Consider the following 72,089-nt stretch of genomic DNA (forward strand, 5'->3'; position numbering starts at 1 on the left):
TCAGAGTCTAGGGGTCTTCGTTTCGCTCAAATCGGACTAACGGTTGAATTATTATGAATTAAACAAGATTTAATTAATTAATAATTAATTTATAAATAATTAATTATAATTAAACAATCCTTAATTATATTTTTAAATAAGTAATTAATAATTATTGTATTTTAAAATAATTAATTCCTAATTATTAGGAATTATTATTATTTATTACAAATTATTATTACTTATTCGATCAGATCGATTATTTACAAATAATCAATCGATTTAATTAACCGATACGCTACTTATCGAATAACTACGAATTACTCGAATTATAAACCAACTTAACGATTAATCACTCATATAACTACGAGCTACTCGCAATTCTCGCATAATTGTCGAACTATTATATTATTATTGAAACTCATACGATTCGCTAATCAATTAGTTACCGATATTTAATTATACGCTATAAATAATTACCGCAATATTATTCGAATAACTATCGCTCGAATACTAATTCTAATTATTGAATTACTATTCGCATTAATAATTAATTATTAGATTATTAATCATATTACTTAATTATTTCTAATTCTTATTTATTAATTAATTACCTAATTATTAATTAATTATCCAATTATTAATTAATTGGATAATTAATAAATAATTAGATAAATAATTAAATAATTAATTAAATAAATAAATAAATTCGAATTTATAATTTAATAAAATAATTAAAAATTAATAATACTATTTTTCAGAATTTAAAACTAATTTTTAATTAATTTTTAGAATTATTAAAAACTGATTTTAATTACTAAATATAAATAAATAATTAATTACTCAAAAACACAAAAATCAGAACAGAGTTTGGGTTCTGAAGGATCAAACCTGGGTCGTTTCCGGGTTGCAAACCGGGTCGACCTCGGGTTAACGGGTCACGAAGAACGAACCCTGCAACCCAGAACCCGACGCCGGCGGGCTGCTTTCCGGCGGCCAATCCACGACAAAACTCCGTTTTCAGGCACGATTCTTCTGGGGTTTCAATCCACAACGCTCCCAGCACCTTTCTCCTCCTTCCCTCGTCCTCCTCTCGACGAAACGCGGCCGGAAACACGAAGAACACGGCGGCGGCGACGTTCTCCGGCGAGCACGAAACGGAAGCCAACGAACGCGAAACCGGTGCCAATCGACTCCCTATCTGACGATCTAAACGTCTATGCTAACAGAATCATCAAACAATTAACAGAACTGCAAACCCGAATTTAAGAAATTAAACCCGAAAATACAAATTTCAATTCAATCAATCAAACATCAAAAATAATTACATAATCGAAAACTACAGATCATAAGCTTCTAAAATGAGTCTCACACGCTCGATTTGGACTCCGGAATCACGATGAAAATCAGCTTTGATCCTCCTGCTCTGTTCTTCACAAACCCTAACCCTAATTCCCTTTCTAATTTTCTTTTTATTTTCGTGATTTTTAATTATATTTAACTGATTTAATTAATAGTAAATCAGGTTTTTATATTTATGAAAATAATACCCCTAAGTAAAATTAAGGGTCTAATTACACTCCTAATAAAAATATTTGGCCCAAATTTTTATAATTTTTGGGTATTAATATTGAATTTTTAAATATCCAATAAATACAAAATAAATGCTAAAAAATTCCCAAAAATTGTGAATATTACAAAAATACAAAGAAAAATGATATATGATAATTTCATATCATATAAAAATAAAAATGAAATTTTTGTGGGGTTTTTGGTACCCGAAGGGGTCCGGAAAAGTCGTTTTTCGCGAAAAAGGTCAATTTGCAAAACGTCTAGGGGTTCAGAATAGCGATATGGTATATGGCATTTTTAAATAAAATAGGGCCAATGATTTTGTTTGATATACGGGCTTTTAAAACATAGTTTTGAGCTGTACGGGTTTTGATATAAAATATTTAACTGACGATAAAATGCTCAATAAATATCCAAAACACGTTTGGATCAAAACAGCCAACACATAACACATAGCAGTTAGGGTTTAATGACTTAACACATTTAATCACATAATAATACACATAATTTATCATTATTATAATATAATACAAATGTAATTTCTCGGTCGTTACAAGAAGCTTTTCTAGAGGATGAGAAAATTGTGCATGCTAATGCTCAAAACTGTACACAAAACTGTAAATTTAACAAAATATCGGATATACTGTCATGATTTTCCAAATTCATTACACTCGAGGGTAAACAATAAAAAAATTGAAAGATATTATAATAATTTTGAAATTGGTTGTTATAGAGTACCATATTTCAACAAGTACTCCAAGTTTTGTCCATCAGAGCTCCGACGTCGTCCGATTTTGACTCGTTTTTGACCAAATCTGTAAAAAGCGAAAAATCACCTATTCTAGATAATAATATCGATAACTCTCCATTTTCCGATATTTTGGCTAACACTGGCCTTTATATTTTATTACTCTGCAACATTAGTAAACTTTTTCCCGTATATATGTGAAGTTTTATTTATTTTAAATAAAATAGTTAGGTGATTGATGGTAGCAAGTATAATATTTTCTCATATACAATATACAGGATCGACACCCCAGACCCAGCAGACAAATATTATTAATCGACATTTATCATGTAAAACCTTGAACTTTACAAAAAACACAAAAACACCATAAAAAAACACTTGACTTCTATTAATAATTATATGCACAAAAAACACCATCAATAACAATAAGTCAGCTCAATAAAATTGCATAAAAGCAAGGGTCTAATTTGTGCCCTAGATAAACCCTCATTTGAATTGAAAGTGATCAGGGAATAGAGGGCGGCAATTTTGTCATTTGCATCACCAGTTGTCATGGCATGCCTTTAGACGACAATATTGTTCAAACTATGACCCCTATTGAAAGACAACAGTACGTGACTGCTTTGATGTCAGCCAACCCTGTCACTAGCCCAGATAGAGTAGTATAAATAAGCATGTCCACAATACTGAAATTCCCATCAAAACAACATATAAACACCTTTTAGTTTTTCCTCATTTTCAAGTTGGAAACTCATCAATGGCCTCCCTTAACAGCTCTGTCTTCCTCAGCCTCTTGGTTTTGATTTCCGCATTCATGGCGGCTCCGTCCTCTGTTGAAGCTCAAAGCCTTTTACCGACCGTTACCATCACAGCCAGCGGGGTCGTCTCTTGTGCCGTCAATACCACCCTTCCCATGAATGGGACTATGCCCCCACCTTTCCCTAGTGAGTACACATATAATATGCAGTGCACTTCAACTATAATTTATATATAGATAAAAGACCAATATTTAATTTGTATGTCGTTGTTAACGCACGTACTTGAACATGCAGATGCGTCGGTGGAACTGCGCTGCGGAAATACAACTTTGGCAAATACAACAACAAATGCACAAGGGGGTTTTACCTTGATTATCCGTTCTGTACTAAGCCTTTTAACCAACATTATTTCTCTGTTGTTTGGCTCTGGCCAATGTAGAGTAGTTGTTACCACCCCTCTGTCTAACTGCAACGCCACCCTCCCCGCCGTTGGAAATCTTGTAGCTACCGTAACTGGGATCGTAGCTAACTCGTTGAATGGTGTCACCATGATCCTTGGTCCTTTCCGGTTGATTTAAACATCTAAGATGTATTTAATATACATCACTTAATAGATGTAATGAATAAAACAAATAATATTGATGGATGCATGTAGCATTCTATCAAAATAAATGTACTACGTACTTTACTATTTGTATCAGTGTGTTTGTTCTTCGCCAAGCTTTGTGTTATAAGAGAGATCACCACAGAATAAAGTGTGCTCGGGAAGGTATCTATAACCTCCCTCTTTGTAATAATTGATCCCTCGAGTAATTTATATACAAGCCAGGTTGTGTGCTATGGTTTTTGAGAGCCTATTTTATATGCATTCCGTACCTTCATTTGCTGCTTTTATATTCAACAGTTCTATAACAAATTAATATTATTGTAATAGTTACAGATTCTTATTTTAATCGTAATGGTTGTCAGCAGCACTGTGTACCACTTTTACAGCAAGGACAACTCGAGGTTGTTCACATATAATCGAGCAGAATAATTGTCAAAGTCAAGTTTTACATTAATAGTTCATACATATTTTTTACTAGACTATTGTTGAAGGAGTACTCCCTCCATCCCTAGCATATGTAGTAGATGTGATTATTTTAAAAATTATAAAAATTTAACTATTTTTGAAAAATTTTGAAATATAAATAATTGGTAGTGACATAAAAAAAAAGTGTAAACAAATGGGAAGTAAGGGAGTATATTTTATATTTTTACACATAACATTGAGATCAAATAATGGTATTTATCTTATAACCATATACACACTCATACTCTACATTTTTCTTATAGTCTATATCATTTTAATTTTTAAGTCAGAGTTTTGAGAACATATCCAATATTATTTTAAATTATTGAGACACTTTAGAAATTGTAAGTTACCTTTCAAATTGTCGATGTCAAAAGTTTTAATATATATATATATATATATATATATATATCTATAATTAATGCAAATTACAAGTTTTATATGAGGGTACTTTAAACAATGTCAAGAATGGTGATAACAATAAGTTTGATAGTTCTTTTTACGTGATAAAAATATGTTTGATAGTTCTTTTATAAAAAAAACTAAGTGTTGAATTTATAAATATAACGGGTTAAACATCAAGTAAGTCACTTACTGCGTGCAAATGTATCAAGTAAGTCACTGATTACAAAACTGACTCAGATGAGTCACTAATTTAAAAATTTGTATCAAAAATATCACTCTGTCATTAGTCGAAATGGACAAGTGAAGGTAGTTTTCTCCTGATCTTTTGGAGCGATACAAATTTGATTGTAACCCGAATAGCCATCCAGAAGACAATAGTACTCATGACTGGCCAACCTGTCGAGCATCTAATCAATGAAGGGCAAAGGGAAGTGATCCTTCCTAGTGGCTTTGTTTAGCTTTCTGTAGTCCATGCAAACTCTCCACCCCGTGATTGTCCTTGTAGGAATAAGCTCATTCTTCTCATTTGCTACCACAGTAATTCCACCTTTCTTCGGCACACATTGAACCGGGCTTACCCATGAACTATCAGAAATAGGGTAGATGATCCCTGCATCTAGCCACTTAAGAATTTCCTTCTTCACTACTTCCTTCATGATATGATTAAGTCTTCTTTGCTGCTCGACCGTAGGCTTGCTACCTTCCTTTAACAGAATTTTATGCATGCAATAAGAAGGGCTGATTCCCTTAATGTCTTCTATAGTCCATCCAATTGCCGATTTGAACTCTCTCAGAATCCTCAAAAGTTTTTCCTCGTCACTACTTGAAAGGTTAGATGCAATAATAACAGGCAGAGTAGATACATCACCTAAAAACGCATACCTCAAATGCTCAGGTAAAGGCTTAAGCTCAAGAGTGGGAGCTTCCTCAATAGAAGGCTTGAGGCGTTTTGGAGATTTGTTCAATTCCTCCATTGCAAGAGATTCAAAAGGCATATAAATCTTCCTTTTCCAAGGAGAAACATTCAAATATTACAATTGTTCTTCCCCTTCATCATCTTCACTATCTGAATTCCCCAACAAGGCTTTCTCTAAGGCATCGGACCTTAGCAATTGATCAAGTTCCGATGTTACCACCGAGTCGACCAACTCCATTTTTAAGCACTCCTTATTATCAGTAGGGAATTTCATAGCATTGAACATATTAAAAGTGACATCCTGATCCAGAACTCGCATGGTGAGCTCACCCTTCTGCACATCTATCAAGGTGCGGCCTGTCGCCAGAAAAGGTCTTCCCAAGATTATGGGAATCTTCTTATCCTCCTCGAAATCAAGAATTACAAAATCAGCAGGGAAGATGAGTTTATCAACCTTGACCAAGACATCCTCCATGATACCTCACGGATATATAATAGAACGGTCGGCCAACTGCAAGGTCATATAAGTCAGTTTGGGATCAGGTAAGTCCAACTGCTTGAAGATTGACAAGGGCATCAAATTAATGCTAGCTCCCAAGTCACATAAGCATCTGTCAAAAGACACTTTTCCAATAGTGCACAGAATAGTAAAGCTTCCTGGATCTTTAAGCTTCGGAGGCACTTCTGTTGCAGCACAACACTGCATTCCTCCGTGAGAGCGACTGTCTCTAAATCATCTAGCTTCACCTTCCGAGAAAGAATACCTTTCATAAACTTTGCATAAATAGGCATCTGCTCAAGAGCCTCGGCAAAAGGTATGTTGATATGAAGTTTCTTGAACACCTCCAGAAACTTCTCGAATTGCTTGTCTAGCTTTTTCTTCTGTAGCCGCTTGGGAAAAGGTGGTGGAGGATAGATCTGTTTCTCCCATGTATTACCCTCAGGCGGAGTGTGCTCAATAGTAGTTTTCCTTGGTTCCACATCTTTCTCATGTTGCTCGATCTCTTTCTCAGCCTCAGCTTCTACAGTCAACTCTTGAGTTTGTTCGGGATTCGCAACCTTTCCAGACCTTAAAGTGATTGCCTTTACCTGTTCTTTAGCTTCTTTCCTTCCTGGCACTTCAGTGTCACTAGGTAGTGTACCGGGCTGATGATTTAGCAAGGCATTGACAATTTGCCCAATTTGATTTTCCAAGGTCTTTATAGAAACAGCTTGACTTTTGCACATAAGCTTCAACTCCTATAATTCAGATTTTTCATTAGCTTGTTACAACTGGAGTTGCTGTCTAGGTGCATACCGTGGTTGCTAAAAACCAGGAGGGTTATACTGCTTAGCTGGGTATTGCTGACAAGGGTGTTGAACCGCATTCTGAGCATTGCTCCAACTGAAATTGGGATGATTGTAGTTGTTGGGATGATAGGTGGATGGCACTGGTTGCTGCGATCGCTGGAAGTTGCTCACGAACTGAGCTGATTCACTAGAAATTACGCACTGATCAGTATCATGGGCACCATCACATAGCTCATAGACAGTAGCGATTTGATTAACTCCATAATTATCCAAAGTGTCCACCTTCATCGTCAAAGCCTTAAGTTGAGCAGCGATAGCAGTTACTGCGTCCAACTCCAGAATTCCTGCAACTTTCCCTTGTATTAGTCTCTGGGAAGGATTCTGGTACTCATTAGCAGCCATCAATTCAATAAGTTGATAAGCTTCATCGTAGCTTTTAGCCCACAGGGCTCCTCCTAATGCTGCATCAAGCATGGGTCTAGACGTAGCACCCAATCTATTATAGAAATAGTTGATAATCATCCAATCAGGCATGCCATGGTGTGGGAACTTCCTTAGCATCTCCTTATATCGATCCCAAGCCTTACACAGAGATTCTCCTGTTTGCTGAGCAAACTGGGTAAGAGCATTCGTGATTACAGCAGTCTTCGCCATGTGGAAGAATTTAGTTAAAACTTTTGCGCGAGATCCTCCCAAGTGGTGATAGATCCTGCTGGCAGAGAGTGTAACCAACACTTATCCTTGTCCCTCAGGGAGAATGGGAAAAGGCGTAACTTGATAAATAAAAATAAATAGTAGATAAATTATTAATGAATGATGAGAAAAATGTACCAGTGAAAACATTAAAGTGATTAATAATAATTTATTTTTTGTAATCATTACTCAAAAAACAGTTTAAACCAATAGTCCGAATTGGTCCGTTTTATCGTCGGTTAAAAAGCGTCCACTTTATGTGATGGGTTTAAAACTGGTAGGTTATAACATTTGATCGTGTTTAACCTTGTTAACGGACCAACAAATGGTCCGTTACTCCCACCTAAATTTCTAATGTGTGGTAGGTTTTATTTTGTTTTGTTGTAGTGAATCTAAATAAATATTATACGAGTTTAGTTGAATTAGCTGAGTTCGAGCCGATCTCAAAGTGATTTCGAGTTTAAGTAGCACTGTGAGCCAACAAACAAAATGCTAGACACAGCTCATTTATGGTCATTGGAACTAATTTTCATGTTCAATATCAGCTGGTTTAAGAAAACAAAACAATTTTACTTAAACAAGTTGTTCCAGAATTTTGTTCATGAACAGCTGTCTAGTGCCGCAGACATCACGTGCAACCATGAATTAATATTGATCTCTCTCAGTCTCTCTGTTGTTGTTGTATAAATAAAAACATTCTTTAGTAGCACTGTATAGATTCATTTTCAAGAGCTAATTGCAAAATCTGATTATTTATCCCTTCCTTAAATAATGTTTAATATATATATTTTTTACAATAGTACCAGCTTATACAGCCAAACCGCAAACTGTGTGGGGGTGGAGAGTTTAATTTTTTATGTATATGTAGTCTAATTCCCTATAGCATGCAGAAGACAACGAGTGATTTGTGGGTTAATTAGCGATTTCCATGGATATTGTTAACAATCTTAGAGGAATATTATGTTCATCAACTTGCATGCATTCATCTGCTTGCTGTGTGTTAGTTGTTACGTTTGACTATATATATACTAAGCGTGGTATGGTTAAAGTTCAGTAGTGTGGCTGTGGCCCGGGGGATTATTAAGCAATATAGGGAACACTTTCAACTGGTTTTTTCCTCTTTTTTAACAGTTGCGATACATATATATGAAGCTGACTTTCTAGCCTGTAGCTTGAAGACCACCACCATTATATGAGTCTCAATATATTAGAATATTAAATATTGTGAATTTATGTGAATCATGCGAATATATCTGTTGCATATTCAGTTATATACCCGTATAGATTTAGATGGCTAGCTAAAAATATAATTTTTAAAATTTCCTTTTTTATAAATTAAAATATTTGTTGACTATTTTTGTTTATAAAGTAGTACTCCCTCCATTCCTTCCAAATGTTTACATTTAGGTTGGACACAAGTTTAAAAAAAATGATAAGCTTGTGTGCTATGGTTTTTCTGAGCCTATTTTATATGCATTCCGTACGTTAATCTGCTGAAGCACTGTGTACAACTTTACAGCAAGGACAACTAGAGTTTGTTCACAAATATTCAAGAAAAATAATTGTCAAAGTCAAGTTTTACATTAATTACATTATCATTATATGCATTTCCAATATTAATTTTACTTTGCGTTCCTTCATTTCAGTTTAACACAAATTGGGTTAATAACTTATGCAATATATATGTATCTTTTAGCTTTATATACTCTTACGATAACCATCTTTTAGCCAATTTATAGTCAATTTTGATCGTAGAGTAACGATTGAATAGGAATAAAAAAATGTTTTATCTCTGTTTTACCCTTAATCAAGTGTTACTTCACGGTTAAAATTAACACAAAATCGGTCCACGAGTGGTTAAGGATATTGAAACCTAAGGGATGCATAGAGAATGTAATTAAAGTTCTTAAGCCAAGACGCATGATGTTAAAATCAAAGAGATGCAAAGTGAAATTAACTATACTAAATTTTATTTGGTATTGCGCATCTTTTACATCACTCCCCCCAAAAACAACGATTACGATGAAAGAGGGGGCTTATATAGCAAACAACCAAATAAAAAAAAAATATTCTAACAAAAAACTATTATATTAATAATACTATCCAATTATAATAATATTACATAATTTAACATTCAACCTCAAACTCATGATGGTGAATTAAGAGGTTCCCAAACAAAAAACAGAGCCACATAACAAAACAATTCAAAACTGCAACCAAACGATTTAAAACTAGAATAGAGAAAATAAGAGTATCCAATTGAATCCAAAAATAGAGTCACGAATCCAAAATAACAAAAAGCTCCCAAGAGAATCTAAAGCAAACAAACATAAAAGAAATCTTCAAAAATGCAACAACACTAAAGAAAACAGAGCAATCCAAGTGTAGCTAAACTGAAATCAGAATTAATTAGAAATCCAGTCAGCCAGAGAAAAAGAACCATCCATGTTATCCAATAACCAAAACAACTTAAAAATAAAACAAATACGAAACCATCAAAACTATATCCAATTTAAAATCAAATACAATAACCAATCCAAAAAAACTCCAAATAAATAAATCAAAGTCAATAAACTGTATCCAATCCTTAACAAAATAAAAAGTGTATCCAAAGTCAAACTATATTCAAATCTAATCAAATCTCGCGAAGGGCCAGTATGCCTAGAGTGTCCGATAAACTAAACCAATGCTCTTAGAGCATTAAATAACTTAACCATTCCCACGAATGACCAATGTGCATTGAGCACCAAATAAACTGAAGCAATCCCTCGAAGGACCAATATGCCTAAAGCATAAAAAAAACTAAACCCATTCCGCGAGGAGCCAGTATTCCTAGATACTAAATAAACTAAACCAATCCCTCGACGGGTCAATGTGACTAGAAGACCAAATAAACAAAATAATCCCTCGTAGGGCCAATGTGTCTAGAGTACCAAAAAAACAAAAATCCCTCGCAGGACCTGTATGCTAGCACTACAACAAAAACGACTAAATTTGACTGAAAATTTTCGGTCATATTTAGCTAAATTTGACCGCCGGAGGTCATATTTAGTTAAATTTGACCGAATTGTGTCGGTCTTTTTTAGACTGGTCAAATTTAGCAAAATTGGTCAAATTTAACATAAATTTGACCGATCAAATTTGACTGCCTAAAATTGACCGATTGAATTTGACCAAATGTTTGAAAAATTTGAAATTTGAATTTTTTTTAAATTGGCGCCTAAAATTTGAATTTTTTTGAATTGTGCCGCTAAAAAATTTAAAATTTGAAAAATTGTGAATTTGCCGCATAACGTAAAGCAAATTTGACCGAATTCCGTCAAATTTATAAATTTGACCGAAAGCAGTAAAAATTATAAAATTGATCGTAGGAAGTCAAATTTAACTGTAACCCATATTTGTGAAATGCAGTAACTTCCCGGTACATTCTGCTAAGTTTCTGCCATAAATCTACTACAACACAAAATTTTTATTAGTATGATTTTGTGCCACTAATCAATATATAATTTGTGTTATATAAATAATTAACATAACAAAATAATTAAATATTATATTTCATAATTATTAATATTATTTTCATTACAAACTTACTCATAGAACTTAACTAAAACTTTCAAATCGAATTCTAAAACACTACAGAAATTTTCATCCTGCATAGTAGGGCAGGCATTTAAAACATTTGTAGGAGAAAAACAAAGATATAAATGAACATGGATACTCAACACATAAAACCAAAAAAATAATAATATTACTACAAAAAACTCATACATATAAATATATGTTGAGTACTTGAGTAAACGTTGATATTTTACAGTTTTTTTTTGAAAAAATCGATATTTAACAGTTAATATTAAAAGTATGTTTAGATTCCAAAATTAGGCCTAAAAAGTTTTAGCACGAGCAAGACATCCTTATTCATGTTTCAATAAAATATTTATAAAATTGAAAAAGAAGCAGCGTCTGAGAAGAACCAACATTCTTAGGTATGAGGCGTCAGTTGCGGGCGCAATCACTACTAGAAATAGTAGATACGATATCGGTCCTTAGACATCGGCATGTAATGCACCCGATGTTAAAATGCAGTTTAACATCGGTTTTGTAAAAAGCGATGTTGAATACGCATATTGACATCGGTTTTACTTAGTAGCCGTTGTCTATCTTCAGAAATTAAAAAGGCCACAAATATGTTTTTAACTTTGACATCGGTTCATTTTGTTAACCGTTGTCTATGGCCTTTTAAAAAAAAAATAAAAATTACTTAACTCCCCCCCGCTTTTCAGTTCACTTCCCCCTTTAATTTTAACAAAAAATTCACTTAACATATTTTCCCCCCTTTTCCAAAAAACCTCCCGCGACCCTCTCATCTCTCCCCGACCCTCGCCTCTCTCGTCTCTCTCGTCTCTCTCGTCTCTCCCCTCTTTCTCTCTTTGTCTTCTTACCTTTCTTCTCTTTTCTTACCTTAGTCTCTGTTAACCATCTCTTCTCTCTTTTCTCCGAAACCCTAATTTTAGCCCCTATTCTAATTCAAGATTTGGAGTTTCAAATTAGAGCAAATTAAACTTGAAATTGAGCTAGTATCTGGAGGTTGGAGCTAGTATCTGGAGGTAGACAGCATAATAAGGTACGTAGTTTCTCTTGCGTTACTATTCAGATTTTGCAAAATCTGTGATGAATTTTGTGATGGTGGGTATGTCATGGCAGTTCTTGGTGGCCAGTTGTTTATTTTTTAGCTTTTAACTTGATGTTATAACACCGTTTACGATTTCAGCCATTTTGAAGTTAGATGTAATAAATTTGACATTTCTTTTATGTTCGGTAACATGTTGAAATAGTTGGTGAAAGTATAGCTTTTGTTTGCCACTAAAGGATGATATTGGTGACAAGTCGGTCTTCATATTCAATTCTCTGCCAGAAGAGGAGAAAAAGCTTTTGATTGAGAAATTGAACAACAAACTTATGTAGACAATCTTGATAAAAGGGTAAAAGACTGAAAGTATAGTTAATTTGTTAAACAGATTTATAGGATGCTATCCTGTAATGTTATACATCTTGTAATTCCCAGACTTTATCAACGCTCTACACGATCTTTGTGCATGTTTACTATTGAGATTGATATAATTTTACAGAGTCATGTATGGAGTGTAAATAGGTTAAATAGGTGTACCTTGTACCCCCACATGAATGTTCTTTTATTAAGATGGCGCTATATATATAACTTACAATATTGTATGATATATTCACTGTCTATCCTTTGATAATGTTTCAGCATTTTTACATTTTGTTAGTTCCTTCATTTCATGGCCTAGAGTTTGTATAAAAGTCTGAGCTTGTCCTGCACTGAATCAATACAAGTTCAATATTGAAAACTGAAAGCTTAGCTCTAATTTTGTTGTGCTTTAGACACAGACATTTTTTAATAGATAGGATTCATCTACTCCCACCTCACTACGGCATGACATCTCGAGGGGAATCAAAGCCTTCCCAGTCAACTGTTTTATGTCCGAGTGGATCTTCTTCATATAAACAAACTCCATCCGTCCCTAGAAGGGAGCCTCCAAGTTCTTCAGCTGATGCCAATGTAAGTACATTCCCAGTGGAATTTCCTACTATATCACTTCTCACTTTACTGTTGGATCTAGTATTATAGGAATCTTTCTCCAGATGCTGTCTACCTCCAGATACTACCTCCAGATACTATTTGGTGGTACATATTAACTAGTTAAATATGTTTAGAATGTTGGATGTAATAACTTTGGAATTTGGGTTTTATTATTTTTAGTTGGGATGTTTATTTTAGACTTGGAAAGTAATGTCCGAATTGAGCTCTTGTTGGAATGAATGTTAGTAAATTTGGTATCAATGTATATCTTTATGTTTTTACAAATTTGGTTGGATGTATTGCATATTGTTGGTATTTTTTTGGTTGAAAATGCAATTGGTTCCCGGGGCTATTAATTGTACCAGGATGGCATATGCAATTTACAGTACATTAACATATCAGAATGGTAATTTAAAACCGATGTAAAAATAAACAAAAGACATCAGGTGAAACAATATTAATAGAAAAAGAACTACAAAAACCAATGTCAAATAGTCATTTGACATCGGTTCTGTAAAAAAATCAATGCATTTTAAGCCAAATAACATCGAATTTTCAATAGCTGATGTCTTAAATTTTATAATATTAAAGATTAAACATCGGTTAAAAAAAACACTGATATTAAACAAAAGGATTTAACATCACAAAACAAACGAAACCGAAGTCTAACCCAGTATTTTACATCGGTTGATAAAAGTACCCGATGTCTGATGGACCATTTCACATCGGTCAGACAACATAACCGATGTCTAATCTAGACTTTCACATCGGTTTGTTCGAAAGATTTAAAAAAAATGTTTTTTAGAGCTTGTAGGTTTCATGTTTTAATGGATAATTACCCCATAATATACTCATATTCACCTAGAAATACTGTAATATAAGCTGAAATTTGTTGCAAAGGCATCAGAATTATTCTTAAAACCGATGTATAACACTGTAATAGACATCGGCTGTGAACCGATGTCAAAGGCTGATGACATTTAACATCACACGCGAAGACATCAGTTCAGTATTTTTTTAATATCGGTTCAGAACTGATGTCTGATCCCATATTTCTAGTAGTGAATGTCGGAAGAGAGCTTGCTGTGTTCTTCAGTAGTCTATTGTCCTCGCTTGACATTAAAAAACATATCACTATTGTAGCATACCTTGAATATATAATATACATTACTTCCTAAATTAAGCAATAAGTATCAGTTTGGATTATATGATAAAACAAAGATTAAAATACAACAAAATAAAAGGACCACTACAACAAAATTACTAAAATCCACCACTAAATATTGGTGGAATTTAGCTATAATAGACCATATCAGGTAGATTTTAGTATAAAATCGACCGAAGCATGTTGGTGGCTTTTAAGAGGGTGGATTTTAAGTTTTGCGGTGGAATTTATATAAAATCGACCGAATCTTTGGTCGTTTTTATAAAATTTAAAATTTGAAATTCAAAATTTTGTGAAATTTGAATCTCCCGCCCCTGAATAAATTACACCAAAATCGGTCGATTTTAACATAAAATGTTTCAAAAAAAATAGAACCACCCACACCCATCAACCGTGCAACCGCCGACCACCACCTAGAAAAAATTCCGGCAACTCCATATCTCACCATTTCACCCTCCGTTTTGCTTCTCCCTACCTTTCTATCTCCCTACCTCTCTCTCTCTCTCTCTCTCTCTCTCTCTCTCTCTCTCCCCCCTCCGCTGCTACAACACCGCCATTACCACTTGACTTTTCTAACAATACTTAGGGTTGCAAGTAGTTCTAGAAGGAGGTTCAAGACACTGTGGTTGAAGTAAACCTGCAATAATGTATTATCATAGCTCTGGAGGGGATCTCGACTGTTGGTTTAACGTAATCGACCCACACAAACACATGCTTTACTCACACACACAAAACTGACACATGAAACATGCGTAACACACACTGGAACTAACAAACACCACAACCCTCCCCTGCTTCGACCGACGCCATAACCCATCACCACTGACAACGAGTTTTGTTACAAATTGTGTGTGTGTTATGCTGTGTGAGAGATGTTATGGTGATTGTGTGTGTGCTGTGTGAATTGTGTGTGTGTGTGTATTTCGGGTGTGTGAGTCCGTGTGTGGGTTCGGGTTAGGTCGAGTGCGTGCGTGTGTGTTGTAAGCAATCGGAGAACTGACGAAGCCACCATTAATGGTGGTGGAGGTGATGGCGTGCTGCGTATGAAGGAAGAGAGATAGAGAGAAAGAGAGAGGGGGGGGGAGGGATGGAATTTAGTTATCTTTGTTGTAGTGGACACTGTACCTGTGCTATGTCCCACAATATGTTTAAATACTACCAATTGTGAGTCTCATCTCCTTCCTTCCCACCATGGCAACCAAATCCTCAATCAAGTCAAACAAATCTCCAACTAAAAGTAAGAAAAAAAGATTAAAGAAATTAGGGTTCTCAGTTTAAAAAATCCCCAATTTAAAACTTAATTGAACTAATAATCCAATTTTACACATGAAGTTTTTATCTTACCCGCATAGTGATTCGAACAAATCGAATTGAGTATCTACTCGAACGAATCGAGTGAGTGAGACGAGTTTTGATAAATCGAATATAGTTGAACATGGCGGAGGGGAGTGGAACATAAGTGAGTGCAGGTTATGGTAAGTAGAGTAGAGGTGAGTGGTTGTTCAAGTGATTTATTGTAGTGAGAGACGAGAGAGAGAGAGAGAGAGAGAGAGAGAGAGAGAGAGAGAGAGAGAGAGAGAAAGAGAGAGAGTGTGGGGGAAATAATTGGTATCAAAGAGGGAAAATTTCCACAATTTTGATTAAGGGGAAATAAACTGAAGTGGAAGCTTGTTAAATTTTTTTAGCCAATTTTAAAAATAATTTAATAAAGAATTGATGTCTTCAAACAACAAAGACATTAGATTAACTCGGGGTGATGTTATTACATCTTTTAACATTAGTGACATTAGTAACTGATGTCTAATGTGTGATGTCTATTTAACGTTTTCTTGTACTGAATGTATTAATAATCTTTTATTGAAATTAAAATTCTAGGAGTTTTTCTCTTATCTTTCTTATGCGTTCAAGAAACCGTTGTAGATTCAAGGATTGCCTTGTGGATTCAAGGTGCTTAAAGATTTCTCGTGAAAGAGTTCATGCGATGATTAACGCTTGCTTTTTCTATGCTTCCGTTCTGCGTCAGTTGTATCAAAGCAAGCTTTTTCCTTTCCCTTCTTTACCTGATTCACTGTGGAAGAAACAATTATCAAATAAGTTCTTTGAGAGGCTACAACGGCTTTAACCGTGGCTCTGAAGGTTTTCGCAGATCGAGTCGATACGTTGACATTCAAAAGGAATAACAAAAACAAGCACCGTAGCGATGAGAAATTTGATCGAAATCGAGTCCCTCGAAGAAGGAAATACCATGTTGGTGAGAATACTGACTTGGAGTCAAATATGGGTTGTCGGCTTAATGATAATTATATTATATAGGCTGTTATACCATTATTCTATGGGTCTCTAGGAGTTGATGAGTTCCTGAATTGGCATATTGATGTTGATAGATTCTTTGATGTTATGGGTTTACCTGTGATCAAACTGGTGAAGATGGCAACTATCAGGTTAAAGAGTATTACTGTGATTTGGTGGGATAAACTGGTTTGCAGAAGAAAAGGTAAAAGAAAGAACCGATCAAAATATGGCGATAGATGAAACTGTTGATGTTGAAGATGTTTTTACCGGAGGATTATGATTGCAAGATAAATGAAGCGCAAGGAAGAAGATGATTAGTTGAATAATATGAACCCAATAATCCTTAAAATATGTTCGATGAATGTGCTCAACAAAAAAATCGGGTGGCTTGTTTGATATGGAAGATAGAAAATAGCTTGGTTATGTAATTGCGGAAAAATTCTTTCAAAGATTTGAAAGGTTCAGAGATTGTTGGAGAAGTGTGTGGGACACTGGATTTTGAAAATTGTATGCCTATAGATTCTAATGAAATTGATGTGATTAAAGAATACAACAAGGATGAGGATAAAGAAGAAAACAACAAAGTGAGTTTCGATCTGTATATGAAGATGAGGAGAATGATTACCTACATGTTGAAGACGTGCATAATCAATCCTTGAACAATTATGGAAAGGTTTATGATTTGCAACATTAAAACTTAATTCAGTCATTATGTAAGGTGTGTCCCCAATTTTTTGAGATTGTGGTAAGTTTAGAAATATCATGATAAATTTAATTTGAGGTATATGGTTAATAAAATCAAGTTGCCTCTACAAATTTATATCACATCAAATAATATTATTTGGAGTAAGCTATTAGTTGTCACTACCTTAAGTGAAAATTATGTGACTAACATTGCTAGTTTGAATTACAAGAATGTTGCAGTTTTTTTATAATTTTCATGTGAATTCATATGAGTTAGTAATCAATACGCCATATCAGTTTGATTTGAATTGGTGTCACAAAATTTAGGGTAAGACAATAGACTTCAAAAATAATAACATGGAGTATATCTTATATCCTTTTGGGAATAAAGTTGTTTTAAAGTCATCATATGAATAACATTGTCTCTTGCTACAACACATTAGTCTTGTGATGTCGATTTCAAATTTGTGCTAAAAAAGTTTTATCATGGTTGGTTCGAACTGGTTTCCGTGATACCATTATACTTAAAAGTTATGTTGGACGAGAATGTGAAGTACAAAGTTCCAACAAAGTCTTTCCCTTTAAAAGTACCACCATGGCGATATATAGAACAAGTCGTCGCAATTATTATTCTAGATGATAACTAATTGAGACCGAGTTTGTTCGAAGTGGAGGAGACAAATGTATGAGAATTTTTGAAGCATATCAAGGAAGTAATGAGACGCGAGAAGAGTAAAGACATGATCACTCTACTAAAGATATGATGACATGATCACGATGTTGGCTTGCATAGTCATGTCAAATTGAGATTTGGCATCAGAAGTATAACACCATCTAAATCCGGGGTATAGATTTGGGGCATTATTAACAACAATTACCAACTAAACCTGCACAAGGGGAATATAAATATAATAATTACCCCGAACTAATACTACTCAGGATCTTTTAAGGTCTGAGTTAAAAATAAGAACCACATACTATACTTTATTACAAACCCAAATAAATAAAACCTGTCTCAAGAACTCTCTTTGTTACAAAACTTTATTTTATCTACAATCTCACCATACAACTTTTATTCAAACTACAGAAGACTTTTATTCAACCCAACATTACTACTTATCCTGCTACACCTGATCTGGCAATTCAAAGCTCTCTTCGGGAATGGGAAGGAACACTCTTGGTATAAGAGGGTCCCGCTGCTTGACTCGCTTCTTGACTATGCGGGTCCTGATGGGTTTCATTCTCTACCTTAACTGTAAAACAATAGGAATAACAATAAAAGGGGATGAGCCAAAATTGCTCAACAAGCCTGCAACAATATATATAGTATAAGAGAGAAACAGGTGAACCAATAAGCTGCTGGTTGAAACAACCATCTGAATCTGTATAGGATAGTAATTTGCCAATGCTGGCGAGTACCAAATGAACAAGACTGGAAACAAGAACCAACATATGCACTATAACCTGCTGATCAGTCAGAATATAGTGCGTATCTATACCCAACTGCATAGACCCAATCAACATAAAGAGTACTCAGGCAACTATGGCCTATTAAATAATGGTCTGGGTAAAACCCAGCCCGTATAGTAACCATCCAGTCCAAGGCTTAGCATCCGGAACAATCGGAATACTTTTGATATATCCCAACACCAGGATATACCAGAGTATATGTAACAAGGGTAAACAGAATTAAAATATGAATAGGGAATTCAATAAATTGGGTGAAATCAAGAATCGAAATGAAATTGAAACAAGCAATAATAAATGGGTAACGGTGTATATGAACAATGATTATCAAAGGTAACTCATATGATAAAAGGAAATATAAATCACTATTCTGAATTTAGAATAGGGGAAAAACTTGCCTTGCGCGTACTTAACCTGGTTCAACTCACCGTCTTCTGATCCTAGCTTGCTCTGCCTTGCTAACACTGAACCAATCATGGAAAGATAGTCGTTTAGATAACTTACTATATACGTGTATCTTGAATTGATATCACGCAACCTTATCAGTCTACCCATGCGTTTCTATCTGACTCACATATATACACATACATTTATACAACACATATATTCACATAATCACGTAAAACACGTAGCACATAAAGCACGTAGCACATAAAGCACATAATCAATTTTTTTAGACTTATAATTATTTTTAGAATCGATTCTAGACTCATACCTGCATTAACTAGTCCTATCTGATTTTATTATAATTTTTCGAGATTTATTCGACTCAATTATACCCCTATTAGGACCTACGAACTATTAATTATCACCAAACCACTCTTTTTCGGAAGAAATTATAACTTACAACTATTTTTATTGAATTCGTCTCATTTTTCTGAGTCTAGGGGTCTTCGTTTCGCTCAAATCGGACTAACGGTTTAATTATTATGAATTAAACAAGATTTAATTAATTAATAATTAATTTATAAATAATTAATTATAATTAAACAATCCTTAATTATATTTTTAAATAAGTAATTAATAATTATTGTATTTTAAAATAATTAATCCCTAATTATTAGGAATTATTATTATTTATTACAAATTATTATTATTTATTCGATCAGATCGATTATTTACAAATAATCAATCGATTTAATTAACCGATACGCTACTTATCGAATAACTACGAATTACTCGAATTATAAATCAACTTAACGATTAATCACTCGTATAACTACGAGCTACTCACAATTCTCGCATAATTATCGAACTATTATATTATTATTGAAACTCATACGATTCGCTAATCAATTAGTTACCGATATTTAATTATACGCTATAAATAATTACCGCAATATTATTCGAATAACTATCGCTCGAATACAAATTCTAATTATCGAATTACTATTCGCATTAATAACTAATTATTAGATTATTAATCATATTACTTAATTATTTCTAATTCTTATTTATTAATTAATTACCTAATTATTAATTAATTACCCAATTATTAATTAATTAGATAATTAATAAATAATTAGATAAATAATTAAATATTTAATTAAATAAATAAATTCGAATTTATAATTTAATAAAATAATTTAGAAATTAATAATACTATTTTTCAGAATTTAAAACTAATTTTTAATTAATTTTTAGAATTATTAAAAACTGATTTTAATTACTAAAATATAAATAAATAATTAATTACTCAAAATCACAAAATCAGAACAGAGTTTGGGTTCTGAAGGATCAAACCCGGGTCGTTTCCGGGTTGCAAACCGGGTCGACCTCGGACAAGCATTGGAATGGGATCAAGCATATATTTCGTTATCTTCGTGGAACAATTGATTTTGGGTTATTCTTCCCAAAAAACTCAACATCTCAGCTGATTGGATATGCAGACGCTGGATATTTGTCATATCCTCATTTTGGCAAATCACAAACTGGATATGTGTTTACATATTGCGGTACATCCATTTCCTGGAAATCTACGAAGCAAACTACAGTGGCAACCTCAACAAATCACTCAGAACTCATTGCGATTCATGAAGCCAGTAGAGAATGTGTTTGGTTGCGGTCTATCATCAAGAATATTCAGGAATCATGTGGATTACAAGACATCACTAGAAGTCCTACCGTTATGTTTGAGGATAACACCGCATGCATTGATCAAATCAAGGAAGGATATATCTATTAGTGTAGGTGCCCTAGAGGCAATACATTATTCTTTTATAATCTTTATGTCAGTTGATCATTCAATAAATATATTTATTATGACCTTAATTACTGCGATATTTTGTTAGCATAATAAATGTCCTTAGAATCATGATACAAATTGTATAGTTTAAGTACATGACTTGAACTTGAGATTATATAATATATCATATTCTTAAAGGTCCCTAGTCGAGTATTATTATATTGGACAATAATAATACATAGATAGACTAGTATGTTGTTTGACAAGATAACCACATCTCATTGGTTATAAGTATGGGGATACTAAAGTCAATACATAGGTACATGTGAGAGTACATGGTACTGGACAGACCCACATTGAGATTCTTCATGTTTAATAAAGTCATAAGAAAGACTCACAGTGATAATGGTGTAACAATCCTTTGACTTGAAATCATTATATTTCTATACGAGGATTAATATACTTTGACTACATTAAAAGTTACTTTTGATCGGGTGATGATAAAAGTGGACATCGGGTATATCATGAGTCGTATGAGAAATATGAATGATAGATAAAGGATTTAACCCTCCTATAATTAGGAGAGATATTATTGGCCTCTTGATTGAGTGAGATTATAAAAGCATGGCCATGCTCAAATAATGATTTGTCTCGATAATCTACTCATGGATCAAGTAAACCCGGATTAAATGTTGAAGAGGATGGCTAAATACATGCCTCGAGTTTAATCTATAATATGTATGGTTAAAGGGATTATATTACATGAAAAACATTAATCACGAAAGGTTTTATCTAATCACGATTTAATTATTGTTTAATTGGGTAACAATGATGTATTACTAGATACCGCTCATTGTTTATAATTTTATTAAAGAATAAAATTATTGTCAATTAAATAATAGCCTATAGGGTCGCACAAATAGAGCACTTAATGGAATAGTTAATTTAAATTATGGATTTAAATTAATTGATGATTATTTGAATTTTATTATAATTAAGTAAGACTTAATTGAGATAATATAAATTCGAATTAAAAGGAATGTTTTTGCCCATAATAATTAAGTATGACTTAGTTATTAATTAAATAATAGAAATTCGTTTTTATTATTTAATCCAATACCTACTAGGGTTGGGCTTTGCTGTTATGGGCCTTTTTAATCAGCCATTATAAATACATAATGATAGGTTAAAGAGGCTTGTACGTTTTTTTGAGAAAACCCTAGCAGCAAAGAGAGGCAGAGGCAATTCATATCGTCAAGAAGGAGGCTAGTACATCCATTCCGTAGTCAAGTTCGTGAGACGTTCTTGAAGGTGCTCGTGTGGATACCATAGAGGTGTTTCTCCGAGAGGTAGACACAAAGCGTGATAGCTAGGATCTCCGTTGAGTTCGTGAAAGTTAAGCTCTTGAAAGGTATGATTCGTTATCTCCATAATCTGCCCATAATTATACAAGGATCCTGTTTTTGGGTTTCAAATTTTTTTGTTTGTTTGTTTTATTTACGTTTATCTGCCGCGTTTCACAGAACGAAGCACATTTCACCAAAATTCTTCTACACTCATGAACTTCAAAAGAATGGTGAAATTGATGTACAACAAATTCGGTCATGTGACAACCTTGCTGATTTATTCACGAAATCATTACCGAATTCAACATTTGGGAAGTTACGGCATAACATTGGAATGCGTCGACTCAAGGATTTGTTACAACAAAACTTCGGAGAATGATTAGTTTTTTTCGAGGGGAGATTGTACTCTTTTTCCTTCGTCAAAGTTTTTATCCCATGGGGTTTTTCTTTGACAAGGTTTTAACGAGGCAGTCTATGATCCATTGTAAAATAACAATCAAAGGGGAGTGTTGTAAATTGATTGTTATTTTCAAACAATAAATAGTAAGGCTAGGCTTGGACTTGGAAATATTTGTATTGAATTAAATTCTATGTTACTTGTTTTGGCTATAAATAGCCTTCTTCGGAATGATAGAAAACACACTCAAACAGCTTTCATCTCTCTAGTCTGCTCTCTTTCTCCCTTTCTGCTATATTTACTTTTACAGAGGTTCGATATAATACTGTTATAGCTAGTATTTTACAACAGAATATTAAATATTGTGAATTTATGTGAATCATGCGAATATATCTGTTGCAAATTCAATTATATACTTCTAGATACTAGGTATTAATCTGACAACGACTTCCTCTGATTTATTTTACTTTTACGTACACCCAAATAGATTTAGATGGCTACTTAAAAATATAATTTTTAAAATTTCCTTTTTATAAATTAAAATATTTGTTGACTATTTTTGTTTATAAAAAAATTATAAATAATATTTTTAACTATCCCATCAAAATATCTAGAATATGAGCAATATTCGATGCGTCAAATAAAAAAGAAAATAGAGTACACCATTTTTTAATTTTTTATAACTAGTAAAATCTACCGACCAAAAGTTGCTTTAAAACCTACCGATTCCGATTTAAAATAATGTTTTTCATGACAGAACACAAATAAAAAGGACCTAATTGTTTTAAAATATAGATATTCAACTTGTCTTTTTTAGTATTAAAAATTTTGATTTATTTTTATACTCCCAGCATTTATTTTAGTAACCAAAATTGGTTAATTAGAAAAGGACTAATAAAGAATAAAATGCTTCCACTCTTTTAACTAGTATACACGCCATGATCAGAGACATATATTCACAAAATCGAGGTAACCCATGGATGGAAATATTGTTCCTATTTGGTACTCCTGATAGTACCTTAATATATATGCATTTCCAATGTTAATTTTACTTTGCCTTCCTTCATTTCAGTTTAACACAAATTGGGTTAATAACTTTATGCAATATATATGTATCCTTTAGCTTTATATACTCTTACGATAACCATCTTTTAGCCAATTTATAGTAAATTTTGATGGTAGAGTAACAATTGAATAAGGATAAAAAAATGTTTTATCTCTTTTTTACCCTTAATCAAGTGTTACATAACGGTTAAAATTAACAGAAAATCGGTCCACGAGTGGTTAAGGATATAGAAACCTAAGGGATGCATAGAAAATGTAATTAAAGTTCTTAACCCAAGCCGCATGATGTTAAAATCAAATAGATGCAAAGTGAAATTAACTATCCTAAATTTTATTTGGTATTGCGCATCTTTTACATCACTCCCCCCAAAAACAACGATTACGATGAAAGAGGGGCTTATATAGCAAACAACCAAATAATAAAAAAAACATTCTAACAAAAAACTATTATATTAATAATACTATCCAATTATAATAATATTACATAATTTAACATTCAACCTCAAACTCATGATGGTGAATCAAGAGGTTCCCAAACAAAAAACAGAGCCACATAACAAAACAATTCAAAACTGCAACCAAACTATTTAAAACTGAAACAGAGAAAATAAGAGTATCCAAGCGAATCCAAAAATAGAGTCACGAATCCAAAATAACAAAAAGCTCCCAAGAGAATCTAAAGCAAACAAACATAAAAGAAATCTTAAAAAATGCAACAACACTAAAGAAAACAGAGCAATCCAAGTGTAGCTAAACTGAAATCAGAATTAATTAGAAATCCAGTTAGCCAAAGAAAAAGAACCATCCATGTTATCCAATAACCAAAACAACTTAAAAATTTAACAAATACGAAACCATCAAAACTATATCCAATTTAAAATCAAATACAATAACCAATCCAAAAAACTCCAAATAAATAAATCAAAGTCAATAAACTGTATCCAATCCTCAACAAAATAAAAAGTGTATCCAAAGTCAAACTATATTCAAATCTAATCAAATCTCGCGAAGGGCCAGTATGCCTAGAGTATCCGATAAACTATACAAATGCTCTTAGAGCATTAACCATTCCCACGAATGACCAATGTGCCTAGAGCACCAAATAAACTGAAGCAATCCCTCGAAGGGCCAATATGCCTAAAGCATAAAAAAAACTAAACCCATTCCGCGAGGGGCCAGTATTCCCAGATACAAAATAAACTAAACCAATCCCTCAAAGGGTCAATGTGACTAGAAGACAAAATAAACTAAATAATCCCTCGTAGGGCCAATGTGTCTAGAGTACCAAATAAACAAAAATCCCTCGCAGGACCTGTGTGCTAGCACTACAACAAAAATGGCTAAATTTGACCACCGGAGGTCATATTTAGTTAAATTTGACCGAATTGTGTCGGTCTTTTTTAGACTGGTCAAAGTTAGCAAAATCGGTCAAATTTAACATAAATTTGACCGATCAAATTTGACTGCCTAAAATTGACCGATTGAATTTGACCAAATGTTTGAAAAATTTGAAATTTGAATTTTTTTTAAATTGGCGCCTAAAATTTGAATTTTTTTGAATTGTGCCGCTAAAAAATTTAAAATTAGAAAAATTGTGAATTTGCCGCATAACGTAAAGCAAATTTGACCGAATTCCGTCAAATTTATAAATTTGACCGAAAGTAGTAAAAAATATAAAATTGACCGTAGGTTGTCAAATTTAACTGTAACCCATATTTGTCAAATGCAGTAACTTCCCGGTACATTCTGCTAAGTTTCTGCCAAAAATCTACTACAACATATAATTTTTATTAGTATGATTTTGTGTCACTAATCAATATATAATTTATGTTATATAATAATTAACACAACAAAATAATTAAATATCATATTTCATAATTATTAATATTATTTTCATTACAAACTTACTCATAGAACTTAACTAAAACTTTCAAATCGAATTCTAAAACACTACAGATATTTTCATTCTGCATAGTAGGGCAGACATTTAAAACATTTGTAGGAGCAAAACAAAGATACAAATGAACATGGATACTCAACACATAAAACCAAAAAAATAATAATATTACTACAAAAAACTCATACATATAAATATATGTTGAGTACTTGAGTAAACGTTGATATTTTACAGTTTTTTTTTGAAAAAATCGATATTTACCAGTTAATATTAAAAGTATGTTTAGATTCCAAAATTAGGCCTAAAAAGTTTTAGCACGAGCAAGACATCCTTATTCATGTTTCAATAAAATATTTATAAAATTAAAAAAGAAGCAGCGTGTGAGAAGAACCAACATTCTTAGGTATGATCCATCACTTGCGGGCGCAATGTCGGAAGAGAGCTTGCTGTGTTCTTCAATAGTCTATTGTCCTCGCTTGACATTAAAAAATAAATCACTATTGTAGCATACCTTGAATATAAAATATACATTACTTCCTAAATTAAGCAATAAGTATCAGTTTCGATTATATGATAAAACAAAGATTACAATACAACAAAATAAAAGGACCACTACAACAAAATTACTAAAATCCACCACCAAATATTGGTGGAATTTAGCTATAATAGACCATATCCGGTAGATTTTAGTATAAAATCGACCGAAGTATGTTGGTGGCTTTTAAGAGGGTGGATTTTGTGAAATTTGAATCTCCCGCCCCTGAATAAATTACACCAAAATCGGTCGATTTTAACATAAAATGTTTCAAAAAAATAGAATCACCCACACCCATCAACCGTGCAACCGCCGGCCACCACCTGGAAAAAATTCCGGCAACTCCATATCTCACCATTTCACCCTCCGTTTCTATCTCCCTACCTTTCTATATCCCTACCTCTCTCTCTCCCCCCTCCGCTGCTATAACACCGCCATTACCAATTGACTTTGCTAACAATACTTAGGGTTGCAAGTAGTTCTAGAAGGAGGTTCAAGACACTGTGGTTGAAGTAAACCTGCAATAATGTGTTATCATAGCTCTGGAGGGGATCTCGACTGTTGGTTTAACGTAATCGACCCACACAAACACACGCTTTACTCACACACACAATACTGACACATGAAACATGCGTAACACACACTGGAACTCACAAACAACACAACCCTCTCCTGCTTCGACCGTCGCCATAACCCATCACTACTGACAACGAGTTTTGTTGCAAATTGTGTGTGTTATGGTGTGTGAGAGATGTTATGGTGATTGTGTGTGTGCTGTGCGAATTGTGTGTGTGTGTGTTTTGGGTGTGTGAGTCCGTGTGTGGGTTCGGGTTAGGTCGAGTGCGTGCGTGTGTGTTGTAAGCAATCGGAGAATTGACGAAGCCACCACTAATGGTGGTGGAGGTGATGGCGTGCTGCGTATGAAGGAAGAGAGAGAGAGAGAGAGAAAGAGAGAGAGGGGGGGAGGGATGGAATTTAGTTATCTTTGTTGTAGTGGGCACTGTACCTGTGCTATGTCCCACAATATGTTTAAATACTACCAATTGTGAGTCTCATCTCCTTCGTTCCCACCATGGCAACCAAATCCTCAATCAATTCAAACAAATCTCCAACTAAAAGTAAGAAAAAATAGATTAAAGAAATTAGGGTTCTCAGTTTAAAAAATCCCCAATTTAAAACTTAATTAAACTAATAATCCAATTTTACACATGAAGTTTTTATCTTACCCGCATACTGATTCGAACAAATCGAATTGAGTATCTACTCGAACGAATCGAGTGAGTGAGAGTCGAGTTTTGACAAATCGAATAGAGTTGAACATGGCGGAGGGGAGTGGAACATAAGTGAGTGCAGGTTGTGGTAAGTAGAGTAGAGGTGAGTGGTTGTGCAAGTGATTTATTGTAGTGAGAGCCGAGAGAGAGAGAGAGAGAGAGAGAGAGAGAGAGAGAGAGAGAGAGAGAGAGAGAGAGAGAGAGAGAGAGAGAGAGAGAGAGAGTGTGTGATGGAGAGTTTCAGATGAGGTGGGCGTTAGAGACGAGAGAGAGAGAGATTTGTGAGAGACGAGAGAGAGATGAGAGTTAATTTAGTTTCTATGAAAAAGTGTGGGGGAAATAATTGGTATCAAAGAGGGAAAATTTCCACAATTTTGATTAAGGGGAAATAAATTGAAGTGGGCGCGCGTTAAATTTTTTTAGCCAATTTTAAAAATCATTTAATAAAGAATTGATGTCTTCAAACAACAAAGACATTAGATAAACGCGGGGTGATGTTATTACATCTTTTAACATTAGTGGCATTAGTAACTGATGTCTAATGTGTGATGTCTATTTAACGTTTTCTTGTAGTGAATGTATTAATAATCTTTTATTGAAATTAAAATTCTAGGAGTTTTTCTCTTATCTTTCTTATGGGTTCAAGAAACCGTTGTAGATTCAAGGATTGCCTTGTGGATTCAAGGTGCTTAAGGATTTCTCGTGTAAGAGTTCATGCGATGATTAACGCTAGCTTTTTCTATGCTTCCGTTCTACGTCAGTTGCATCAAAGCAAGCTTTTTCCTTTCCCTTCTTTACCTGATTCACTGTGGGAGAACCAATTATCAAATAAGTTCTTTGAGAGGCTACAACGGCTTTAAACGTGGCTCTGAAGGTTTTCGCAGATCGAGTCGATACGTTGACATTCAAAAGGAATAACAAAAACAAGCACCGTAGCGATGAGAGATTTGATCGAAATCAAGTCCCTCGAAGCAGGAAATACCATGTTGGTGAGAATACTGACTTGGAGTCAAATATGGGTTGTCGGCTTATTGATAATTATATTATATAGGCTGATATACCATTATTCTATGGGTCTCTAGGAGTTGATGAGTTTCTGAATTGGCATATTGATGTTGATAGATTCTTTGATGTTATGGGTTTACCTGAGATCAAACTGGTGAAGATGGCAACTATCAGGTTAAAGAGTGTTGCTGTGATTTGGTGGGATAAACTGGTTTGCAGAAGAAAAGGTAAAAGAAAGAACCGATCAAAATATGGCGATAGATGAAACTGTTGATGTTGAAGATGTTTTTACCGGAGGATTATGATTGCAAGATATATGAAGCGCAAGGAAGAAGATGATTTAGTTGAATAATATGAACCCAATAATCCTTAAAATATGTTCGATGAATGTGCTCAACAAAAAAATTGGGTGGCTTGTTTGATATGGATGATAGAAAATAGCTTGGTTATGTAATTGCGGAAAATTTCTTTCAAAGATTTGAAAGGTTCAGAGATAGTTGGAGAAGTGTGTGGGACACTGGATTTTGAAAATTGTATGCCTATAGATTGTAATGAAATTGATGTGATTAAAGAATACAACAAGGATGGGGATGAAGAAGAAAACAATAAAGTGAGTTTCGATGTATATATGGAGATGAGGAGAATGATTACCTACATGTTGAAGACATGCATAATCAATCCTTGAACAATTATGGAAAGGTTTATGATTTGCAACATTAAAACTTAATTCAGTCATTATGTAAGGTGTGTCCCCAATTTTTTAAGATTGTGGTAAGTTTAGAAATATCATGATAAATTTAATTTGAGGTATATGGTTAATAAAATCAAGTTGCCTCTACAAATTTATGTCACATCAAATAATGTTATTTGGAGTAAGCTATTAGTTGTCACTACCTTAAGTGAAAATTATGTGACTAACATTGCTAGTTTGAATTACAAGAATGTTGCAGTTTTTTATAATTTTCATGTGAATTCATATGAGTTAGTAATCAATACGCCATATTAGTTTGATTTGAATTGGTGTCACAAAATTTAGGGTAAGACAGTAGACTTCAAAAATAATAACATGTAGTATGTCTTATATCCTTTTGGGAATAAAGTTGTTTTAAAGTCATCATATGAATAACATTGTCTCTTGCTACAACACATTAGTCTTGTGATGTCGATTTCAAATTTGTGCTAAAAAAGTTTTATCATGGTTGGTTCGAACTGGTTTCCGTGATACCATTATACTTAAAAGTTATGTTGGACGAGAATGTGAAGTACAAAGTTCCAACAAAGTCTTTCCCTTTAAAAGTACCACCATGGCGATATATAGAACAAGTCGTCGCAATTATTATTCTAGATGATAACTAATTGAGACCGAGTTTGTTCGAAGTGGAGGAGACAAATGTAGAAGAATTTTTGGAGCATATCAAGGAAGTAATGAGACGCGAGAAGAGTAAAGACATGATCACTCTACTAAAGATATGATGACATGATCACGCTGTTGGATTGCATAGTCATGTCAAATTGAGATTTTGCATCAGAAGCTTTTCTAGATGATGAGAAAATTGTGCATGCTAATGCTCAAAACTGTACACAAAATTTTTACTTATTATAAAGTTTTATATCCCTATATAAACAATATCACGATATAAAATATTGATAATTACTACACCATAGATTGGATACCGTAATCAGTCAGTCAAAAAACGGTTGCAATATACTGACATTTTCAGTAAATTTTACAAAATATTGGATGTACTATAATGATTTTCCAAATTCATTACAATCGAGGGTAAACAATGAAATTTTTTAAAGATATTATAATAATTTTGAAATTGGTTGCTACAGAGTACCATACTTCAACAAGTAGTCCAAGTTTTGTCCATCAGAGCTCCGACGTCGTCCGATTTTGACTCGTTTTTGACCAAATCTGTAAAAAGCGAAAAATCACCTATTCAAGATAATAATATCGATAACTCTCCATTTTCCGATATTTTGGCTAACACTGGCCTTTATATTTTATTACTCTGCAACATTAGTAAACTTTTTCCCGTATATATGTGAAGTTTTATTTATTTTAAATAAAATAGTTAGGTGATTGATGGTAGCAAGTATAATATTTTCTCATATACAATATACACGATCGACACCCCAGACCCAACAGACAAATATTATTAATCGACTTTTATCATGTAAAACCTTGAATTTTACAAAAAATACTTTACTTCTATTTATATGCACAAAAAACACCATAAAAAAACACTTGACTTCTATTAATAATTATATGCACAAAAAACACCATCAATAACAATAAGTCAGCTCAATAAAATTGCATAAAAGCAAGGGTCTAATTTGTGCCCTAGATAAACCCTCATTTGAATTGAAAGTGATCAGGGAATAGAGGGCGGCAATTTTGTCATTTGCATCACCAGTTGTCATGGCATGCCCTTAGACGACAATATTGTTCAAACTATGACCCCTATTGAAAAGACAACAGTACGTGACTGCTTTGATGTCAGCCAACCCTGTCACTAGCCCAGATGGAGTAGTATAAATAAGCATGTCCACAATACTGAAATTCCCATCAAAACAACATATAAACACCTTTTAGTTTTTCCTCATTTTCAAGTTGGAAACTCATCAATGGCCTCCCTTAACAGCTCTGTCTTCCTCAGCCTCTTGGTTTTGATTTCCGCATTCATGGCGGCTCCGTCCTCTGTTGAAGCTCAAAGCCTTTTACCGACCGTTACCATCACAGCCAGCGGGGTCGTCTCTTGTGCCGTCAATACCACCCTTCCCATGAATGGGACTATGCCCCCACCTTTCCCTAGTGAGTACACATATAATATGCAGTGCACTTCAACTATAATTTATATATAGATAAAAGACCAATATTTAATTTGTATGTCGTTGTTAACGCACGTACTTGAACATGCAGATGCGTCGGTGGAACTGCGCTGCGGAAATACAACTTTGGCAAATACAACAACAAATGCACAAGGGGGTTTTACCTTGATTATCCGTTCTGTACTAAGCCTTTTAACCAACATTATTTCTCTGTTGTTTGGCTCTGGCCAATGTAGAGTAGTTGTTACCACCCCTCTGTCTAACTGCAACGCCACCCTCCCCGCCGTTGGAAATCTTGTAGCTACCGTAACTGGGATCGTAGCTAACTCGTTGAATGGTGTCACCATGATCCTTGGTCCTTTCCGGTTGATTTAAACATCTAAGATGTATTTAATATACATCACTTAATAGATGTAATGAATAAAACAAATAATATTGATGGATGCATGTAGCATTCTATCAAAATAAATGTACTACGTACTTTACTATTTGTATCAGTGTGTTTGTTCTTCGCCAAGCTTTGTGTTATAAGAGAGATCACCACAGAATAAAGTGTGCTCGGGAAGGTATCTATAACCTCCCTCTTTGTAATAATTGATCCCTCGAGTAATTTATATACAAGCCAGGTTGTGTGCTATGGTTTTTCAGAGCCTATTTTATATGCATTCCGTACCTTCATTTGCTGCTTTTATATTCAACAGTTCTATAACAAATTAATATTATTGTAATAGTTACAGATTCTTATTTTAATCGTAATGGTTGTCAGCAGTACTGTGTACCACTTTTACAGCAAGGACAACTCGAGGTTGTTCACATATAATCAAGCAGAATAATTGTCAAAGTCAAGTTTTACATTAATAGTTCATACATATTTTTTACTAGACTATTGTTGAAGGAGTACTCCCTCCATCCCTAGCATATGTAGTAGATGTGATTATTTTAAAAATTATAAAAATTTAACTATTTTTGAAAAATTTTGAAATATAAATAATTGGTAGTGACATAAAAAAAAAGTGTAAACAAATGGGAAGTAAGGGAGTATATTTTATATTTTTACACATAACATTGAGATCAAATAATGGTATTTATCTTATAACCATATACACACTCATACTCTACATTTTTCTTATAGTCTACATCATTTTAATTTTTAAGTCAGAGTTTTGAGAACATATCCAATATTATTTTAAATTATTGAGACACTTTAGAAATCGTAAGTTACCTTTCAAATTGTCGATGTCAAATTTTTTAATATATATATATATATAACTATAATTAATGCAAATTACAAGTTTTATTTGAGGGTACTTTAAACAATGTCAAGAATGGTGATAACAATACGTTTGATAGTTCTTTTTACGTGATAAAAATATGTTTGATAGTTCTTTTATAAAAAAAAACTAAGTGTTGAATTTATAAATATAACTGGTTAAATATCAAGTAAGTCACTTAGTGCGTGCAAATGTATCAAGTAAGTCACTGATTACAAAACTAACTCAGATGAGTTACTAATTTAAAAATTTGTATAAAAAATATCACTCTGTCATTGGTGGAAATTCTTAAAAGTATTATACAGTGAGTTTCACACATTTTTTATGAATGATATTACATCCAAATGAAAGGTTACAAGTTCTACTATTTTAGATAATATTGTTAGATTTTTAAAATTTTATCAACTATTTATTTTTAATTTTTTGATTGTTTTATTTGATTTAAATAAAAATAAATAGTAGATAAATTATTAATGAATGATGAGAAAAATGTACCAGTGAAAACATTAAAGTGATTAATAATAATTTATTTTTTGTAATCATTACTCAAAAAACAGTTTAAACCAATAGTCTGAATTGGTCCACTTTATGTGATGGGTTTAAAACTGATGGGTTATAACATTTGATCGTGTTTAACCTTGTTAACGGACCAACAAATGGTCGGTTACTCCCACCTAAATTTCTAATGTGTGGTCGGTTTTATTTTGTTTTGCTGTAGTGAATCTAAATAAATATTATACGAGTTTAGTTGAATTAGCTGAGTTCGAGCCGATCTCAAAGTGATTTCTGAGTTTAAGTAGCACTGTGAGCCAACAAACGAAATGCTAGACACAGCTCATAAATTGGAACTAATTTTCATGTTCAATATCAGCTGGTTTAAGAAAACAAAACAATTTTACTTAGACAAGTTGTTCCAGAATTTTGTTCATGAACAGCTGAATTTTCATGAACAGCAGACATCACTTGCAACCATGAATTAATATTTATCTCTCTCAATCTCTCTGTTGTTCTTGTGTAAATAAAAACATTCTTTAGTAGCACTGTATAGATTCATTTCAAATGTTAATAGCAAAATCTTATTATTGATCCCTTCCATAAATAATGTTTAATATATATATTTTTTACAATCATACAAGCTTATACAGCCAAACAGCAAACTGTGTGTGGGGGGAGAGTTTAATTTTTTATGTATATGTAGTCTAATTCCCTATAGCATGCAGAAGACAACGAGTGATTTGTGGGTTAATTAGCGATTTCCATGGATATTGTTAACAATCTTAGATGAATATTATGTTCATCAACTTGCATGCATTCATCTGCTTGCTGTGTGTTAGTTGTTACGTTTGACTATATATATACTAAGCGTGGTATGGTTAAAGTTCAGTAGTGTGGCTCTGGCCCGGGGGATTATTAAGCAATATAGGGAACACTTTCAACTGGTTTTTTCCTCTTTTTTAACAGTTGCGATACATATATGTGAAGCTGACTTTCTAGCCTGTAGCTTGAAGACCACCACCAATATATGAGTCTCAATATATTAGAATATTAAATATTGTGAATTTATGTGAATCATGCGAATATATCTGTTGCATATTCAGTTATATACTTCTAGATATAACTACTTCCACTGTTTTATTTTACTTTTACGTACACCCATATAGATTTAGATGGCTAGTTAAAAATATAATTTTTAAAATTTCCTTTTTTATAAATTAAAATATTTGTTGACTATTTTTGTTTATAAAGTAGTACTCCCTCCATCCCTTCCAAATGTTTACATTTAGATTGGGCACAAGTTTAAAAAAAATGATAAGCTTGTGTGCTATGGTTTTTCTGAGCCTATTTTATATGCATTTAGTACGTTAATCTGCTGAAGCACTGTGTACAACTTTTAGAGCAAGGACAACTAGAGTTTGTTCACAAATATTCAAGAAAAATAATTGTCAAAGTCAAGTTTTACATTAATTACATTATCATTATATGCATTTCCATTGTTAATTTTACTTTGCGTTCCTTTATTTCAGTTTAACACAAATTGGGTTAATAACTTTATGCAATATATATGTATCTTTTAGCTTTATATACTCTTACGATAACCATCTTTTAGCCAATTTATAGTCAATTTTGATCGTAGGGTAACGATTGAATAGGAATAAAAAAATGTTTTATCTCTGTTTTACCCTTAATCAAGTGTTACTTAACGGTTAAAATTAACAGAAAATCGGTCCACGAGTGGTTAAGGATATAGAAACACAAATAAAAAGGACTTAATTGTTTTTAAAATTTAGATATTCAACTAATCTTTTTTAGTATTAAATTTTTGATTTATTTTTATATTCCTATAATTTATTTTAGTAACCAAAATTGGTTAATTAGAAAAGGACTAATAAAGAATAAAATGCTTCCACTCTTATGACTAGTATACACGCAAGACCGGGCAAAATGGCTCTGTATCCGAAGAACCGAATCGAAATTCATGAAATCGAGATCCGATTCGAGATCCAAATCATACAATCACTTGTAACCGATTAAAACCGAATAATATATTATCTGAACCAAATATGACATGAAATAAGGAAAATTTATATTTTAAACAATTTTATGTTTATGACAACATACTTATTTAATCATATTCTTTTGTAAAAGTACATTATATTATTTTAAAAATACTAAATTATATAAAAAAGATATTTTTAAATCTCAAAAATTGAAAAAATAAATAAGTCATAATCTGAAAATATCCGAACGGAATTTAATTCGAACAAAATTTTGTCCGATCTTAATCCGAATTTTATCCGATTTTAATCCGAATTAGACCCGAACGGAATCACATCTGATCCGATCCAAATGGTCTTCAAATATATCATAATCCGAAAATAGATCCAATCCGAAATTGATCTGATTCGAAACCGAACTGGTTATCCTAATTTCCATGTCTAATACACGCCATGGATGAAAATATTGTAACTATTTGGTACTCCTGATAGTACCTTAATATATATGCATTTCCAAAGTTAATTTTACTTTGAGTTCCTTCATTTCAGTTTAACACCAGTTGGGTTAATAACTTTATGCAATATGCATCCTTTAGCTTTATATACTCTTACAATGACCATCTTTTAGCCAATCTATCGTCAATTTTGATCGTAGAGTAACGATTGACTAGGGGTAAAACTTCCAAGAGAATCTAAAGCGCATCAACATAAAAGAAATCTTCCAAAAATGCAACAACACTAAAAAAATAGAGCCATCCAAGTGAATTTATACTGAAATCAAAATTAAACTAGAAATCCAATCAGCCAGAGAAAAAGAATCATCCATGTTATCCAATAACCAAAACATCTTAAAAATAAAACAAATATGCAACTATAAAAAATATAACCAATTTAAAATTAAATACAATAACCAATCCTAAAAAACTCCAAATAACTAAATCCAAGTAAATAAATTGTATCCAATCCTCTACCAAATGAAAAGTGTATCCAAAGTCAAACTATATCAAAATCTAATCAAATCTCGCGAAGGGCCAGTGTGCCTAGTGTTGAAATATTTGAATAAAAATTAAAGTACTTTTATTGTTTTGATTTTGTAACTCATAAATTTGATTTTGTAACTCCCTAATAATGACATAATATTGATGATTCATTATTAAAGCTCATTATATCATAAGTTACAAATTTCATAAGCTCATAATATTGATTTTGTAACTCCCTAATAATGACATAATATTGATGGTTTCCTAAAAAAAGGTTTGTTTGTACACTTTCGTACAATGGTTTAATTTTAAACTATTGTCTTATATTTTAGAAAATCATTCTTCCAAACCTAAATCACCTTCAAAGAAATTTCAAATTTTTTTTTACAATTCAGGCGGGAATCTAAATAAAATAGAGGGGGAAACGAAAATTTTAATTTTTTGTAAATCAACGACTCATAATAGTCTATTCATAATCCAACGATAAAGAAAATATGACTTTTTTTAATTTTATATAAATTAAATTTATAGTAAAAATAATTCAAACCCTCTGAACATTAGACAACAGTTTTTTATGAAAGTTGTTGTAACATATTTTCTAATGCAGGTGATTCAGACAATGAGTAAGACACCATTGTCTGAAACTCTTCTACTCAACAGAGGTGATAAACTATTGTCCGTTATGCTTTGTTTCTAACATTGGTTTTTCTACACCATTGTCTCAAATAAATAACACATTGGTACCGGAAAACCATTGTATAAGTTGCACAACAGTCCTTAAAACCCATTGTGTAAAACAGTAGAAAGCACACCGGTTTATTATGACCTAAACAACACTTGTACCAATAGAAGTCACACAATAAGGATGAATACAACCATTGTCTCATTGGAGCACAGGGGCACCATTTAGACAACATTTTCGAATAAGTTGAATCACCATTGTGTGAAACAGAATGATACAAGGCTTTTTGGTCAACTACCAATTAACCGTTGTCTAATTTTTTGGGACAACAGTTTTTTTGGCCACCATTGTGTAACAGGTGTTGTCTGATTCAGTTTCTGGTGTAGTGATGGTACTAATAGTATATATGCTAACATTATCAATGATGCATAAATCGTATATTAGTTATAGCCCACCTTAACCATGCCTATGTCACTCGTAGCAAGATAAATATGACATTCTACAACTCTCCAATTCCCATCAAAACAACATTCTTTGTCACTAAAATCTATTTCTCTATTTTTAGTGAAATCACTAAAATCTTAAGTTCTGATCTCAATGACCTCCTTTAACAACACCCTCTTCCTTGCCTTTTAGGTTGTCATTTCCGCACTCAATGCAACTCCTTCATATGTTGAAGCACAAATTTCTACTTCTCCCCGCATCATCGTCACTGGGACAATGTCTTGTTTTGTTGATGCCTCCCTTCCCGCCAATGGCACTAAGAGCCTCCCACCTTTCGCTAGTGAGTAGATATGTGCATATGCTAATTTAAACGGAGATCAAGAAAAATGTATACAATATGTACAACGGATTTACCTGATTTTTGTAAGTCGAATACATGAACTATAAAAAATACATAAATATCTGACAAATAATTTATAATGAGATTAAAATGTTTATATATTACCTTGTAAACATAATTGTACATGTATATGCGACAGTGCAATTGATGTGGGGAAGTACAACTCTGAAAACTACAACAAAAGATTCATTTGGGGTTCTTCACATTATTATCATCGTTATTCAAAATATTTTATTGGTCCTTTCATATCTATTGTCTAGCAGTACTCACAATTATAGAATCAATATTACGTGCAATGCTACGCTCCCCAATTTTGGATATCTTATGTAAAAATTTAACATATCCCCCCCCCGTCACTAATATTCCCATCATTGGTCTCAAACGACACCAATATTGTTGCTCCACCTTTTCGGTTTGCTCTCGCAGTATAATATAAATATATACACAAATACACAGCTCGTTGATGTATTGTGCATGCTCATACTCAAAACCGCACACACTACTTTTAAATATTATTTATTTTCAACAAGGAGTTATTTTTATTTTATTATAGGGGTTTATATCCTTGTATGAACAACATCATGATGTAATCACTACAAGAATCTGGCCAATAGACATCGGTTTCTGACCGATGTCTATGTTGTTTCATAACCGATGTTGATGTCGGTGATGTCTATTCTAGACATTGGCCATACATCGATGTCTTTTACCCCATTAGACATCAATTTTTTTCCAGAAAAACTAATGTCTATCTAGCCAATTAGACATTGATTTTAACGCAAAAAAGTGATGTCTATGTTCCTCTTAGAAATGCACATTTGATTCTTTTATATTAGTTTTTCCATAATAAAAATGATGTATATTTGATTTTATATATCAGTTTCCTACGTGGACCAAATTACTTTTAGCGCCAAAAAACCAAAAAGGAATTTATTATTAACAACAAAAATCCAATATTCTCATTCTCACATGAGTGAGTACAACAAACATGAATTACATAAGTCTATTCTATCAAAACTCAAATTGTCCATACATTGATCCACAATACTATGACTAAAACTAACCAAATTCTCCAAGTCTTCTATAGTCCTAAATCATGGCCACCACTTCCAAGATTCTGCTCTATTTGTTAGTACTAGTTGATCTGACATCAGTAGTTTGTCGCAACGGAATTATCCCATCCACTTCACCAATCAAAGGCCATAAATGATTATGTCATTAATTATAAGTCTTTGACTTGTTTAGACTAATTACCAAGATGATCTGTGATATTAGTATTACAATCACGAAACAAATTATTAAAAAATGGTGAAGTTCTCACACATATACGATAGGAAGTTCAGTTAAATACATGCGTAAAATATATCAACAAAATGATACATGTGAAATAAATTATGTAGTTAAAATCTGGACTTAAATTCAGGTTTACATTAAAAAAAGAAGGCAAAATTTGAAAAAACTTTAGAATAAAAATTATATATAAACTAGCTAGAAGTTTAAACTGTCACAAAGGTATCCAAATACGACAATATTTTATCTTAACACTTCCGGTTATCTACTTCACTGACCTGCTTCTCTGAGATTTTTAACTTTATATATGTTAATCAGAGTAGTTCTTTTAATTAACTAAGCTAAAGAAAGGAGTTACCACTTCCTAGTTCCAAATTTTGAATTATACCATATGTTGCATCAAATTAACAACATTTTTTTACTAAAATACTAAACTAAAATTTAAGAAGCAAAAAGAGGGTGTAACTGATGATAAAAAAAATATTTATTACTCTAGTGATACTTACAAGTTAAAAAACAGGGTACTACTCTCCTCTGATGGGGATATTATGTGAAAACAATCCAATTAATTTCCTGTAAAAACCTCACATATCAATAATCACCAGGAAAGCACTCATTTCGATTTTACAAAATTAAGTATGAACTAACACATCAAAACTACTATATATAAATTAACTACATAAAAATGATGATTGTAAAGATGCAAAAACTAACAAATTCAACAGCTTTTTTACTTGCTCCAAAAACCTAAAAGACAAAAAAATAGATGCCTAGTTTGAGTAAGATGGAATAAAATATTAATAATGTTAATGATGATAACTATTAGGGAAATTACCCCCATAAACCATCACAACCAAGAATAATGAATTTGTCCCTGTCTGTAAGGCTGAAATAATAAGCCGGAATAAGACAACTGATATAATAATCCAATAGTAAGAATAAAGAACCATTTGTTATAAAAGAATGACAGATCTTTTTATCATCTTTCTCAGAAACAGAAATTTTCATCCTGCATAGTAGGGCAGGCATTTAAAACATTTGTATGGCAAAACAAAGATATAAATGAACATGGATACTCAGCACATAAAACCAACAAAATAAAAATATTACTACAAAAAACTCATACATATAAATATATGTTGAGTACTTGAGTAAACGTTGATATTTTACAGTTTTTCTTTGAAAAAAAATCGATATTTAACAGTTAATATTAAAAGTATGTTTAGATTCCAAAATTAGGCCAAAAAAGTTTTAGCAGGAGCAAGACATCCATATTCATGTTTCAATAAAATATTTAAAAAATTGAAAAAGAAGCAGCGTCTGAGAAGAACCAACATTCTTAGGTATGAGGCGTCAGTTGCGGGCGCAATGTCGGAAGATAGCTTATTGTGTTCTTCAGGAGTCTATTGTCCTCACTTGACGTTAAAAAACATATCAATATTGTAGCATACCTTGAATATAATGTTAGGTCACACACACTGTAGAAGGGGGTTGAATATAGTATTTACTACAATCAAATCGAATATAAGAACTCAAGTAATAGAAAACAGATTTTATTCAACACAATAAACTATGTTACAATATGGAACTGTCATCTCTCAGTGATGAGAAAATTATCACGAGAGCTGCTAGGGTTATATAGAATAATATTCTCGAAATTGATAACACATATAGTGTAAACCCTATGTCTGTGTTTATATACCACACAGTTACAAGATAAGTTCTAATCGATATGGAATATAATTCTGCTTCCTAAAATATATCAATCAGTTATCTTTTCTTCCAAGTATTCTATTCTTCATAGAATTCTTCTCCATGCATATCTCTTCTTATTTCAGTCTCGATCTTCTTTCCTTTCAATCAGCCTTTCCTTCACTGTTCGTCCTTCCGCACTTAAGTTCTGATATCCATCTTCTGATAACTATCTCCTAATAATTTAAGTACTGATATCCTTAAGTCCTGACTTCCTGTAAATGCTGATTTCAGTTAAGTACAGATATTTCCTGTTAGTTAAGATCTGAAAACTAAACATGAAACACATTAGACATGACATTATCAAATATATCTAACAATCTCCCCCAACTTGTAAATTAGCATAATATACAAGTTCAATTAGATATTTAATGATGTCAAAAATATTAAGTACAAATGCATGAGAATATAACTAGATAACTACAACTTACAGTCCTTAAAGCTTTACCAACTTTATCTTCTGATAACAACTTTTAGTCTATATACACATCAAAACTTGATTAGTTGTAGATCTCTACTTGGCTTCAATTACTGATCTCTCTGATGTCAGGAGTTGTTCTGAGATAGTTCTTTAACAAACATCTCTCAGCATATTTGAGTTCATCAATCATCCTCCTTTTAGCATCTTTAAGCTCTGCAGTATCTTCACCAGTTTGAAAGATAGCATATCTGAGATCATTAATTTTTGCTTTTCTCAACTCCTGATCTAGTCTGATGACATATGCTTTGTCAGACTCTAGATTAAACTAAAGCCCCTTAATACCAAGATAAGTTTTGATCTCTGCAGTATTAGGCTTCATCTCAACAATATCACCCTTTTGATCTCTGTACTTAGGACAATATGAACTGTCAGACTTTACAGAGTAGAGCTTCTTCTGCCTTTGAATTCGAGTCTTCAAATAATCTGCAGCACTATCTGTAAATATGTTCTTCTTCTGAAGTAAAAATAATACATGTTCTAGTTCCTCATAATACTTCAGTGGTATATCTCTCTGCCTAATATGGTATACTCTTCCATCTGTCATAAAATATAATATGACATATTCTTTCAAGAATATATGATAAACCATTTGTACAGATTCCAATAGGTCAATCTTTCAGGAGTTGCTCCCACACCTGGTTCACTCAAGGAAGTTGGATCATTGGTAGTGTTGTTTACTCTTTTCTCTCTTGAACTACCCAACCCAGATTTATCTTTTGCTTCCTTTCCTATAACAACCCTTGCTTCAAAACCACTTGTTGCAGTACTCAAAGGTTGAGTTTGTTTGGCTTTAGTAAATCCTGGTGGGAGACTTGCAGTAGGTTTAACATGAGCAATGTCAGAGGTTAATTTACCTTTTAATTTATCTTCTGATATCAAGCCAACTTGAGCTATGTCAGAGGTTGCTTGCTTCACAATCATATAAGAACTTGCTATATCTTGACTCTGAACAACTTGAGCCATGTTAGAGGTTGTTTGAGATATCTTCTTTGAATCCAGAGTAAGACTGGCATCTTCAACAGAAATTACTTTATTCTCAGAAGGCACATAAACCTTTACAGGTTCACCAACTTTTTCTTTGCCCTTGGACCTTGGATCTATCTCTATTTGTGATTTGGCCTTGATTGCCTCAGGATTTGTCCTTTCTCTTATCACAATGCCTTTAACCTTAGTTCTTTTCAACAACAGAAGCTTCAGATTTGGAGTTGACTTTTTCCAACATAAGTCTAGCTTCTTCTTCCTTTAGATTCTCAAGGTCCATTCCTGGATCTTCATCAAGATCCAAAAATTCATCAAAACTTATCCTTTTACCAGTATCAGAAGTTCTTCTTCTCCCAGTATCAGAACTTATTCTACGACTTGTAATTCCAGCTTTCCTTGATGAATGATCTTTGCCTTGATCATGACCTCCACCCATTCCAGAGTTTCCCTGGTCATTACCATCATCCTTTCCCTTCAGTGTCGCAGTTGGTGATTTGCATTTGGACTTAATTACTTTCTCCCCCTTTTTGGCATCAACAGGTAAAAGAAGAGAGACAAGCAATTCCACTGAGGATTGGATCTCATCGAGTTGAGATTGTTGAGAAGCTTGATTTTTCAAAATATCATTAATCTTAGCCTCTTGCTTCTCCTGTGTTTTCTCAATGTAGGCAATTTTGTCAAAGGTAGGTTTAAAGAAGTTTTTCTTTTCACGTTTCATAATCGTTTCTTGCTTTAGTAATTCTTCTTGAATCTTATGCACCTCGGCATGAGTTGTTGAATGTTGACCTTGAATATGTTGAGTACTCAAAGCAATAACTCTCAGCTGTGTTTTGAAATCATCATCAACTAACATTTCATCAGCTTTTGCCAAGTGTTCAACAAGAATCTTTTCAGAAGGAACAAAACTGACTGAGTTCCATTCCTTAGTCCACTCCTGTCCTCTTGGAGTTTCAATCCACGGTACTAGTGCATCCCCTCTAATAAACTTTTTAACTAGTTTAGCTTTTGAAGGAGCTTGCAGAGGTGTATGTCCAGAAGGACCAGCTGCATCTTCATCAGCAGATGTAATAGCATCACCAGTAATATCAACATGTGCAGCATCAGAACTTACAGAGTCAACAGCTTCAGCATCTTCAGATAAAAGAACAGTGTGAGATGTTATTGAGTCTTCAACAACATCCTCTAAGGGCTGATCTGCTTCCAAGTTCTGATCAACAGCCATATTCTGATGCTCACCTAAAATCTGATCTTCAGGATTTAGATGCAGAGAAGGTGTAGTAGGCAATTCTGGATCAAAATTAGCATCAGGAATTGGTGTTGTTGATGGAGTGATGTGAACTTGTGGAGCTTCCAAATACATAACCTCAGGTACTACCAAGTTTTCAATGTCAATGTCAGCACTTGTACCTAGGTTTTCAGTATGTATTGGATCATGTACAGGAGACACAGGTGGTGTAGATATGTTCTCTTTAGCAGTTTCATGAGTTGGTAACAATGGAGGTGGAAATGCAATAACTTTAGCAGGTTTTGGCTCCTCTCAGATCAAAGATTCCTGATCTTCTTCCTTAGCTACTGCTTCCTCATCCTCTGAAACTGGCTTGTGAGCTCTCTATTTCTTACTTTTCTTCGAAGGTGGAGATACCTTGGGAGTTTCATCAGAATACATCCTTCTAAGCCGTTTGAGAAGCTTAGAACCCCCAATTCCAGTATCTTTCTGAGAAAAGACCTTCTCAGCTTCTGTAACAACAGGTTCTGATACAGGAACCTGTTCCTCAACATCTGATTCATCTCTCAGAGTGAATCTCCTTCTCTTCTGTTGTTGCTGAGGTACTTTCCTAGTCCTCTTAGATTTGGAAGATGAAGGCTGCAAAGTAGGTTCTGAAGGTTGTGAAGTTTCAGGTGGTTGAGTAGAGGTTGTAGGTACTGATGGATGAGTTTCAGATGGTTGAACATCAGGATATATTGTTGTGTACTTAATAGGGTCATAGGTGATTAAGGCTTGTTTGACAGATAAAGGTATTAAGAGGGGTCTTAACATAGCCTTCTTATTATAAATAGATAATAAGTCAGTGAAAGCTCTTTTAGCAATTCTGAAAGATGAAATTAAATCACCAAAACCTTGGGGCTTATTATCACAACAGAAACTGTAAATAAGCTGACAGAATCTAGCAAAATAAATAGTAGATCTATCTTCTGTCATTCTGTCCCCAATAAAACCTAAGAAGCTCTGGCATAATCAAAATTAGTGTGATTTATGAGAGCATACCCAATTTGTTGGCTGAAAATGGGAATTGCATCGAAATTTGAGCATTTGTTTGCAAAAGCCTTGGTAATGCAGTCAAAGAAGAAACTCCATTCCCTCCTTATGAAAGATCTCTTCAACTGGCCAAGCTTTGCCAATGTCCTCTCATATCCCAGACTTGCCATCATGTTCTGAAGAACTGGTTCGTCAACAGTAGAATAAACACAGTTCTCAGGTAGCTGTAATTAATGCTTGTCGAACCATAGACAAAGTCACAACGTACTCATCCTCCCCTGATAAAAAAGTAATGCTTGGGGACCCCTGAGCACCACCATCATCATATACACCGCTTCTCCAAAACTCCAGTACTTGAGTACCAGAAACTGCGTCGGGATGAGTGAGAGCATACCCAATATCAGAACTAGCAAGAAAGTCCTGAATAAAGTGAAGATCAGAGGGTGCTTCTGACTTGCTAAGAATAACAGAGAAGTTATTGGGAACAAACGTTGCTCCATCAAAGATTATGTCCTTAGGTGCCATTAGAAAGATAAGCGAGAATTTAGAGTGCCTGTAAAGTGTTTGATGAAATGTCTGTATGGGAAACCGTCAGTAGATATGAGAGAATAAGAAAAAGAGAGAGAGAATAAGATAGATAGGTGAATAAAAGATTTTAAATTCTTTTATCTCTTTTACTTAAATAACCCACGTGACAACAGTTTTTGAGAAGTGGAATAGACTTTACACCTGTCAGCGATCCAGTGGTTAAGACAACAGTTAATGGGCACGATAAATAAGTAATGATTACTAAGCACGTTTAGATTTAAAAAAAACTCTTCCCACTAAATACATGATTACAGCTGTCTTTATCTCACGTAACCCAATATTTTGATAAAGTATAACCGTTCAAGTAATGACCAAAAATAAACCAAGAAAAAAAACTGTCACATCAGCATCAGAACTTGATTATTATCAGAATTTAAAAGGTCATCAAAATATGGTTAATATCAGGATTTAAACGTTTCATCAAAATACGACATGACTCAGAGACAAAATCTTGCAAAAACAAATAAAATTTCATTAATATATCAAGCACATACATTCGATGAAATTTAGCTATTACATTAAAAAGTTGCAAGACAGTCCTAAGCTTCAATTCCTAACATCAACAACTTTAGTCCTAAGCTAAGAAGCCAGACAAAGCTGACGGTGAAGAGAAACAGATAGCTACAATTATGTCTTCTTCCGACTCTCAACAAAAAGAACAGCAAGACGAATAAATCGCTGCTGCTGTCGAAGAGCTTCTCTCCTTTCCTCCTCCAAACGATCAAGATGGAGATGATACTCCATCGAAAGGAACAAGAGGTCTGCATGAACCTCTGGTGGAACTGAATTCCAAAGTTGTTCAGGAATGGCGGTGACATGCCACTCCTGCTGCCAGTCAGCACAACTCAACTCAATAGTGTAAGTTTCATAGTTCAAGAACATGTTGAAACGAACCATGTTTTTGATGAGTTTTTAAGAAGAGTGAGTTGGTGAGAAAAATGAAGGATGTATTGACTGGATTCAGATGTTGGTTTATATAGGCAATGGAATGCCAAGAAACGCAAGGTAAATTGAATGTTTATACATAGAAGTAATTCTACCTCGTCTCCCTAGACAGATGAGAACAAAAACAACCATTGGAAGTCTAAAACAGGATTAAATACGTACATGAAACAAGAAAAAAAAATTACTGTGCATATACAAATACCACTAACCCAAAATATTTGACTGCTTATATCTCACCTAATCATATTCAGAAAAAGACTGTTTCAGATTTTAACCACAAATAAGTCAAGTAAAGAATCAGGATTTAATATCAGAACTTAGACTTATATCAGAACTTAACAGTCATCAGAACATGACTCCTTAACTCGAAAGATGAATGTTTTATTCCTGTAATTCTTCACACAAATTCTAATTTCATTTCTTCAGAACTTAATCATCAGAACTTCCATCGTAACTCGTCCTCAGAATTTATGCAACTGACACTCAACCTGTTCATCTAAAACAACATTTATCACCATAGTAATTTTCATCAATCATATGGAGTGAATGTGTGTGCAGTCAGCTAAATATCAGATGAAGATTAAAGTCTGATTCACTTCAGTACATCTTAGAAATAAGGCATAACTAAGAACTTTGCTCAAAATCTGTCATGATTCTGAAGTCTACTTTAGAATGAGTTCATGCATGAGTCCACCTCAACTGTTTTGTGCTTATTTTATGCATCTTTTGGAATTCCTTTTTACAGTGGCTTCTCAGTGTAAGTGAGTCACGACTGCTTATCAGAATTTATGCTATTATCAGAGTATTTCTCCAGTAATCATAGTGTGTGCAAAGTCACCAAGAAAATATTTATTTTGCTTTTCTGATGCATATTACTTAATACCAGCAATGCACTTGGGTCTTCCCTTCCACATTTTTACTCTAGATCTCAAAGGAGTACCTGATTTTTATTTCCTTTCCTTTTCTTTTTCTTTTGATAAATGAGGCTTATCAGCACTTAGTACATTCACTAGATTTATTAACATCAGAACTTAACAGATAAGAAGCACTATTCTAGTTTTTAACTTAGTAACAAGATACACAAAGTAAACTTTAACTAAGCTCAATATCAGAATTTGCTTGTGTTAAGAGATTTCCACATGAATAATTACTTCATATATGGGACCTTTAGAATATTAGAGATTACTAGGTTAGCATCTAGCACAGTTATTCTCATTGGATTGAATAGTCACAGAAATATTCATATCACTATCAGAGTTTTAGAAATTCACATCAGATAACAATCAGTACTTAAGAAATTTTCAGATCCTCATTTTGGCAAATCACAAACTGGATATGTGTTTACATATTGCGGTACATCCATTTCCTGGAAATCTACGAAGCAAACTACAGTGGCAACCTCAACAAATCACTCAGAACTCATTGCGATTCATGAAACCAGTAGAGAATGTGTTTGGTTGCGGTCTATCATCAAGAATATTCAGGAATCATGTGGATTACAAGACATCACTAAAAGTCCTACCGTTATGTTTGAGGATAACACCGTATGCATTGATCAAATCAAGGAAGGATATATCTGTTAGTGTAGGTGCCCTAGAGGCAATACATTATTCTTTTATAATCTTTATGTCAGTTGATCATTCAATAAATGTATTTATTATGACCTTAATTACTGCGATATTTTGTTAGCATAATAAATGTCCTTAGAATCATGATACAAATTGTATAGTTTAAGTACATGACTTAAACTTGAGATTATATAATATATCATATTCTTAAAGGTCCCTAGTCGAGTATTATTATATAGGACAATAATAATACATAGATAGACTAGTATGTTGTTTGACAAGATAACCACATCTCATTGGTTATAAGTATGGGGATACTAAAGTCAATACATAGGTACATGTGAGAGTACATGGTACTGAAAAGACCCACAGTGAGATTCTTCATGTTTAATAAAGTCATAAGAAAGACTCACAGTGATAATGGTGTAACGATCCTTTGACTTGAAATCATTATATTTCTATACGAGGATTAATATACTTTGACTACATTAAAAGTTACTTTTGATCGGTTGATGATAAAAGTGGACATCGGGTATATCATGAGTCGTATGAGAAATATGAATGATAGATAAATGATTTAACCCTCCTATAATTAGGAGAGATATTATTGGCCTCTTGATTGAGTGAGATTATAAAAGCATGGCCATGCTCAAATAATGATTTGTCTCGATAATATACTCATGGATGAAGTAAACCCGGATTAAATGTTGAAGAGGATGGCTAAATTCATGCCTCGAGTTTAATCTATAATATGTATGGTTAAAGGGATTATATTACATGAAAAACATTAATCATGAAAGGTTTTATCTAATCACGATTTAATTATTGTTTAATTGGGTAACAATGATGTATTACTAGATACCGCTCATTGTTTATAATTTTATTAAAGAATAAAATTATTGCCAATTAAATAATAGCCTATAGGGTCGCACAAATAGAGTACTTAATGGAATAGTTAATTTAAATTATGGATTTAAATTAATTGATGATTATTTGAATTTTATTATAATTAAGTAAGACTTAATTGAGATAATATAAATTCGAATTAAAAGGAATGTTTTTGCCCATAATAATTAAGTATGACTTAGTTATTAATTAAATAATAGAAATTCATTTTTATTATTTAATCCAATACCTACTAGGGTTGGGCTTTGCTGTTATGGGCCTTTTTAATCAGCCATTATAAATACATAATGATAGGTTAAAGAGGCTTGTACGTTTTTTTGAGAAAACCCTAGCAGCAAAGAGAGGCAGAGGCAATTCATATCGTCAAGAAGGAGGCTAGTACATCCATTCTGTAGTCAAGTTCGTGAGACATTCTTGAAGGTGCTCGTGTGGATACCATAGAGGTGTTTCTCCGAGAGGTAGACACAAAGCGTGATAGCTAGGATCTCCATTGAGTTCGTGAAAGTTAAGCTCTTGAAAGGTATGATTCGTTATCTCCATAATCTTCCCATAATTATACAAGGATCCTGTTTTTGGGTTTCAAATTTTTTTGTTTGTTTGTTTTATTTACGTTTATCCGCTGCGTTTTATGCCTTCGAAACCCAACAATATCAAAGGACACAGAACGAAGCACATTTCACCAAAATTCTTCTACACTCATGAACTTCAAAAGAATGGTGAAATTGATGTACAACAAATTCGGTCATGTGACATCCTTGCTGATTTATTCACGAAATCATTACCGAATTCAACATTTGGGAAGTTACGGCATAACATTGGAATGCGTCGACTCAAGGATTTGTTACAATAAAACTTCGGAGAATGATTAGTTTTTTTCGAGGGGAGATTGTACTCTTTTTCCTTCGTCAAAGTTTTTATCCCATGGGGTTTTTCTTTGACAAGGTTTTAACGAGGCAGTCTATGATCCATTGTAAAATAACAATCAAAGGGGAGTGTTGTAAATTAATTGTAATTTTCAAATAATAACTAGTAAGGCTAGGCTTAGACTTGAAAATATTTGTATTGAATTAAATTCTATGTTACTTGTTTTGGCTATAAATAGCCTTCTTCGGAATGATAGAAAACACACTCAAGCAGCTTTCATCTCTCTAGTCTGCTCTCTTTCTCCCTTTCTGCTATATTTACTTTTACAGAGGTTCGATATAATACTGTTATAGCTAGTATTTTACAAAGAATATTAAATATTGTAAATTTATGTGAATCATGCGAATATATCTGTTGCAAATTCAATTATATACTTCTAGATACTAGGTATTAATCTGACAACGACTTCCTCTGTTTTATTTTACTTTTACGTACACCCATATAGATTTAGATGGCTACTTAAAAATATAATTTTTAAAATTTCCTTTTTATAAATTAAAATATTTGTTGACTATTTTTGTTTATAAAAATATTATAAATAATATTTTTAACTATCCCATCAAAATATCTAGAATATGTGCAATATTCGAAGCGTCAAATAAAAAAGAAAATAGAGTACACATTTTTTTAATTTTTTATAACTAGTAAAATCTACCGACCAAAAGTTGCTTTAAAACCTACCGATTCCGATTTAAAATAATGTTTTTCATGACAGAACACAAATAAAAAGGACCTAATTGTTTTAAAATATAGATATTCAACTTGTCTTTTTTAGTATTAAAAATTTTGATTTATTTTTATACTCCCAGCATTTATTTTAGTAACCAAAATTGGTTAATTAGAAAAGGACTAATAAAGAATAAAATGCTTCCACTCTTCTAACTAGTATACACGCCATGATCAGAGACATATATTCACAAAATCGAGGTAACCCATAGATGGAAATATTGTTCCTATTTGGTACTCCTGATAGTATCTTAATATATATGTATTTCCAATGTTAATTTTACTTTGCCTTCCTTCATTTCAGTTTAACACAAATTGGGTTGATAAATTTATGCAATATATATGTATCCTTTAGCTTTATATACTCTTACGATAACCATCTTTTAGCCAATTTATAGTAAATTTTGATGGTAGAGTAACAATTGAATAAGGATAAAAAAATGTTTTATCTCTTTTTTACCCTTAATCAAGTGTTACATAACGGTTAAAATTAACAGAAAATCGGTCCACGAGTGGTTAAGGATATAGAAACCTAAGGGATGCATAGAAAATGTAATTAAAGTTCTTAACCCAAGCCGCATGATGTTAAAATCAAATAGATGCAAAGTGAAATTAACTGTCCTAAATTTTATTTGGTATTGCGCATCTTTTACATCACCCCCCCAAAAACAACGATTACGATGAAAGAGGGGCTTATATAGCAAACAACCAAATAATAAAAAAACATTCTAACAAAAAACTATTATATTAATAATACTATCCAATTATAATAATATTACATAATTTAACATTCAACCTCAAACTCATGATGGTGAATCAAGAGGTTCCCAAACAAAAAACAGAGCCACATAACAAAACAATTCAAAACTGCAACCAAACTATTTAAAACTGAAACAGAGAAAATAAGAGTATCCAAGCGAATCCAAAAATAGAGTCATGAATCCAAAATAACAAAAAGCTCCCAAGAGAATCTAAAGCAAACAAACATAAAAGAAATCTTAAAAAATGCAACAACACTAAAGAAAACAGAGCAATCCAAGTGTAGCTAAACTGAAATCAGAATTAATTAGAAATCCAGTTAGCTAGAGAAAAAGAACCATCCATGTTATCCAATAACCAAAACAACTTAAAAATTTAACAAATACGAAACCATCAAAACTATATCCAATTTAAAATCAAATACAATAACCAATCCAAAAAAACTTCAAATAAATAAATCAATGTCAATAAACTGTATCCAATCCTCAACAAAATAAAAAGTGTATCCAAAGTCAAACTATATTCAAATCTAATCAAATCTCGCGAAGGGCCAGTATGCCTAGAGTATCCGATAAACTATTTAAATGCTCTTAGAGCATTAAATAACTAAACCATTCCCACGAATGACCAATGTGCCTAGAGCACCAAATAAACTGAAGCAATCCCTCGAAGGGCCAATATGCCTAAAGCATAAAAAAAGCTAAACCCATTTCGCGAGGGGCCAGTATTCCCAGATACAAAATAAACTAAACCAATCCCTCAACGGGTCAATGTGACTAGAAGACCAAATAAACTAAATAATCCCTCGTAGGGCCAATGTGTCTAGAGTACCAAATAAACAAAAATCCCTCGCAGGACCTGTGTGCTAGCACTACAACAAAAACGGCTAAATTTGACCGAAAATTTTTGGTCATATTTAGCTAAATTTGACCACCGGAGGTCATATTTAGTTAAATTTGACCGAATTGTGTCGGTCTTTTTTAGACTGGTCAAATTTAGCAAAATCGGTCAAATTTAACATAAATTTGACCGATCAAATTTGACTGCCTAAAATTGACCGATTGAATTTGACCAAATGTTTGAAAAATTTGAAATTTGATTTTTTTTTAAATTGGCGCCTAAAATTTGATTTTTTTTGAATTGTGCCGCTAAAAAATTTAAAATTTGAAAAATTGTGAATTTGCCGCATAACGTAAAGCAAATTTGACCGAATTCCATCAAATTTATAAATTTGACCGAAAGCAGTAAAAAATATAAAATTGACCGTAGGAAGTCAAATTTAACTGTAACCCATATTTGTCAAATGCAGTAACTTCCCGGTACATTCTGCTAAGTTTCTGCCAAAAATCTACTACAACACATAATTTTTATTAGTATGATTTTGTGTCACTAATCAATATATAATTTATGTTATATAAATAATTAACACAACAAAATACTTAAATATCATATTTCATAATTATTAATATTATTTTCATTACAAACTTACTCATAGAACTTAACTAAAACTTTCAAATCGAATTCTAAAACACTACAGATATTTTCATTCTGCATAGTAGGGACATTTAAAACATTTGTAGGAGCAAAACAAACATATAAATGAACATGGATACTCAACACATAAAACCAAAAAAATAATAATATTACTACAAAAAACTCATACATATAAATATATGTTGAGTACTTGAGTAAACGTTGATATTTTACAGTTTTTTTTGAAAAAATCGATATTTAACAGTTAATATTAAAAGTATGTTTAGATTCCAAAATTAGGCCTAAAAAGTTTTAGCACGAGCAAGACATCCTTATTCATGTTTCAATAAAATATTTATAAAATTGAAAAAGAAGCAGCGTCTGAGAAGAACCAACATTCTTAGGTATGATACATCAGTTGCGGGCGCAATGTCGGAAGAGAGCTTGCTGTGTTCTTCAATAGTCTATTGTCCTCGCTTGACATTAAAAAATAAATCACTATTGTAGCATACCTTGAATATAAAATATACATTACTTCCTAAATTAAGCAACCATCACTTGCAACCATGAATTAATATTTATCTCTCTCAATCTCTCTGTTGTTCTTGTGTAAATAAAAACATTCTTTAGTAGCACTGTATAGATTCATTTCAAATGTTAATAGCAAAATCTTATTATTGATCCCTTCCATAAATAATGTTTAATATATATATTTTTTACAATCATACAAGCTTATACAGCCAAACAGCAAACTGTGTGTGGGGGGAGAGTTTAATTTTTTATGTATATGTAGTCTAATTCCCTATAGCATGCAGAAGACAACGAGTGATTTGTGGGTTAATTAGCGATTTCCATGGATATTGTTAACAATCTTAGAGGAATATTATGTTCATCAACTTGCATGCATTCATCTGCTTGCTGTGTGTTAGTTGTTACGTTTGACTATATATATACTAAGCGTGGTATGGTTAAAAGTTCAGTAGTGTGGCTGTGGCCCGGGGGATTATTAAGCAATATAGGGAAAACTTTCAACTGGTTTTTTCCTCTTTTTTAACAGTTGCGATACATATATGTGAAGCTGACTTTCTAGCCTGTAGCTTGAAGACCACCACCAATATATGAGTCTCAATATATTAGAATATTAAATATTGTGAATTTATGTGAATCATGCGAATATATCTGTTGCATATTCAGTTATATACTTCTAGATATAACTACTTCCACTGTTTTATTTTACTTTTACGTACACCCGTATAGATTTAGATGGCTAGTTAAAAATATAATTTTTAAAATTTCCTTTTTTATAAATTAAAATATTTGTTGACTATTTTTGTTTATAAAGTAGTACTCCCTCCATTCCTTCCAAATGTTTACATTTAGGTTGGACACAAGTTTAAAAAAAATGATAAGCTTGTGTGCTATGGTTTTTCTGAGCCTATTTTATATGCATTTCGTACGTTAATCTGCTGAAGCACTGTGTACAACTTTTACAGCAAGGACAACTAGAGTTTGTTCACAAATATTCAAGAAAAATAATTGTCAAAGTCAAGTTTTACATTAATTACATTATCATTATATGCATTTCCATTGTTAATTTTACGTTGCGTTCCTTTATTTCAGTTTAACACAAATTGGGTTAATAACTTTATGCAATATATATGTATCTTTTAGCTTTATATACTCTTACGATAACCATCTTTTAGCCAATTTATAGTCAATTTTGATCGTAGGGTAACGATTGAATAGGAATAAAAAAATGTTTTATCTCTGTTTTACCCTTAATCAAGTGTTACTTAACGGTTAAAATTAACAGAAAATCGGTCCACGAGTGGTTAAGGATATAGAAACACAAAAAAAAAGGACTTAATTGTTTTTAAAATTTAGATATTCAACTAATCTTTTTTAGTATTAAATTTTTGATTTATTTTTATATTCCTATAATTTATTTTAGTAACCAAAATTGGTTAATTAGAAAAGGACTAATAAAGAATAAAATGCTTCCACTCTTATGACTAGTATACACGCAAGACCGGGCAAAATGGCTCTGTATCCGAAGAACCGAATCGAAATTCATGAAATCGAGATCCGATTCGAGATCCAAATCATACAATCACTTGTAACCGATTAAAAACGAATAATATATTATCTGAACCAAATATGACATGAAATAAGGAAAATTTATATTTTAAACAATTTTATGTTTATGACAACATACTTATTTAATCATATTCTTTTGTAAAAGTACATTATATTATTTTAAAAATACTAAATTATATAAAAAAGATATTTTTAAATCTCAAAAATTGAAATAATAAATAAGTCATAATCTGAAAAATCCGAACGGAATTTAATTCGAACAAAATTTTGTCCGATCTTAATCCGAATTTTATCCGATTTTAATCCGAATTAGACCCGAACGGAATCACATCTGATCCGATCCAAATGGTCTTCAAATATATCATAATCCGAAAATAGATCCAATCCGAAATTGATCTGATTCGAAACAGAACTGGTTATCCTAATTTCCATGTCTAATACACGCCATGGATGAAAATATTGTAACTATTTGGTACTCCTGATAGTACCTTAATATATATGCATTTCCAAAGTTAATTTTACTTTGAGTTCCTTCATTTCAGTTTAACACCAATTGGGTTAATAACTTTATGCAATATGCATCCTTTAGCTTTATATACTCTTACAATGACCATCTTTTAACCAATCTATCGTCAATTTTGATCGTAGAGTAACGATTGACTAGGGGTAAAACTTCCAAGAGAATCTAAAGCGCATCAACATAAAAGAAATCTTCCAAAAATGCAACAACACTAAAAAAACAGAGCAATCCAAGTGAATTTATACTGAAATCAAAATTAAACTAGAAATCCAATCAGCCAGAGAAAAAGAACCATCCATGTTATCCAATAACCAAAACATCTTAAAAATAAAACAAATATGCAACTATAAAAAATATATCCAATTTAAAATTAAATACAATAACCAATCGTAAAAAACTCCAAATAACTAAATCCAAGTAAATAAATTGTATCCAATCCTCAACCAAATGAAAAGTGTATCCAAAGTCAAACTATATCAAAATCTAATCAAATCTCGCGAAGGGCCAGTGTGCCTAGTGTTGAAATATTTGAATAAAAATTAAAGTACTTTTATTGTTTTGATTTTGTAACTCATAAATTTGATTTTGTAACTCCCTAATAATGACATAATATTGATGATTCATTATTAAAGCTCATTATTTCATAAGTTACAAATTTCATAAGCTCATAATATTGATTTTGTAACTCCCTAATAATGACATAATATTGATGGTTTCCTAAAAAAAGGCTTGTTTGTACACTTTCGTACAATGGTTTAATTTTAAAACTATTGTCTTATATTTTAGAAAATCATTCTTCCAAACCTAAATCACCTTCAAAGAAATTTCAAATTTTTTTTTTACAATTCAGGCGCGAATCTAAATAAAATAGAGGGGGAAACGAAAATTTTAATTTTTTGTAAATCAACGACTCAGAATAGTCTATTCATAATCCAACGATAAAGAAAATATGACTTTTTTTTAATTTTATATAAATTAAATTTATAGTAAAAATAATTCAAACCCTCTGAACATTAGACAACAGTTTTTTATGAAAGTTGTTATAACATATTTTCTAATGCAGGTGATTCAGACAATGAGTAAGACACCATTGTCTGAAACTCTTCTACTCAACAGAGGTGATAAACTATTGTGTGTTATGCTTTGTTTCTAACATTGGTTTTTCTACACCATTGTCTCAAATAAATAACACATTGGTACCGGAAAACCATTGTATAAGTTGCACAACAGTCCTTAAAACCCATTATGTAAAACAGTAGAAAGCACACCGGGTTATTGTGACCTAAACAACACTTGTACCAATAGAAGTCACACAATAAGGATGAATACAACCATTGTCTCATTGGAGCACAGGGGCACCATTTAGACAACATTTTCGAATAAGTTGAATCACCATTGTGTGAAACAGAATGATACAAGGCTTTTTGGTCAACTACCAATTAACCGTTGTCTAATTTTTTGGGACAACAGTTTTTTTGGCCACCATTGTGTAACAGGTGTTGTCTGATTCAGTTTCTGGTGTAGTGATGGTACTAATAGTATATATGCTAACATTATCAATGATGCATAAATCGTATATTAGTTATAGCCCACCTTAACCATGCCTATGTCACTCGTAGCAAGATAAATATGCCATTCTACAACTCTCCAATTCCCATCAAAACAACATTCTTTGTCACTAAAATCTATTTCTCTATTTTTAGTGAAATCACTAAAATCTTAAGTTCCGATCTCAATGACCTCCTTTAACAACACCCTCTTCATTGCCTTTTAGGTTGTCATTTCCGCACTCAATGCAACTCCTTCATATGTTGAAGCACAAATTTCTACTTCTCCCCGCATCATCGTCACTGGGACACTGTCTTGTTCTGTTGATGCCTCCCTTCCCGCCAATGGCACTAAGAGCCTCCCACCTTTCGCTAGTGAGTAGATATGTGCATATGCTAATTTAAACGGAGATCAAGAAAAATGTATACAATATGTACAACGGATTTACCTGATTTTTGTAAGTCGAATACATGAACTATAAAAAATACATAAATATCTGACAAATAATTTATAATGAGATTAAAATGTTTATATATTACCTTGTAAACGTAATTGTACATGTATATGCGACAGTGCAATTGATGTGGGGAAGTACAACTCTGAAAACTACAACAAAAGATTCATTTGGGGTTCTTCACATTATTATCATCGTTATTCAAAATATTTTATTGGTCCTTTCATATCTATTGTCTAGCAGTACTCACAATTATAGAATCATTATTACGTGCAATGCTACGCTCCCCAATTTTGGATATCTTATGTAAAAATTTAATATATCTCCCCCCCGTCACTAATATTCCCATCATTGGTCTCAAACGACACCAATATTCACTACACCATAGATGGCCTATCGCAATGGTTTAATCATGCATGTTACAAAATTATGTTACCTTAGGTATGCTCATCTTAGCCTACCGCAACGTAGTATTTTTGATGTTACCATAGCCTTTAAAACATGTTACTATAGCTTCAAAGTGTTACATACGAGTAACATGTGACAATTTATGTTACAATAGGGTATTATTGGATAAAAAAGTAGTATATTTTACAAACAATTAAATATATATAATTATTTGACATGAAAATTAATCAATTTTTATAATATAATTAAGCAAAAATATTAATATTAGTTAAGATTGATAAAATATTTTTTGTTAAAAAATTTATAAACTGTATTAATTAATAATTGATAAATTTTTATCAATAAAAAATTTAAAGACAATTAAAACTTAATATTTTTAAAAAAAGAGATGAAATTAGCTGGGCTTTTTCAGGCGGGCTCAAATTTTTTGGAGAAGCGCTAAAATTTCAGACAAATTAACTTCTCCCTCTAATTTCATTCTCCCTCATTCTCTCACTCTCTCTCTCATTCTCTCTCTCCCAGTAGCTATTCTCTTTCATTCCTCTCTCGAGCTAGGGTTTCTAATTGGGGGTAACATTTTGGCGAAGCTGGTCACATTTTGGAGAAGCGGGTCACAGATTGGAGCTAGGGTTTCTAATTGGGGTTTCAAATCAGCTTGCGGTTCAACATTAAGGTACTACATCTCTCTCTCTCTCTCTCTCTCTCTCTCTCTCTCTCTCTCTCTCTCTCTCTCTCTCTCTCTCTCTCTCTCTCTCTCTCTCTCTCTCTCTCTTCTCTCTCTCGCTCTCGCTCTCTCTGATTTTGTGTATCTCTCTCTCTATCTCTCTCTCTCTCTCTCTCTCTCGCCCCCTCTATTTCTGTTAGTTTCTTCTCTAATTTGTTACATGCGTGTTTTTGTGTATTTTATACATGTATATGTATGTTACATGCATGTTTTTGTGTAATTTTAATTGGAATTGGGGTTTTTTATTTTTGTAGATCTGTAAGTGTGATTTTTGTATTAAATTTGTTTCTCGATATTTGCTTTTTATCCGGTTGATTTTCATGTTAGGCTTTAGTTATAACTTACATGTAAATCATCATAGTCAAGTGGATATAATTGATTGTGTAAGTAGATATCTGTTGTATCTATAATGCAATTATTTATGAGTATTTACATTTATGTTAATTTGACCTTTATTCCTGAGAGTTTCAACCCTTTACGAGTATTTAAATTTTTGTTAACATCAACTGTCACAGTTCGGTAGGTAGGAGGAGTGGGATAATACGGAAATGGGTGTATGCACATGTATATTCATGGTCATATAACATGGATTCGATACGTATAATCTAATATGGATTTACGATTTCAGGGCTGCGTTGTTATGCTGTGTTGTTATTAATACATATAATCTATAATATTGGTTTAGGATTTCACTTCTGCGTTGTTATTAGTACGCATATCTAATATGGGTTTAGGGTTTCACGGTTGTGTCGTTATTAGTATGTACAACCAATGAAAATGAGAACATAAAATATTACCTCGGTCTGCTTAGGGCTTCACGGCTGCGTTGTGTTGTTAGAACGTATAACCAATATGGGTGTATGGTTTCACGACTACGTTGTTTTCTTTTAGGAATATAACATTATTGTCCTGTTTTCTGTAGTGATGGACGATGATCTAAGTCAATGGATAACCCTTCCAAAATACAGTACACCTTACATTAAGGGGATAAAGGATTTTTTAGAAAATGCATTTCCCAAATTTTCCGTAGGCGATGAAATGTTGTGCCCTTTCAAGAATTGTAGAAATGGCAAGTGGCATACTCAAGATCTTATTTATGATCATCTTATTTGTCATGGCCCTTGTCCATTGTATGCGAATTGGATTTGTGAGGTTTCGAGCAAAGATCATAGGATAGATATTGAACGGGCAGAAAATATGGGTTTTGAAGATTCCTTTACCTTCGGAGATAATTTGGACGAGATATTCCATCGTACTAATGATACTACTGGACCGAATGATGATGCCAAAAAATTTTATGGCCATCTTGAAGAAGGAAAGCAGCCCTTATATCCGGGCTGCAAAAAATTTTCCCGCTTAAGTTTTATCATTAGGCTGTACTCTTTAAAGTGCATTCATGGGATTTCGGAGTCGGGTTTCGGGGATTTATTAGAGCTGATAAAAGATGCTTTTCCAGAAGCACACATTCCTTTGTCTTTTAATGCGGCAAAGAATGTTATTAAAGATTTAGGGCTCGATTATCAAAGGATACACGCCTGCCCCAATAATTGTATGCTGTTTTGGGCTGAAAATGAAAAAGAAGAAAATTGTAAAACTTGCGGTGCTTCAAGGTGGGTCGTAGTGGAAAAAAAAGGCGCCGTGGACAATAATGGGAAGAAGTTAATTCACAAGGTCCCGGCAAACGTGATGCGCTACTTTCCACTCAAAAAAAGGTTGCAACGCATGTTTATGAGCAAAGAGTTATCAGAACTGATGTTATGGCATGCAAAAGGTCGAAAAAAAGGACGGCAAACTTCGACATCCCGCTGATGCAGAGGCTTGGAAGGCATTGGATGCTCGTTATCCTCAATTTTCATCCGAGAACAGAAACATCAGATTGGGCCTAGCCGCTGATGGTTTCAATCCTTTTCGTACTATGAACATAAGTCATAGTACTTGGCCAATTATTTTGGTTAACTACAACATTCCCCCCTGGCTGTGTATGAAGCAAGAGAATCTAATTCTCTCGACACTCATATCTGGTCCCGAGTCTCCGAAGAATAATATAGATGTCTTCATGCAACCTTTAATTGCTGAACTGAATGAGCTGTGGGAAGTAGGCATTGAGACTTATGATGCCCTTACTGACCATACTTTCAACTTGCGCGCTTCTTTACTTTGGACAATCAGTGATTTTCCCGGGCTAGCAATGCTATCTGGATGGAGCACAAAAGGAAGACTAGCTTGTCCAGTTTGCAATTATGAAACATCCTCTATGTACCTAAAACATAGTCGGAAAATGTGTTACATGGACCATAGGAGATTTCTCCATCCCGAACACCCATGGAGGCTTGATAAAAGAAAATTTAATGGTCAAATTGAATTGAGAGGTTGTCCAGAGGTTCTAACTGGAACAGACATTGAAGAATTATTGGCAGGATTTGTAAATAATTTTGGGGGGAAGAAACCAGAGAAGAAAAGAAAGCGCCAAAAAAATAAGATTAAGTCGAATTCGCCTTTCAAGAAAAAATCAATATTCTTTGATCTGCCTTACTGGAAGCACAATGTTTCTCGACATAACCTTGATGTTATGCACATCGAGAAGAATGTGTGTGATAAAGTACTTGGCACATTGCTCAATATTGCTGGAAAAACAAAAGACCATATAGCAGCTCGCCTAGATTTGCAAGAACTTGGCATCAGAAAGGTCCTCCATCCTGTTCTATCAAGTGACGGGAAACACCTTGAAATAAGGGCTGCGATATTCGACATGACAAATGAAGAGAAAGATTTATTCTGCTCTGTCCTTAAAAATGCTAAATTCCCATATGGAAGTGCCTCTAATATCAGCCGGCGTGTGCACATGAAGGAGAGAAAGGTATCTGGCTATAAGAGTCATGATGCTCACTTTTTCATGCACTACTTATTACAATTTGCAGTGAAGAAATCTTTGAAACCGGAGGTTGCAGTCCCTTTTATCAGATTAGGGGCCTTCTTAAGAGGTATTTGGAGTAAAGTCATCGACTTAAGTGATCTTAAGAGGCTGCAAACAGAAATAATTTGTCAATTTGAGACTATATTCATTCAGGCTTTTTTTGATGTGATGGTCCACCTTTTGATTCACTTGTGCCAAGAAATTGTATTTGGTGGACCGGCCCATGTTCGAAGCATGTGGCCAATTGAGCGCTATTTAAATAAATTGAAATCTTATGTGCGGAATAGATCTAAACCAGAGGGATGTATCGCCGAGGGTTACCTGGCCGAAGAATGCTTGATATTTTGTTCAAGATTCTTGGGTGGCCATGGAGGATCAAAATTTACCAAGGCTGCAAAATTTGAAAGTTTTCCAGAAAAAGTAGAATTTCCTATTGGTTCACGCAGAAAATCACTGATGGTGATGATTGTGAAACTCCTCCAAGTGTTAGGAGGAAGTTGAGTTTACATGATACTCATGAAGATGAGCGTATGGGAGAAAATGAACTGGAGGTTAGCATATAATTCAGTAATACCTATAATTTTCTTGTTAGATTATTGTTGTTTAAGTACATGTAAGTACATGTATGTAACCCCTTTATTAATCCAGTAATTCCGTCATACCTATATTAACATGAATTTATGTGAAATTGCAGAAACTACCCCCTCCACCTCCTCTAACGGAGTATGAAAAACTGAGAGCTGTCACAGTAAAGAGGAACAATGAAGTATTTTTTGCCCTCAATCTTCCTACACTCTCTTCTGAAGTGAGAAACTCAATCTTAAAAGATAAATCCAAAAAAAAGAAGCATGTGCAAGAGGGGAGCGATGAGGAATATGATCCAGCTGTGGATCTTGAGGATGGTGGATCGGGAACTCAAAGGAAGGCTGCTAGTAAGGATGGTGGATCAGGAACTGAAAAGGTATGTCATAAATGTCATAAAGCTATCATTTTCACATTTTCTAAATTCTTCCCCAAATGTTTCATCGGGGTTGATAGTTGTAATTCATATATACACAAACATTGAGTTTTACATGATTTATGTTTCAGAGAGGGAAAACTGAGAAAAGCAAGGTGCTTATTGGATGTGGACCAACAACACGGTCATGAGCCAATACTGTTATATCACAGAAGGAAGGAACCGAGGATGCTACTGAGAAGGAAAATCAGTCATTATCACATATGGAACCTGCAGAACCTCTGATTCAGCTACCGTCAATTGAAGCAAATGGTTCAATGGAGGCTTTTTGGGCTATGCGAAAGCGCCAAAAGGAAGCAGCTGCAGCGAAATCGAAAATTTCTCCAAGTACAACTGCAACTACAAAGACTGCTACAGAAAATGTTGTTGAAGAAAATGTTTTTCCGGATATTGAAGAAGAGGAGGAAGCAGGTATCTTCTTTCCTTTATTTATGATTACATAAACTGATTATTTATAAAGGAATTATTCCTTTAAGGCCCCTTAAAGAATACTCACTTTGAGGCTACCCACATTCATATATTTTCCATAATTGATTAATTTGCATCAGTTTAGTAAATTACTTATAATTGAGGTTAATTGGCATAAGGTTATTTATGTCATTTAAGTTAATGAAATTGTGAAGTTAACCATGGTTAATTATGTGATAGATGTAAAACTTCTTGCACAAATTTAATTAGCATATGTAATCTAAAATGCTGTTAATTGTTATTTGTGTTTTTATATAATTATTAAAACACAACCCCCATGAGAATTAATGTATTCTTTATGACAGTAGGTCCTTTAGAGTGTCCAGAATCCAAGGTATGCGTTATCTATATTTATCATTTTAAAAATAAGGGCTGCTTATTATAAAGACACCCATTAAAAAAATAAAAACTAAAAATAAGACATCTTTATAGACCAATCTTTGAAATACGACATATTAGAAAAACACCCATAAATATAATCAAATTTATTATAATATTCCTACTTTGTTTGATTTTCCTGCAAGTAATTTTTGCTCATATGTAGTTGAAGTTCCTATAAGGCTGAGAGGACCGACGAGGATAGATAGGGTTCATACCAGAAATATGGACCATCGAGTTGTCCTTCAGATGAATGAAAGGTTCCAGCCCGTTTCAGATGAGGACAAAGTAATTTCTGAACTTAGTAACTTCTTGGGGACACTCGCAAAGCGATGCGTGTCATTTACCTATGTTTCTTGGCGTGATGTTCCGAAAACTTTGAAAAATACACTGTGGAATTATGTCAAGGTATCACATACATTGTTTAATTATCGTGATTTATTTTTCTGCAACATTACCTTTGATTAACTGTACTTGTGTTCTTTATTTTGTTGACTTTTTCCAGCAAAGATACATTATACCTGATGAATGTGAAATATGGGTGTTGAAAACCATTCAGTCATCTTGGAAGACACGTAAGAGCCGAATTAAGAAGGCGCATTATAAAGCATTTGAAACTGATGAAGAACGGATGGAAAATAGGCCAACTGATATTCCCCTTGAGAGTTTCAAGATGTTGCTGGAGTACTGGAATGATGAAAGCATTAAGGTTTTCTAATTCCCCTTGCACTTTCATATTTAATTATGTATTTATATTTGATCTAAGTGACATAAAGTTATTTCACATTTTTGTAGAAAAGAGCAGCGACAAATGCAAGAAGTCGATGTCAGTATACAGACACACACACTACTGGTCCAAAGACTTTCACACAAATTCGAAACAATATGGTATGGCCAGAATCTCAATTACGCATATTAACCTCAATAAGCTAGTTGTTACGCAAATATATGAATGTTGGCAGCCTTCTGGTTACATATATTACTATATATCTAGAAATTAATTTCTATATTTCTTTTGGCTAACTTGTTCATTTTTGTCAGAAAAAAAAGGCAAAGAATCAGCGTCCACCACCTGAAGCAGAGGTTTTTGTTGAGACTCGTGAGCGTACTGATGGTCGTGAGTATAAGACCAACACTGAAGAAATAAAAAACAAGATTGTAAGTGTTTTTTATTAATCTTAGTGCTTCTGAATATCCATTAATGTCGCAAGATGGTTAATTAGTTGTGTTTTATGATTTATTTGGTGTTTAGAAGTTTTATTTATGTACCTGCATGCATTTTTATTTAATGATTACTAATTGTGAATTTAATTGGATTAAATTATTCGGTTATTTTGAAATTAGTTAGTGAAGCATTTAAATTATTGTGTGACCAAGTGTTCGTTTGTTTTTCTGGTATGTAGAAAAAGATTAAGGAAAAAATCAGTACGAGCGAAGATCCCAACGAGGAACTACTTTCTGATGGAAAAAAACATGGGCCATCTTGGCTCCATGGAAGATGTCCTGATGCTGCAAAAGGTTACTCCAGTACTGCTGGTTCGACAAATACTTATGTACAGGAGTTGGAAGGAAAGATAAAGCAGACTCTGGTGAGTGAAGTCGAGGCATCGATGACAAAGAAGGTACAAGAAGAAGTGGATATGCAAGTCAACAAGAAGGTGCAGGAGAATATGGCCTGGTTACTTAAGAAAATAGCCGACGCAAATCCAGGCATCACAATCAACCATCAAGATTTCAGCACAACCAGCGATAATGACAATTACCTCACACCAGTTACCGGAGGCTCTGGACTTTAGATTTCAGATGTGCACCTTTTTACATATCTTATTTTGCGTACTAGTAACAAGTGTTATCGTACTAGCTTTTGGATGTTTATTTATCGTCCTAGACTAAGTAATTGTTCTTTGGAGTATGTGGAGTATGTGGAGTTGGTGAATTGTGTGAAACCGCAGTATTTGGTGGGGGTTTGTGAAAACTGATATGGAGTTTGGTTGAAATTGTTTATTTGGTTGACTTGGATGAAAAACAGATTTTATGGCATGTTGAATTTACAAACCATTCCTGTCAATTTTTTTTTTGAAAAATATGTTACATTAGGTACTAAAAATGTTACAAAGAAATTGGTATAATACAAAACATTACTGTTACAATATGCATCAAAGGTAACATTAAATTATGTCTATAGTATCACATTATGTATGTTACCTTTGCAAACAAATAGGGCCCCAAAATGGGGCCCACCAGTGGGCCCTACATGTGGGTCCCATTTTTTTTTGAAATTCTGAGTCCAAAGGTAACATACATATTGTGATACTATAGACATAGATTAATGTTACCTTTGACAGCTATTGTAACATAAAAGTGAATGTTACAGCAGGGCAAAAGTAATGTTACCTTAGGGGCCAAAGGTAACTCGAAAAAAAGCAACTTAATTTTTATGTTACCTTAGGCCTTTTTCTGGCTGTGGTAACACTTTTTTGGGCCTGTTGTAACATTTTCTTGGTGTTGCTGTAGGCCATTTATGGTATAGTGATTGTTGCTCCACCTTTTCGGTTTGCTCTCGCAGTATAATATAAATATATACACAAATACACAGCTCGTTGATGTATTGTGCATGCTCATACTCAAAACCGCACACACTACTTTTAAATATTATTTATTTTCAACAAGGAGTTATTTTTATTTTATTATAGGGGTTTATATCCTTGTATGAACAACATCATGATGTAATCACTACAAGAATCTGGCCAATAGACATCGGTTTCTGACCGATGTCTATGTTGTTTCATAACCGATGTTGATGTCGGTGATGTCTATTCTAGACATTGGCCATACATCGATGTCTTTTACCCCATTAGACATCGATTTTTTTCCAGAAAAACTAATGTCTATCTAGCCAATTAGACATCGATTTTAACGCAAAAAAGTGATGTCTATGTTCCTCTTAGAAATGCACATTTGATTCTTTTATATTAGTTTTTCCATAATAAAAGTGATGTATATTTGATTTTATATATCAGTTTCCTACGTGGACCAAATTACTTTTAGCGCCAAAAAACCAAAAAGGAATTTATTATTAACAACAAAAATCCAATATTCTCATTCTCACATGAGTGAGTACAACAAACATGAATTACATAAGTCTATTCTATCAAAACTCAAATTGTCCATACATTGATCCACAATACTATGACTAAAACTAACCAAATTCTCCAAGTCTTCTATAGTCCTAAATCATGGCCACCACTTCCAAGATTCTGCTCTATTTGTTAGTACTAGTTGATCTGACATCAGTAGTTTGTCGCAACGGAATTATCCCATCCACTTCACCAATCAAAGGCCATAAATGATTATGTCATTAATTATAAGTCTTTGACTTGTTTAGACTAATTACCAAGATGATCTGTGATATTAGTATTACAATCACGAAACAAATTATTAAAAAATGGTGAAGTTCTCACACATATACGATAGGAAGTTCAGTTAAATACATGCGTAAAATATATCAACAAAATGATACATGTGAAATAAATTATGTAGTTAAAATCTGGACTTAAATTCAGGTTTACATTAAAAAAAGAAGGCAAAATTTGAAAAAACTTTAGAATAAAAATTATATATAAACTAGCTAGAAGTTTAAACTGTCACAAAGGTATCCAAATACGACAATATTTTATCTTAACACTTCCGGTTATCTACTTCACTGACCTGCTTCTCTGAGATTTTTAACTTTATGTATGTTAATCAGAGTAGTTCTTTTAATTAACTAAGCTAAAGAAAGTAGTTACCACTTCCTAGTTCCAAATTTTGAATTATACCATATGTTGCATCAAATTAACATTTTTTTACTAAAATACTAAACTAAAATTTAAGAAGCAAAAAGAGGGTGTAACTGATGATAAAAAAAATATTTATTACTGTAGTGATACTTACAAGTTAAAAAACAGGGTACTACTCTCCTCTGATGGGGATATTATGTGAAAACAATCCAATTAATTTCCTCTAAAAACCTCACATATCAATAATCACCAGGAAAGCACTCATTTCGATTTTACAAAATTAAGTATGAACTAACACATCAAAACTACTATATATAAATTAACTACATAAAAATGATGATTGTAAAGATGCAAAAACTAACAAATTCAACAGCTTTTTTACTTGCTCCAAAAACCTAAAAGACAAAAAAATAGATGCCTAGTTTGAGTAAGATGGAATAAAATATTAATAATGTTATTGATGATAACTATTAGGGAAATTACCCCCATAAACCATCACAACCAAGAATAATGAATTTGTCCCTGTCTGTAAGGCTGAAATAATAAGCCGGAATAAGACAACTGATATAATAATCCAATATTAAGAATAAAGAACCATTTGTTATAAAAGAATGACAGATCTTTTTATCATCTTTCTCAGAAACAGAAATTTTCATCCTGCATAGTAGGGCAGGCATTTAAAACATTTGTATGGCAAAACAAAGATATAAATGAACATGGATACTCAGCACATAAAACCAACAAAATAAAAATATTACTACAAAAAACTCATACATATAAATATATGTTGAGTACTTGAGTAAACTTTGATATTTTACAGTTTTTCTTTGAAAAAAAATCGATATTTAACAGTTAATATTAAAAGTATGTTTAGATTCCAAAATTAGGCCAAAAAAGTTTTAGCAGGAGCAAGACATCCATATTCATGTTTCAATAAAATATTTAAAAAATTGAAAAAGAAGCAGCGTCTGAGAAGAACCAACATTCTTATGTATGAGGCGTCAGTTGCGGGCGCAATGTCGGAAGATAGCTTATTGTGTTCTTCAGGAGTCTATTGTCCTCACTTGACGTTAAAAAACATATCAATATTGTAGCATACCTTGAATATAATGTTAGGTCACACACACTGTAGAAGGGGGTTGAATATAGTATTTACTACAATCAAATCGAATATAAGAACTCAAGTAATAGAAAACAGATTTTATTCAACACAATAAACTATGTTACAATATGGAACTGTCATCTCTCAGTGATGAGAAAATTATCACGAGAGCTGCTAGGGTTATATAGAATAATATTCTCGAAATTGATAACACATATAGTGTAAACCCTATGTCTGTGTTTATATACCACACAGTTACAAGATAAGTTCTAATCGATATGGAATATAATTCTGCTTCCTAAAATATATCAATCAGTTATCTTTTCTTCCAAGTATTCTATTCTTCATAGAATTCTTCTCCATGCATATCTCTTCTTATTTCAGTCTCGATCTTCTTTCCTTTCAATCAGCCTTTCCTTCACTGTTCGTCCTTCCGTACTTAAGTTCTGATATCCATCTTCTGATAACTATCTCCTAATAATTTAAGTACTGATATCCTTAAGTCCTGACTTCCTGTAAATGCTGATTTCAGTTAAGTACAGATATTTCCTGTTAGTTAAGATCTGAAAACTAAACATGAAACACATTAGACATGACATTATCAAATATATCTAACAATCTCCCCCAACTTGTAAATTAGCATAATATACAAGTTCAATTAGATATTTGATGATGTCAAAAATATTAAGTACAAATGCATGAGAATATAACTAGATAACTACAACTTACAGTCCTTAAAGCTTTACCAACTTTATCTTCTGATAACAACTTTTAGTCTGTATACACATCAAAACTTGATTAGTTGTAGATCTCTACTTGGCTTCAATTACTGATCTCTCTGATGTCAGGAGTTGTTCTGAGATAGTTCTTTAACAAACATCTCTCAGCATATTTGAGTTCATCAATCATCCTCCTTTTAGCATCTTTAAGCTCTGCAGTATCTTCACCAGTTTGAAAGATAGCATATCTGAGATCATTAATTTTTGCTTTTCTCAACTCCTGATCTAGTCTGATGACATATGCTTTGTCAGACTCTAGATTAAACTAAAGCCCCTTAATACCAAGATAAGTTTTGATCTCTGCAGTATTAGGCTTCATCTCAACAATATCACCCTTTTGATCTCTGTACTTAGGACAATATGAACTGTCAGACTTTACAGAGTAAAGCTTCTTCTGCCTTTGAATCTGAGTCTTCAAATAATCTGCAGCACTATCTGTAAATCTGTTCTTCTTCTGAAGTAAAAATAATACATGTTCTAGTTCCTCATAATACTTCAGTGGTATATCTCTCTGCCTAATATGGTATACTCTTCCATCTGTCATAAAATATAATATGACATATTCTTTCAAGAATATATGATAAACCATTTGTACAGATTCCAATAGGTTCAATCTTTCAGGAGTTGCTCCCACACCTGGTTCACTCAAGGAAGTTGGATCATTGGTAGTGTTATTTACTCTTTTCTCTCTTGAACTACCTAACCCAGATTTATCTTTTGCTTCCTTTCCTATAACAACCCTTGCTTCAAAACCACTCATTGCAGTACTCAAAGGTTGAGTTTGTTTGGCTTTAGTAAATCCTGGTGGGAGACTTGCAGTAGGTTTAACATGAGCAATGTCAGAGGTTAATTTACCTTTTAATTTATCTTCTGATATCAAGCCAACTTGAGCTATGTCAGAGGTTGCTTGCTTCACAATCATATCAGAACTTGCTATATCTTGACTCTGAACAACTTGAGCCATGTTAGAGGTTGTTTGAGATATCTTCTTTGAATCCAGAGTAAGACTGGCATCTTCAACAGAAATTACTTTATTCTCAGAAGGCACATAAACCTTTACAGGTTCACCAACTTTTTCTTTGCCCTTGGACCTTGGATCTATCTCTATTTGTGATTTGGCCTTGATTGCCTCAGGATTTGTCCTTTCTCTTATCACAATGCCTTTAACCTTAGTTCTTTTCAACAACAGAAGCTTCAGATTTGGAGTTGACTTTTTCCAACATAAGTCTAGCTTCTTCTTCCTTTAGATTCTCAAGGTCCATTCCTGGATTTTCTTTCAGAAATAATTGCCTTGACATTTCTTCATCAAGATCCAAAAATTCATCAAAACTTATCCTTTTACCACTATCAGAAGTTCTTCTTCTCCCAGTATCAGAACTTGTTCTACGACTTGTAATTCCAGCTTTCCTTGATGAATGATCTTTGCCTTGATCATGACCTCCACCCATTCCAGAGTTTCCCTGGTCATTACCATCATCCTTTCCCTTCAGTGTCGCAGTTGGTGATTTGCATTTGGACTTAATTACTTTCTCCCCCTTTTTGGCATCAACAGGTAAAAGAAGAGAGACAAGCAATTCCACTGAGGATTGGATCTCATCGAGTTGAGATTGTTGAGAAGCTTGATTTTTCAAAATATTATTAATCTTAGCCTCTTGCTTCTCCTGTGTTTTCTCAATGTAGGCAATTTTGTCAAAGGTAGGTTTAAAGAAGTTTTTCTTTTCACGTTTTATAATCGTTTCTTGCTTTAGTAATTCTTCTTGAATCTTATGCACCTCGGCATGAGTTGTTGAATGTTGACCTTGAATATGTCGAGTACTCAAAGCAATAACTCTCAGCTGTGTTTTGAAATCATCATCAACTAACATTTCATCAGCTTTTGCCAAGTGTTCAACAAGAATCTTTTCAGAAGGAACAAAACTGACTGAGTTCCATTCCTTAGTCCACTCCTGTCCTCTTGGAGTTTCAATCCACGGTACTAGTGCATCCCCTCTAATAAACTTTTTAACTAGTTTAGCTTTTGAAGGAGCTTGCAGAGGTGTATGTCCAGAAGGACCAGCTGCATCTTCATCAGCAGATGTAATAGCATCACCAGTAATATCAACATGTGCAGCATCAGAACTTACAGAGTCAACAGCTTCAGCATCTTCAGATAAAAGAACAGTGTGAGATGTTATTGAGTCTTCAACAACATCCTCTAAGGGCTGATCTGCTTCCAAGTTCTGATCAACAGCCATATTCTGATGCTCACCTAAAATCTGATCTTCAGGATTTAGATGCAGAGAAGGTGTAGTAGGCAATTCTAGATGAAAATTAGCATCAGGAATTGGTGTTGTTGATGGAGTGATGTGAACTTGTGGAGCTTCCAAATACATAACCTCAGGTACTACCAAGTTTTCAATGTCAATGTGAGCACTTGTACCTAGGTTTTCAGTATGTATTGGATCATGTACAGGAGACACAGGTGGTGTAGATATGTTCTCTTTAGCAGTTTCATGAGTTGGTAACAATGGAGGTGGAAATGCAATAACTTTAGCAGGTTTTGGCTCCTCTGAGATCAAAGATTCCTGATCTCCTTCCTTAGCTACTGCTTCCTCATCCTCTGAAACTGGCTTGTGAGCTCTCTATTTCTTACTTTTCTTCGAAGGTGGAGATACCTTGGGAGTTTCATCAGAATACATCCTTCTAAGCCGTTTGAGAAGCTTAGAACCCCCAATTCCAGTATCTTTCTGAGAAGAGACCTTCTCAGCTTCTGTAACAACAGGTTCTGATACAGGAACCTGTTCCTCAACATCTGATTCATCTCTCAGAGTGAATCTCCTTCTCTTCTGTTGTTGCTGAGGTACTTTCCTAGTCCTCTTAGATTTGGAAGATGAAGGCTGCAAAGTAGGTTCTGAAGGTTGTGAAGTTTCAGGTGGTTGAGTAGAGGTTGTAGGTACTGATGGATGAGGTTCAGATGGTTGAACATCAGGATATAGTGTTGTGTACTTAATAGGGTCATAGGATTATTAAGGCTTGTTTGACAGATAAAGGTATTAAGAGGGGTCTTAACACAGCCTTCTTATTATCAATAGATAATAAGTCAGTGAAAGCTCTTTTAGCAATTCTGAAAGATGAAATTAAATCACCAAAACCTTGGGGCTTATTATCACAACAGAAACTGTAAATAAGCTGACATAATCTAGCAAAATAAACAGTAGATCTATCTTCTGTCATTCTGTCCCCAATAAAACCTAAGAAGCTCTGGCATAATCAAAATTAGTGTGATTTATGAGAGCATACCCGATTTGTTGGCTGAAAATGGGAATTACATCGAAATTTGTGCATTTGTTTGCAAAAGCCTTGGTAATGCAGTCAAAGAAGAAACTCCATTCCCTCCTTATGAAAGATCTCTTCAACTGGCCAAGCTTTGCCAATGTCCTCTCATATCCCAGACTTGCCATCATGTTCTGAAGAACTGGTTCGTCAACAGTAGAATAAACACAGTTCTCAGGTAGCTGTAATTAATGCTTGTCGAACCATAGACAAAGTCACAACGTACTCATCCTCCCCTGATAAAAAAGTAATGCTTGGGGACCCCTGAGCACCACCATCATCATATACACCGCTTCTCCAAAACTCCAGTACTTGAGTACCAGAAACTGCGTCGGGATGAGTGAGAGCATACCCAATATCAGAACTAGCAAGAAAGTCCTGAATAAAGTGAAGATCAGAGGGTGCTTCTGACTTGCTAAGAATAGCAGAGAAGTTATTGGGAACAAACGTTGCTCCATCAAAGATTATGTCCTTAGGTGCCATTAGAAAG

At 33.3% G+C, this 72,089-nt stretch overlaps 2 long non-coding RNA genes and 1 other non-coding gene across 3 annotated transcripts; all 3 read left to right on the forward strand.

Moving 5' to 3' along the window:
• The first annotated feature begins 3,009 nt into the window (after positions 1-3,009).
• LOC141724150 (uncharacterized) lies at positions 3,010-3,897 on the forward strand. The gene is made up of 2 exons (XR_012576514.1): positions 3,010-3,243; positions 3,352-3,897. It is a non-coding gene; the product is annotated as an uncharacterized LOC141724150 (long non-coding RNA).
• Positions 3,898-7,272: 3,375 nt separating this feature from the next.
• LOC141679802 (small nucleolar RNA R71) lies at positions 7,273-7,379 on the forward strand. Its single transcript, XR_012558186.1, has one exon. It is a non-coding gene; the product is annotated as a small nucleolar RNA R71 (small nucleolar RNA).
• A 23,546-nt stretch (positions 7,380-30,925) lies between these two features.
• Positions 30,926-31,813, forward strand: LOC141724156 (uncharacterized). Its single transcript, XR_012576516.1, has 2 exons — positions 30,926-31,159; positions 31,268-31,813. It is a non-coding gene; the product is annotated as an uncharacterized LOC141724156 (long non-coding RNA).
• Positions 31,814-72,089: the final 40,276 nt, after the last annotated feature.

This window comes from Apium graveolens, chromosome 1 (assembly GCF_009905375.1).
Source record: "Apium graveolens cultivar Ventura chromosome 1, ASM990537v1, whole genome shotgun sequence".
Lineage (NCBI taxonomy): Eukaryota > Viridiplantae > Streptophyta > Magnoliopsida > Apiales > Apiaceae > Apium > Apium graveolens.